The 55,305-nt window shown below is 50.3% G+C and overlaps 2 protein-coding genes and 1 long non-coding RNA gene across 4 annotated transcripts in view; 1 reads left to right on the top strand and 2 right to left on the bottom strand.

The window, feature by feature from the left end:
* The first annotated feature begins 4,016 nt into the window (after positions 1 to 4,016).
* ZCCHC14 (zinc finger CCHC-type containing 14) lies at positions 4,017 to 33,009 on the top strand. 2 transcript variants are annotated; one of them, XM_040409618.1, is made up of 14 exons: positions 4,017 to 4,347; positions 16,136 to 16,833; positions 18,933 to 19,056; positions 23,237 to 23,310; positions 23,915 to 23,986; positions 24,219 to 24,325; positions 24,403 to 24,497; positions 24,577 to 24,631; positions 24,716 to 24,977; positions 26,136 to 26,227; positions 27,685 to 27,809; positions 28,255 to 28,398; positions 28,950 to 30,323; positions 31,455 to 33,009. In XM_040409618.1, the coding sequence occupies exons 2-14, from the start codon at positions 16,309 to 16,311 to the stop codon at positions 31,508 to 31,510; spliced, it is 3,105 nt and encodes a 1,034-aa protein (XP_040265552.1). In that variant the 5' UTR covers positions 4,017 to 4,347; positions 16,136 to 16,308; the 3' UTR covers positions 31,511 to 33,009. The 2 variants fall into 2 exon arrangements, with proteins under 2 accessions (XP_040265552.1, XP_040265553.1); XM_040409619.1 differs by lacking the exon at positions 23,915 to 23,986.
* An 8,546-nt stretch (positions 33,010 to 41,555) lies between these two features.
* Positions 41,556 to 55,305, bottom strand: part of MAP1LC3B (microtubule associated protein 1 light chain 3 beta) — a 15,535-nt gene continuing 1,785 nt past the window's right edge. The window contains exons 2-4 of the mRNA XM_040409624.1: positions 52,562 to 52,617; positions 50,791 to 50,897; positions 41,556 to 41,878 (exon numbers count right to left, since the gene is read on the bottom strand). Coding sequence (XP_040265558.1) covers positions 41,707 to 41,878; positions 50,791 to 50,897; positions 52,562 to 52,617 — 335 coding nt within the window. The 3' untranslated portion in view covers positions 41,556 to 41,706. The remainder of the gene's footprint in view (positions 41,879 to 50,790; positions 50,898 to 52,561; positions 52,618 to 55,305) is intronic.
* Positions 53,279 to 55,207, bottom strand: LOC120980489. Its single transcript, XR_005774533.1, has 3 exons — positions 54,750 to 55,207; positions 54,117 to 54,594; positions 53,279 to 53,599 (listed from the first exon to the last, which is right to left on the bottom strand). It is a non-coding gene; the product is annotated as an uncharacterized LOC120980489 (long non-coding RNA).

The following is a 55,305-nucleotide window of genomic DNA, read 5'->3' as shown; positions in this document are numbered from 1 at the left end:
GGAGGAGAGGGGCCAGTGTTGGTCTGGTCGTGCTGACAGGCTGCATCGCTAGGAGGAGAGGGGCCAGTGTTGGTAGTGCTGACAGGCTGCAGGGGTAGGAGGAGAGTGGCCAGTGGGGGACTTGCTTACATGCTGCAGGGAGAGGAGGAAAGGGGCCAGTGGAGGTCGTGCTGACAGGCTGCAGGGAGAAGAGGAAAGGGCCAGTGGAGGTCGTGCTGACAGGCTGCAGGGAGAGGAGGAAAGGGGCCAGTGGAGGTCGTGCTGACAAGCTGCAGGGAGAGGAAGAGAGGGGTTAGTGGGGGGTCATGCTGACAGGCTGCAGGGAGAGGAGAAGATGGGTCAGCGGGGGTCATGCTGACAGGCTGCAGCGGTAGGAGGAGAGGGGGCATTGTTGGTTGTGCTGACAGGCTGCAGCGGTAGGAGGGGAGTGTCCAGTGGAGGTCGTGCTGACAGGCTGCAGGGAGAAGAGGAAAGGGCCAGTGGAGGTCGTGCTGACATGCTGCAGCGCTAGGAGGAGAGGGGCCAGTGTTGGTCTGGTCGTGCTGACAGGCTGCAGCGCTAGGAGGAGAGGGGCCAGTGTTGGTCTGGTTGTGCTGACAGGCTGCAGGGGTAGGAGGAGAGTGGCCAGTGGGGGACTTGCTTACATGCTGCAGGGAGAGGAGGAAAGGGGCCAGTGGAAGTCATGCTGACAGGCTGCAGGGAGAAGAGGAAAGGGCCAGTGGAGGTCGTGCTGACAGGCTGCAGAGAGAAGAGGAGAGGGGCCATTGGAAGTCATGCTGACAGGCTGCAAAGAGAAGAGGAGAGGGGCCAGTGGAGGTTGTGCTGACAGGCTGCAGGGAGAGGAGAAGATTGGTTAGCGGGGGTCATGCCGACAGGCTGCAGCAGTAGGAAGAGAGGGGGCAGTGTTGGTTGTGCTGACAGGCTGCAGGGGTAGGAGGAGAGTGACCAGTGGAGGTCGTGCTGACAGGCTGCAGGGAGAAGAGGAAAGGTCCAGTGGAGGTCGTGCTGACAGGCTGCAGGGAGAAAAGGGGCCAGTGGAGGTCGTGCTGACATGCTGCAGGGAGAGGGGTCATGCTGACAGGCTGCAGGGAGAGGAGGAGAGGGGCCAGTGGGGGTCATGCTGACAGGCTGCAGGGAGAAGAGGAAAGGGCCAGTGGAGGTCGGGCTGACATGCTGCAGGGAGAGGGGCCAGTGGGGGTCGAGCTGACATGCTGCAGGGAGAGGGGCCAGTGGGGGTCGTGCTGACATGCTGCAGGGAGAGGGGGAGAGGGGCCAGTGGGGGTCATGCTGACAGGCTGCAGGGAGAAGAGGAAAGGGCCAGTGGAGGTCGGGCTGACATGCTGCAGGGAGAGGGGCCAGTGGAGGTCGGGCTGACATGCTGCAGGAAGAAGAGGAGGTACGTGATCCGGGGGTGGGGGTCATTCACATCTGCTTTGGCGCTTCTAAAACAAATTCGGTTCTGTTACTACAAAGAACAGAAAGATGGAAACCCCCCCCCCCCCCCCCCTTACTATGATTGACATCAGGGGTGTAATGTCAGCACCAGGTCCGCGCAGTTTGACCCCAGGCCGCCATGCTTCTGTTATTTTTTACAGGAGAAAAAGACCTAAAGGAGACATGGCAGAAGGGGCTTAACCCTTCAAGACAATGACAGAGTTGGTTGATTAATGGCACCAGACACGGGGGCAGTCTCCGGGTCACACGGGGGCAGTCTCCGGGTCACACGGGCGCAGTCTCCGGGTCACACGGGGGCAGTCTCCGGGTCACACGGGGGCAGTCTCCGGGTCACACGGGGGCAGTCTCCGGGTCACACGGGGGCAGTCTCCGGGTCACACGGGGGCAGTCTCCGGGTCACACGGGGGCAGTCTCCGGGTCACACGGGGGCAGTCTCCGGGTCACACGGGGGCAGTCTCCGGGTCACACGGGCGCAGTCTCCGGGTCACACGGGGGCAGTCTCCGGGTCACACGGGGGCAGTCTCCCGGTCACACGGGGGCAGTCTCCCGGTCACACGGGGGCAGTCTCCCGGTCACACGGGGGCAGTCTCCGGGTCATAGGGGGCAGTCTCCGGGTCATAGGGGGCAGTCTCCGGGTCACACGGGCGCAGTCTCCGGGTCACACGGGCGCAGTCTCCCGGTCACACGGGGGCAGTCTCCCGGTCACACGGGCGCAGTCTCCGGGTCATAGGGGGCAGTCTCCCGGTCACACGGGGGCAGTCTCCCGGTCACACGGGGGCAGTCTCCCGGTCACACGGGGGCAGTCTCCGGGTCACACGGGGGCAGTCTCCGGGTCATAGGGGGCAGTCTCCGGGTCATAGGGGGCAGTCTCCGGGTCACACGGGCGCAGTCTCCGGGTCACACGGGCGCAGTCTCCCGGTCACACGGGGGCAGTCTCCCGGTCACACGGGCGCAGTCTCCGGGTCATAGGGGGCAGTCTCCCGGTCACACGGGGGCAGTCTCCGGGTCATAGGGGGCAGTCTCCGGGTCACACGGGCGCAGTCTCCGGGTCACACGGGCGCAGTCTCCGGGTCACACGGGCGCAGTCTCCGGGTCACACGGGCGCAGTCTCCGGGTCACACGGGCGCAGTCTCCGGGTCACACGGGCGCAGTCTCCGGGTCACACGGGCGCAGTCTCCGGGTCACACGGGGGCAGTCTCCGGGTCACACGGGCGCAGTCTCCGGGTCACACGGGCGCAGTCTCCGGGTCACACGGGGGCAGTCTCCGGGTCACACGGGCGCAGTCTCCGGGTCACACGGGCGCAGTCTCCGGGTCACACGGGCGCAGTCTCCGGGTCACACGGGGGCAGTCTCCGGGTCACACGGGGGCAGTCTCCCGGTCACACGGGGGCAGTCTCCCGGTCACACGGGGGCAGTCTCCCGGTCACACGGGGGCAGTCTCCCGGTCACACGGGGGCAGTCTCCGGGTCATAGGGGGCAGTCTCCGGGTCATAGGGGGCAGTCTCCGGGTCACACGGGCGCAGTCTCCGGGTCACACGGGCGCAGTCTCCCGGTCACACGGGGGCAGTCTCCCGGTCACACGGGCGCAGTCTCCGGGTCATAGGGGGCAGTCTCCCGGTCACACGGGGGCAGTCTCCGGGTCATAGGGGGCAGTCTCCGGGTCACACGGGCGCAGTCTCCGGGTCACACGGGCGCAGTCTCCGGGTCACACGGGCGCAGTCTCCGGGTCACACGGGCGCAGTCTCCGGGTCACACGGGCGCAGTCTCCGGGTCACACGGGCGCAGTCTCCGGGTCACACGGGCGCAGTCTCCGGGTCACACGGGGGCAGTCTCCGGGTCACACGGGCGCAGTCTCCGGGTCACACGGGCGCAGTCTCCGGGTCACACGGGGGCAGTCTCCGGGTCACACGGGCGCAGTCTCCGGGTCACACGGGCGCAGTCTCCGGGTCACACGGGCGCAGTCTCCGGGTCACACGGGCGCAGTGACAGCAAGCAGAGATTTTGAAACTGAACTGACAGCACATTGGCCAATGATTTCTCTTCATAGTAGGACTACAAGGTGACGCATGCCTGGTGAGGACCCTCTGCGCCGCGGTGCATGCTGGGAGAGCCACCAGTAGAGCCTCAGCTCCTTATAGAAAGGCGATGTAGAAGAGTCCATGTCACATGAAGGGGGGGAGCACAGAATGTCAATACTAAGGGATTCTCAGACCCGCACCCGATATTATCACATTTAACGCTTGACTTCTCAGGTCATACCAAATCCAGAGACACAGGCATAACTAAAACACCTCAGCTCACCCGCACAAGCAATGGTTTGATCCTTGCTTGGCTTGTATTTGATAAGCAGACTAGACGACCATTAGAACGCAACTATAGGGGCGGGGGGACGGTAGAGCCCTCCCCTTCAGATTGACAGGCCACCTCAACCATCCACGACGGCGCTTTTTTCTCTCTCTCTCCTTCTAGTCCTAGGTGAAAAGATTGACAGGGTTATTAACCAATCAGGTCTCTCACATTTATTAAATAGGCGGTTTTACCTCAGGGACTAACCAATGGCGTGGAGTGGCATTACGGGCCGCGGGCGGGTCATCGTGTCAGCGCTGGGGCGCTAGTCGTTCACTTAGCGGTTTGGGGGCGAAGGCAAAATAACGGCGAGTAACGGAAACCCCGAGGACGCCGGCTCCCGGTCAGGACGGACTGCGGGCCGCGCCTTGTTTTCCTGGGGAGTGGTCACGTCAGCCGGGGTCGGTGGTTCTGGTGTTCGTGTCGCCTCCTGAGGCGGTCACCCAGACACCCGCAGCGGGGAGGAGCGTCAGAGGACGGGACTATCGGGACAGCTCCTGACCTATTAAACAGTTGTCACGATAAGCCCCGCCCCAGAGGCCACTGGTGAGTAATGGTGACTGGTATAATATACAGTGATCTATAACGGACAGGAGACGACGTAACCGCGATCTATAACGGACAGGAGACGACGTAACCGCGATCTATAACGGACAGGAGACGACGTAACCGCGATCTATAACGGACAGGAGACGACGTAACCGCGATCTATAACGGACAGGAGACGACGTAACCGCGATCTATAACGGACAGGAGACGACGTAACCGCGATCTATAACGGACAGGAGACGACGTAACCGCGATCTATAACGGACAGGAGACGACGTAACCGCGATCTATAACGGACAGGAGACGACGTAACCGCGATCTATAACGGACAGGAGACGGCGTAACCGTGATCTATAACGGACAGGAGACGACGTAACCGCGATCTATAACGGACAGGAGACGGCGTAACCGCGATCTATAACGGACAGGAGACGACGTAACCGCGATCTATAACGGACAGGAGACGACGTAACCGCGATCTATAACGGACAGGAGACGACGTAACCGCGATCTGTGACGGACAGGAGACGACGTAACCGCGATCTGTGACGGACAGGAGACGACGTAACCGCGATCTGTGACGGACAGGAGACGACGTAACCGCGATCTATAACGGACAGGAGACGACGTAACTGTAGTGTAATATGTAATATACAGTAGGATATATAGCGGTCAGATAATATACAGATGTAGAAAACATTAACCTGACTTCATTTATTCAGTACAGACTAAACGTTTGGTTTATATTTACTGTATCTGTATAATGTATGGTTTATATATATATACAGTGGATTCCCATTATCCTGACCTCTTCCTACTGTTAACGTCGGCCTCGTGTAGCTCATGAAGGAAGTCACATGTGCAGAGTGGGCTAAGTGGGTATAAGGGGTGTGATAGGCTGTCTGCACACATAACCCTTGGTGGGTATATAAAGTGTGATAGGCTGTCTGCACACATATCCCTCGGTGGGTATATAAGGTGTGATAGACTGTCTGTACACATATCCCTCGGTGGGTATATAAGGGGTGATAGGCTGTCTGCACACATATCCCTCGGTGGGTATATAAGGTGTGATAGACTGTCTGCACACATATCCCTCGGTGGTATATAAGGTGTGATAGGCTGTCTGTACACATATCCCTCGGTGGGTATATAAGGTGTGATAGGCTGTCTGCACACATATCCTCGGTGGGTATATAAGGTGTGATAGGCTGTCTGCGCACATATCCCTCGGTGGGTATATAAGGTGTGATAGGCTGTCTGCACACATAACCCTTGGTGGGTATATAAAGTGTGATAGGCTGTCTGCACACATATCCCTCGGTGGGTATATAAGGTGTGATAGACTGTCTGTACACATATCCCTCGGTGGGTATATAAGGGGTGATAGGCTGTCTGCACACATATCCCTCGGTGGGTATATAAGGTGTGATAGACTGTCTGCACACATATCCCTCGGTGGTATATAAGGTGTGATAGGCTGTCTGTACACATATCCCTCGGTGGGTATATAAGGTGTGATAGGCTGTCTGCACACATATCCTCGGGGGGTATATAAGGTGTGATAGGCTGTCTGCGCACATATCCCTCGGTGGGTATATAAGGTGTGATAGGCTGTCTGCACACATATCCCTCGGTGGGTATATAAGGTGTGTGATAGGCTGTCTGCACACATATCCCTCGGTGGGTATATAAGGTGTGTGATAGGCTGTCTGCACACATATCCCTCGGTGGGTATATAAGGTGTGTAATAGGCTGTCTGCACACACATCCCTCGGTGGTATATAAGGTGTGATAGGCTGTCTGCACACATATCCCTCGGTGGGTATATAAGGTGTGATAGGCTGTCTGCACACATATCCTCGGTGGGTATATAAGGTGTGATAGGCTGTCTGCGCACATATCCCTCGGTGGGTATATAAGGTGTGATAGGCTGTCTGCACACATATCCCTCGGTGGGTATATAAGGTGTGTGATAGGCTGTCTGCACACATATCCCTCGGTGGGTATATAAGGTGTGTGATAGGCTGTCTGCACACATATCCCTCGGTGGGTATATAAGGTGTGTAATAGGCTGTCTGCACACACATCCCTCGGTGGTATATAAGGTGTGATAGGCTGTCTGCACACATATCCCTCGGTGGGTATATAAGGTGTGTGATAGGCTGTCTGTACACATATCCCTCGGTGGGTATATAAGGTTTGATAGGCTGTCTGCACACATATCCCTCAGTGGGTATATAAGGTGTGATAGGCTGTCTGCACACATATCCCTCAGTGGGTATATAAGGTGTGATAGGCTGTTGGCACACATATCCCTCAGTGGGTATATAAGGTGTGTGATAAGCTGTCTGTACACATATCTCTCGGTGGGTATATAAGGTGTGATAGGCTATCTGTACACATATCCCTCGGTGGGTATATAAGGTGTGATAGGCTGTCTGCACACATATCCCTCGGTGGGTATATAAGGTGTGATAGGCTGTCTGCACACATATCCCTCGGTGGGTATATAAGGTGTGTGATAGGCTGTCTGTACACATATCCCTCGGTGGGTATATAAGGTGTGATAGGCTGTCTGCACACATATCCCTCGGTGGGTATATAAGGTGTGATAGGCTGTCTGCACACATATCCCTCGGTGGGTATATAAGGGGTGATAGGCTGTCTGCACACATATCCCTCAGTGGGTATATAAGGTGTGATAGGCTGTCTGTACACATATCCCTCGGTGGGTATATAAGGTGTGATAGGCTATCTGTACACATATCCCTCGGTGGGTATATAAGGTGTGATAGGCTGTCTGCACACATATCCCTCAGTGGGTATATAAGGTGTGATAGGCTGTTGGCACACATATCCCTCAGTGGGTATATAAGGTGTGTGATAAGCTGTCTGCACACATATCCCACGTCATGGGTAAAATAATTGATTTATCCAAGTTGCAGGAGGGATGATTATTGGCTTTCGGGCCCCGGTTGGCAGTATTTCTGACACTGCGCAGTGTGAATTGTTCTTTGCTGCTGTGGACATTGTGATTAACCCCTTCAGGACCCTGCCATTTTTCACCTTATGGACAGGCCATTTTTTGCAAATCTGACATGTATCACTTTATGTGGTGATAACTTTAAAAGGCTTTTACTTATCCCGGCCATTCTGAGATTGTTTTCTCGTCACATATTGTACTTCATGACATTGGTAAAATTGAGTCAAATTTTTTTTTATTTTTTTTAATGCTAAATTGACCAAAAATTTGGAAAAATTAGCAAATTTCAATTTCTCTACTTTTATAATAAATAGTAATAACTCCAAAAATAGTTATTAATTTACATTCCCCATATGTCTACTTCATGTTTGGATCATTTTGTGAATTAGGGGTGGGCGATATATGCAATATAAATTTGTGCCACGATATGGATTTTGTGCATATCGCCTATATGACGCTCTTGGCGCGCACCATGTTCTCCTGAGCCAGCACAGTGGAGAAGGACAGGAGTCCCTCCCTCCCCACTGTGAGCGGCTGCCGCTGACCACCAATGAGAACAGAGGAGGAGGGGAGGGACTGTGGCCACTGCGCCACCAATGAATGTGCCGGTCATATAACCGATCGGGACTCCGATTGGAACTGCCCACTGCCACCAATGATGGGGGGGGGGGGAGGGGGACCCTGTGGCCACTGCCACAAATGATTAATACTGGGGAGGAAGGGTGGGTTTGAGTTACCAGAGGGGGCTGATAAGAGGGAGAGGCTGGGGGGCACATGAGAGGCTGGCTGCCATGGTCCGCTCCCTGCTGTTGTGTGCACAAAGCACAGGGCAGCAGGGAGAGTGTAAAGTCCTATTCACCCCAATAGAGCTCTAGGTGTGTGAATGTGACAAGGGTTCTAGCCCTTAAGGAGGCTAATAGTTATATAGTTATTAAATAAAAAGTAAAAAAAAAAAAAAGTTTAACCCCCCCCACCCCCCAAATATAGAAAACAATATATTGCGATATATATCACATATCGCACATGCTTAAAATTATATCGCAATATAGATTTTAGGCCATATCGCCCACCCCTATTGTGAATAACATTTTATTTTTCGGGGACGTTACAAGGCTTAGAAGTTTAGAAGCAAATCTTGAAATTTTTCAGAAAATTTCCAAAACCCACTTTTTAAGGACCAGTTCAGGTCTGAAGTCACTTTGTGAGGCTTACATAATAGAAACCACCCAAAATGACCCCATTTTAGAAACTACACCCCTCAAGGTATTAAAAACTGATTTTACAAACTTTGTTAACTTTCTAGGTGTTCCACAAGAATTAATGGAAAATGGAGATGAAATTTCTGAATTTCACTTTTTTTGGCAGATTTTCTATTTTAATAAAAAAAAATTCTGCTAACAAAACAAGGGTTAACAGCCAAACTAAACTCAATATTTATGGCCCCGATTCTGTAGTTTACAGAAACACCCCATATGTGGTCGTAAACTGCTGTACGGGCACACGGCAGGGCGCAGAAGGAAAGGAACTCCACATGGTTTTTGGGAGGCAGATTTTGCTGGACTGGCTTTTTGACACCAGGTCCCATTTGAAGACCCCCTGATGCACCCCTAGAGTAGAAACTCCAAAAAAGTGACCCATTTTGGAAACTACGGGATAGGGTGGCAGTTTTGTTGGTACTATTTTAAGGTACATATGATTTTTGGTTGCTCTACATTACACTTTTTGTGAGGCAATGTAACAAGAAATAGCTGTTTTGGCACCGTTTTTATTTTTTGTTATTTACAACGTTCATCTGACAGGTAAGATTATGTGGTATTTTCATAGAGCAGGTGGTTACGGACGCGACAATACCAAATATGACTGTTTTACATAATAAAGCATTTAAAAAAATATATCTTTTTTAGTGTATCCACATTCTGAAAGCCGTAGTTTTTTTGTTTTTGGGCGACTGTCTTGTGTAGGGGCTCATTTTTTTCAGGGATGAGATGACTGTTTGGTACTATTTTAGGGTGTATATGACTTTTTGTGATGTAAGGTGACAAAAAAATTGCTTTTTTGACACAGTTTTTATATTTATTTTTTTCCGGTGTTCATCTGAGGGGTTAGGTCATGTGATATTTTTATAGAGCTGGTTGTTACGGATGCGGCGATACCTAATATGTATACTTTTTATATATATATATATATATATATATATATATATATATATATATATATATATATACTTAAGTTTTACACAATAACAGCATTTTTTAAACCCCAAAAAATCATATTTTAGCGTCATCATAGTCTGAGAGCCATATTTTTTTTTATTTTATTTTTTTGGCGATTGTCTTAGTTTAGGATATGATTTTTTTGCGGGATGAGGTGACTGTTAGATTGGTACTATTTTGGGGGGCATATGCCTTTTTGATCGCTTGGTGTTGCACTTTTAGTGATGTAAGGTGACAGTTTTTTTTAATTTATTTTTTATGTTCATTTGAGGGGTTAGGTCATGTGATATTTTTATAGAGCTGGTTGATACGGACGTGTAATAGCAAGCGATCAAAAAGTCACACGCACCCCAAAATAGTACCAATCAAACCGTCATTTCATCCCGCAAAAATCCTACCCTACCCAAAATCATACCCTACCCAAGGTAATCGCCCAAAAATGAAAAAATTATGGCTCTCAGACTATGGAAACACTAAAACATGATTTTTGTTTAAATGAAATCATTGTGTAAATACATAAATAAATTAAAAAAGTATACATATTAGGTATCGCCGCATCCGTGACAACCTGCTCTATAGAAATACCACAGGATCTAACCTGTCAGATGAATGTTGTAAATAACACAAAATAAAAACTGTACCAAAACAGCTATTTCTTGTTATCTTGCCTCACAAAAAGTGTAATATAGAGCAACCAAAAATCATATGTACCCTAAACTAGTACCAACAATACTGCCACCCTATCCCGTAGTTTCTAAAATGGGGCCACTTTTTTGGAGTTTCTACTCTAGGGGTGCATCAGGGGGGCTTCAAATGGGACCTGGTGTAAAAAAAAAAACAGTCCAGCAAAACCTGCCTTCCAAAACCCGTATGGCATTCCTTTCCTTCTGCGCCCTGCCGTGTGCCCGTACAGCTGTTCACGACCACATATGGGGTGTTTCTGTAAACTACAGAATCAGGGCCATAAAGATTGAGTTTGGTTTGGCTGTTAACCCTTGCTTTGTAACTGGAAAAAAATTATAAAAATGGAAAATCTGCCAAAAAAGTGAAATTTTGAAATTGTATCTCTATTTTCCATTAATTCTTGTGGAACAACTAAAGGGTTAACAAAGTTTGTAAAATCAGTTTTGAATACCTTGAGGGGTGTAGTTTTATAGAATGGGGTCATTCTTGGGTGGTTTCTATTATGTAAGCCTCGCAAAGTGACTTTTGGGTTTTTGAAAATTTCTGAAAAATTTCAAGATTTGCTTCTAAACTTCTAAGCTTTGTAACATCCCCAAAAAATAAAATGTAATTCCCAAAATGATCCAAACATGAAGTAGACATATGGGGAATGTAAAGTAATAACTATTTTTGGAGGTATTACCATGTATTATAGAAGTAGAGAAATTGAAACTTGGAAACTTGCAATTTTTTACAAATTTTTGGTAAATTTGTTTTTTTCATCACATATTGTACTTCCTGACACTGCTAAAATGAAGTCAAAAAAATAATTTTTATTTATAAAAAAATACCAATCTCAGAACGGCCTGGATAAGTCAAAGCGTTTTAAAGTTATCAGCACTTAAAGTGACACTGGTCAGATTTGCAAAAGTCTTTAAGGTGAAATAGGGCTGAGTCCTTAAGGGGTTAATTTTTTTGTAAAACTTTATTTTTTTTAAACTTTTTTTTTACACTTTATTTTTTGTCCCACTCTGGGACTTAAACTTTTGGGGGTCTGATCCCCTTTACAATACTTCTGTATTGTGATGCATTGGCTGTAAGTGTAATACAGGGGGCTGGATCTCACAGGCATCGGGTCCCCGTCACAGCAGCACGGGGACCCGATGGAAGCTCCGATACCCGCAAGGACATTGCAGGTGCCGCGGTCAGCGCTGACCGCTGCACATCAAGGGTTAATGCGCCCGGCATCAGTGATTTCCCCAATGCCGGCGCATGCAGCAGGGGTCTGGCTATCAGTGACTGCCGGACCCCTGCCGCAGATCAGGCGGGCGCATCTCCTGCATCCGCCCAATCACAGTGCCGTACATGTACGCCGCTGGTCCTTAAATCACAAACATCTGCGCCGTACATGTACGGCGTGGGTCCTCTACGGGTCAAGAGATGTGGAAACTGCAGAGCACCACCTGCCATTGATGAGAGGTAAATGTTGGCTACGAAGGTGCGCGAGGGCCGACTGATGTGCTATAGAGGAGTATCTCACTGCCAAAATGAACTAGGGGGCACCAGAGAACCCACTGCGTATGGGGCTCTGGAGCAGACGGACGGTCACTGCTCCTCTGATAACGAAGCTTCATCGGCAGAGGTCTTCAGTTTTGGCGGCGGTATCAGAGTTGGACCTCCACTGGTAAAGGGTCGTCTTCTCCGGTGAGGCCCGTTTTCTACTTCATGGAACAGATGGACGTTGGTGGGTCAGGCGGGAAACATCAGAGGGAACACTGCTGGAAGAAGACGGTGGGGGCTGCGTTATGGTCGGGGGAAGGAGCCACTCATCCACGTGGAAGGCGCTCTCCACCCATTTTGGTATGAATCCATCCTTGAAGATCACCTACACCCATACATGCTGATTGTCTCCCTTGGGGCGGATGGGATCTTCAAGCAAGACAATGCGATGTGTGACATGGCTAGAAATGTCCGACATTGGTTGGAAGAGCATGAGCAAGACTTCCAGGGACTCCCCGGCCCCTAATTCCCCAGACCTGAACCCAATTGAGCATCTGTATGACCATCTTGGTGAATCTCTCTATGGATCCCCCCACTCCCCCGTCCAGCAGCTGTGGGACCACCTCGATGGTCGTGTTCACTCTATGGATCCCCCCCCACTCCCCCGTCCAGCAGCTGTGGGACCACCTCGATGGTCGTGTTCACTCTATGGATCCCCCCCACTCCCCGTCCAGCAGCTGTGGGACCACGTCGATGGTCGTGTTCGCTCTGTGGATCCCCCCACGCCCCGTCCAGCAGCTGTGGGACCACCTCGATGGTCGTGTTCACTCTATGGATCCCCCCCCACTCCCCCGTCCAGCAGCTGTGGGACCACCTCGATGGTCGTGTTCACTCTATGGATCCCCCCCACTCCCCGTCCAGCAGCTGTGGGACCACGTCGATGGTCGTGTTCGCTCTGTGGATCCCCCCACGCCCCCTCCAGCAGCTGTGGGATGCTCTGCAGTCAGTATGGCTCCAGATACCTGTGACAACCTCCCAGGACCTTATGGAGTCATTCCGGGCCCGTCTAGCTGCTGTCTGTGGTGCACAGTGGTCACTTTGGTCAGAATAATGGGACTCAACTGGTTATAAAGCCATATAATGCACAGTATGTTATATAATGCCTGTTACATAAGTCGGCTCCTTACATTCGCCGTTACATTATCCCCTCCGTGTATCCCCCCCATTATCCCCTCCACCTCCTTCCGTGTATCCCCCCCCATTATCCCATCCTCCTCTGTGTATTCCCCCCATTATCCCCTCCTCTGTGTATCCCCCCCATTATCCCCTCCTCCTCTGTGAATCCCCCCCATTATCCCCTCCTCCTCTGTGTATCCCCCCCCCATTATCCCCTCCTCCTCCTCTGTGTATCCCCCCCATTATCCCCTCCTCCTCTGTGTATCCCCCCCATTATCCCCTCCTCCTCTGTGTATCCCCCCATTATCCCCTCCTCCTCCTCTGTGTATCCCCCCCATTATCCCCTCCTCTGTGTATCCCCCCCATTATCCCCTCCTCCTCTGTGTATCCCCCTCCTCCTCCGTGTATCCCCCCATTATCCCCTCCTCCTCCTCTGTGTATCCCCCCATTATCCCCTCCTCCTCCGTGTATCCCCATTATCCCCCCTCCGCATCCCCCCCATTATCTCCTCCTTTGTGTAACCCCCCCATTATCCCCTCCTCCTCCCGTGTATCCCCCCATTATCTCCTCCTCCCGTGTCTCCCCCCCATTATCCCCTCCTCCCGTGTATCCCCCCATTATCCCCTCCTCTTGTGTATCCCCCCATTATCCCCTCCTCTGTGTATCCCCCCCATTATCCCCTCCTCTGTGTATCCCCCCCATTATCCCCTCCTCTGTGTATCCCCCCCATTATTCCCTCCTCTGTGTATCCCCCCCATTATTCCCTCCTCTGTGTATCCCCCCCATTATTCCCTCCTCTGTGTATCCCCCCATTATCCCCTCCTCTGTGTATCCCCCCCATTATCCCCTCCTCCTCCTCTGTGTATCCCCCTATTATCCCCTCCTCCTCCTCTGTGTATCCCCCCCATTATCCCCTCCTCCTCCGTGTATCCCCCCCCCATTATCCCCTCCTCCTCCTCCTCTGTGTATCCCCCCCCATAATCCCCTCCTCCTCTGTGTATCCCCCCCCACCATTATCCCCTCCTCCTCTGTGTATCCCCCCATTATCCACTCCTCCTCTGTGTATCCCCCCATTATCCACTCCTCCTCTGTGTATCCCCCCATGATCCACTTCTCCTCTGTGTATCCCCCCATGATCCACTCCTCCTCTGTGTATCCCCCCATTATCCACTCCTCCTCTGTGTATCCCCCATTATCCCTTCCTCCTCTGTTAACCCCCCCCCCCCCCATTATCCCCTCCTCCTCTGTGTATCCCCCATTATCCCCTCCTCCTCTGTGTATCCCCCATTATCCCCCCTCCTCTGTGTATCCCCCCCTTATCCCCTCCTCCTCCTCTGTGTATCCCCCCCTTATCCCCTCCCCCTCCTCTGTGTATCCCCCCCTTATCCCCTCCTCCTCCTCTGTGTATCCCCCCCTTATCCCCTCCTCCTCCTCTGTGTATCCCCCATTATCCCCTCCTCTGTGTATCCCCCATTATCCCCTCCTCCTCCTCTGTGTATCCCCCATTATCCCCTCCTCCTCCGTGTATCCCCCCGTTATCCCCTCCTCCGTGTATCCCCCCATTATCCCCTCCTCCTCTGTGTATCCCCCATTATCCCCTCCTCCTCTGTGTATCCCCCCATTATCCCCTCCTCCTCCTCTGTGTATCCCCCCATTATCCCCTCCTCCTCTGTGTATCCCCCCATTATCCCCTCCTCCTCCTCTGTGTATCCCCCATTATCCCCTCCTCCTCCGTGTATCCCCCCGTTATCCCCTCCTCCTCTGTGTATCCCCCCCATTATCCCCTCCTCCTCCCCCCCTGTGTATCCCCCCATTATCCCCTCCTCCTCCTCTGTGTATCCCCCCATTATCCCCTCCTCCTCCCCTGTGTATCCCCCCATTATCCCCTCCTCCTCCTCTGTGTATCCCCCCATTATCCCCTCCTCCTCCTCTGTGTATCCCCCCATTATCCCCTCCTCCTCCTCTGTGTATCCCCCCCATTATCCCCTCCTCCTCCTCTGTGTATCCCCCCATTATCCCCTCCTCCTCCTCTGTGTATCCCCCCATTATCCCCTCCTCCTCCTCTGTGTATCCCCCCATATCCCCTCCTCCTCCTCTGTGTATCCCCCATTATCCCCTCCTCCTCCTCTGTGTATCCCCCCATTATCCCCTCCTCCTCTGTGTATCCCCCCCATTATCCCCTCCTCCTCCCCCCCTGTGTATCCCCCCATTATCCCCTCCTCCTCTGTGTATCCCCCCATTATCCCCTCCTCCTCTGTGTATCCCCCCATTATCCCCTCCTCCTCCCCTGTGTATCCCCATTATCCCCTCCTCCTCCTCTGTGTACCCCCCCCCATTATCCCCTCCTCCTCCTCTGTGTACCCCCCCCATTATCCCCTCCTCCTATGTGTATCCCCCCCATTATCCCCTCCACCTCCCCCCCTGTGTATCCCCCCATTATCCCCTCCTCCTCCTCTGTGTATCCCCCCATTATCCCCTCCTCCTCTGTGTATCCCCCATTATCCCCTCCTCCTCTGTGTATACCCCCATTATCCCCTCCTCCTCCTCTGTGTATCCCCCCATTATCCCCTCCTCCTCCTCTGTGTATCCCCCCATTATCCCCTCCTCCTCCTCTGTGTATCCCCCCCATTATCCCCTCCTCCTCCCCCCCTGTGTATCCCCCCATTATCCCCTCCTCCTCCTCTGTGTATCCCCCCATTATCCCCTCCTCCTCCCCCCCCTGTGTATCCCCCATTATCCCCTCCCCCCCCTGTGTATCCCCCCATTATCCCCTCCTCCTCCCCCCCCTGTGTATCCCCCCATTATCCCCTCCTCCTCCTCTGTGTACCCCCCCATTATCCCCTCCCCCCCCCCCTGTGTATCCCCCCATTATCCCCTCCTCCTCCCCCCCCTGTGTATCCCCCATTATCCCCTCCTCCTCCCCCCCCTGTGTATCCCCCCATTATCCCCTCCTCCCCCCCCCCTGTGTATCCCCCCATTATCCCCTCCTCCCCCCCCCCTGTGTATCCCCCCATTATCCCCTCCACCTCCCCCCCTGTGTATCCCCCCATTATCCCCTCCTCCCCCCCCCCCCCCTGTGTATCCCCCCATTATCCCCTCCACCTCCCCCCCTGTGTATCCCCCCATTATCCCCTCCTCCTCCTCTGTGTATCCCCCCATTATCCCCTCCTCCTCCCCCCCCTGTGTATCCCCCCATTATCCCCCCACCAGCCGTGGCCCCGGCTCACACGTGTCTTTGCCCCCGCAGGTGCCATGCCCGCGGCTCGGTGAGAGGAGGATGCGGCAGACGTGAGAGCTCCCCCGGCAGCAGCGCGCGGCCCCGGAGCGGAGGAGGAGGAGGCGGGCACAGCCGGAGCGGGAGGCGGCGTCTCGGCGGATCGCAGGGAGCGGGGGCTCGGCCGCCGGGTGTGTCCGGGCACCATGGTGGAGAAGCAGCGCTGCCCCCTGCAGAGGGACGGCGTGTACCGCTGGTTCTCCGAGCTCTCCTCCTCCCAGCGCGTCGAGTTCCTGTGCGGCCTGCTGGACCTCTGCCTCCCGCTGGAGCTGCGCTTCCTGGGCTCCTGCCTGGAGGACCTGGCCCGCAAGGACTACCACTGGCTGCGGGACTCCGAGATCAAGGCCAACAACCCGGCCGACCTGGGCAGCCTGACCAACCTGGCGGACGAGGTGGTGCGCAGCAAGCTGCTGGTGTCGCTGGCGCTGCTGGCCTCCGACCAGCGGGAGGCGGCGGGCGTGCTGTGCCGGACCCTCACCCACCTGGACTGCATCATCAACAACCTGGGCCTGCGGCTGAACGAGGGCCGCGCCGGGGACGAGTTCCTGCTGCTCTTCACCATGGCCACCAACCACCCGGCCTTCAGCTTCCACCAGAAGCAGCTGCTGCGCAAGGAGCTGGCCCACATCCAGGGGAGGCACGGTGCCAGCGCCGGAGCCCCCAGCAGCAAGGTAACGGGTGCCCGCTCTGTCCAAAGCCCCTGTTCCCTCACCCGGGTGCCCACTCTGTCCCCATCTCTTCCTAAACCCCCTCACCCAGGTGCCCGCCCTGCCCTCCTCACCCGAGTGCCCGCTCTGTCCCCATCTCTTCCCAAACCCCCTGCCCCCCTCACCCGGGTGCCCGCTCTGTCCCCATCTCTTCCTAAACCACCTCACCCGGGTGCCCGCTCTGTCCCCATCTCTTCCTAAACCACCTCACCCGGGTGCCCGCTCTGTCCCCATCTCTTCCTAAACCACCTCACCCGGGTTTCCGCTCTGTCCCCATCTCTTTCCAAACCCCCTCACCCGGGTGCCCACTCTGTCCCCATCTCTTCCCAAACCCCCTGCCCCCTCACCTGGGTGCCCGCGCTGTCCCCATTAACAAACCCTCTGCCCCCTCACCTGGGTGCCCACTCTGTCCCAATCTCTTCCCAAACCCCCTCACCAGGGTGCCCGCTCTGTCTCCTTCTATTACCAGCCCCCGGTTGCCCGCTCAGCCAGTAAGATAAGCATCATCTCGCTGGCACTGATTGAAGGTTGGGGCGCTGTGGGGGTTGGTATATGACATGCTGCCCAGTGTCTGACAGTAGATGGAGGGCACTTATCGTTCTGTTGGTCAGGACCCCGTGGTGACATCACACGCAGTGGGCACGGGGGGCGTTATGTGGCTTAGTGCTGTCCATCATTGGGCTTATTGAAGCCAGATGTCAGGTGAGGGCGCAGCGTGGCCTGTGCTCCCTCGTGTGCCACCTGCTGACCTTGGTGACTGAGGAGGCCACAATCCGTGTGCCCTGCTGGAGGCTGATCAGTGAAATGTCACTCCCTTGGCAGTCAGGCCAGCCGTCTATACATAGCATGGGGGAGTGTGCCCGCAGGTATGAAGGAGCAGCGTCCCCCGCCTCCATTCTCAGTATAGCAGAGCCGGCTGCAATGAGAGGGAGTTCCCCTTTAAATGGTTTTCTCAGTCCGAATGTGAGTGGAAAGCCTGAGAATACCCGGCGGCCGGCTCTTCTCCTGCGCTGCGCCCATCTCCGGACCAAGCGACTTCCACATTGTCAGACCAAGTAGATCATACGAGTGCCGCCCGCTGATGGGTGTAGGGTGGTCGGGTCCTACAGCTTGGTGTGAATGGCTTATCCATTGTGCAATGAAGTTCTTCAGCTTTCTAATAGTTTGTCTCATCATCTTTCTTCAATGTCTCTGCTTGCTTTCAGTGAATAGAAGTGTCCAGTCTAAACAATCCTTTATAAATCAAACAGACTGTTACATTGTAGCAAACTAGAGGTTCTGCTGATGTCTAACTGGCAGGGAAGGTGCCCACACCTGGTGCGGCTGTGAGGTTCACATGGGGATCACTGTGTCGCGCCCCGATGACCCCCCGCTCTACCGCCACCCTAATACACCCATATCTGTGCACACAGGCTGGTACTGAAAGGTGGCAGGACCATTGTAGTGAACCCTCAGCTGTGAGAAGAATAAGGTCTCAACAGGTTTTTAGCACTCCGGCTGTAAACGAGAATGATTCAATACACTGACAGCAAGCAAAGATTTTGAAAATGAAATGCAAATGTGGCGATCTAGGAAGGCTGGCGTTTCCTGTGCCAGTCTTTGTCACATCTTTTGCTTGTCTGTGTGCCAGAATCTGAAAAATACACGGCTATGACCAGCCGCAGACTTGCGCTATAATTTGCGCCAGTTTCTACGATATAGTAAATCTGTCGGGCGGCGGAAGATCACGCCCACTGCTTGAAAAATTGGCAAGAGCGGCGGAAAGTGGCCAAAATTTGCACTTGTTTACATTTTTTATTTATTTATGTTTTGCAAGTTAGGCTTACATCACTATTTGCAACTTCTGTACGTGCCCTCTCGTAACTGCAGGCATTCACATAGTAGTAATATTCTGGCCCGAGTGTTCTTATGACTCTGTGGTGCCAGTCCTCTATTATTCCTACTAGACGTTTTAGGAATGGTCCATCCTTGTTCCCAGTAGACGTTCTAGACTGATCAGGGGCTGCCTGATAACGGCGCCTGTGGCCGGTCCTGATTGACGTTGTGTCTGCTCTGACCCACAGGTGACTCCAAGAACAGAGACCCCGACCAGCAGCGTGGGCGACAGCTTAGCAAATGCACTACACACATCAGCACATTCCATAGAAGATCCGACACCCAAGAGGCCTTCCGGAAAGCACTCCAAAGGTAAGAGCCGGCGTCCTGTGTGCAGAAAGCTTTATAGTGTCCGACAGTAGCAGACATTGCACCTCGGGGACGTGGTCGCAGCAGAGAGGAGCAGCTTTCACTATGGAGAATTCGGGGGGGTCCAGGGTGGCGTCCCTGCGGGGGAGATGCAGCTTCTCCGTTAGGCCCATGTGGAAAACATGGCACTGGTGGGTGACCCGATGGCAGCGGCTCGGCGCATCGCCGCCGTCATGGATCCCACAATATAGCCATGTGTCAGGACTTGCTGTTGTAGTCCGCCTCGGGCGCTCGGCAGTTATCTTCTTTGTACTTAGAGGTTGTGAGCGTCTTTATGGCAAGTTTACCTTGGATGAAGCCACCCGCAGAACAGACATTTCTGGGCTCTGTGGGACCTGGCACATCCTTCCCCAGGTCTAGGTTATAAGATAAGCGGCGCCAGCACATCATTCATAGAGAGCAGACCTCAGAGGGGATCTCCATAGGTTGCAGTCCTAGAATTGGACAGGGAGACCTGTTGCCAGCTTTGCACCCTTAGGACGTATTTACACGCCACTCATCCAGTTCCGTGGGTCCAGGAGAACCGCACACGGGACATTCGTGTTCTGTCTGTTTTTCACTCATCCATTGTTTTTTGTGGGGATCAACCACGATAAGTGAATGTTGAGACCTTCGCTGATAAAACACGGACCCCCATAGACTTCTGTGCGGCACCGGCCTGTGTATGAACAGGTAGTGGCCCCTGAGGCCTCGCCGATCCCTAGGCTGGAGCAAGATCACAGAGAAGCCACATTTTGAGGATTATTCTTTGCCTGTGGCCAGCTTGTAATGGGGGAGGGGATTTGCTATAGTGACACCCCCATATCTCCCCCCGAGCGTGTAGGTTTCCATGTTCTCATTTCTCGCCCTGTTATCTGATCTCCGCTGTGTCGTGTGTTATCGTAGATTGCACGTTCAAGCCAAGGCATGCCGCCCCGACAGCTGCTGCGTATACCCTTAATCTGCTATGTGGCCGCGTTAACTCTCTCACTGCTGGACTGTGAGGGTCATCCCTTCTGTGGGAGTGCGCCATAACTGGACGGTCAGACATTGCAGGGGGTTTCAGATCGGTGGGTCTGTATTAAAGCGGGTTTCTGCTTTAGACGGCCCCTTTGCTTTCAGCTCTGGTGGGAGAAGCAGCCGTCCGCTCCTCGCTGGATCGGTGGGCTTTGTAAGTAATGTGGGGGAGCACCAGGTCCTGCAACCCAGCAGCTGCTCAGGGGGTGTCGTGAACGTTCCCCATCGCCCACTTTGAGTGTGCCCTTTCTAAAGCACAAAGCTGATTTTTCTTTTTCCCATGGACCCCCCTCCCCTCCCCCATGAGCACCATGAAGCCGAGAGCCAACGCGTCCAATTGAACAAATGTGTTCCCTTCCAATTTCTGCTGGAAGTGCTTATTTTTCTACGTTCCTGCGGCTTCCTCTCGCCACGTCTTGGTTATTTGTCCAGCATTAAGCTGAATGTGCAGTTGTAGAAATTGCAGCTGTGTTCGGGGGGATTCCTTCCCGGCTGCAGAAGGCGCAGGAGCCAGATGTAACGCGCGGACTCGGTGCTGTGCTCGGCATACAGCTCGTTTCAGGACCAGAAGTCTGTTATCATTTACTCTCCACGTACCACAGCACTCCTGTGTCTGCAGGAGCCTAGAGCTCTGCTCATCCAGTGCAGCCTGGTTCATGAGTCAGAACTACAGGAAGCAGGTTAGACTCCCCATTCTATACATTAGGGCATATGGATGTCAGAGGAGGGGGTCCCCCACGTGTGACCCTGCTTTATGAGCCGCCCTGGAATTATTTGGGGATCCATCTACATGGCCGCCATATAAATCTCCCTGCTGTTTGGTGACATGAGCAGGACAACGGCCACAATTTGAAAGGCGCTGTCTGTGACAAAACATCTCTTTTACCAACCGATTTATGTGCCGTATCGGGTCTGTGGAAAGCGGAGCTACTGCCCCGTGGTTGTCACCCTGCACCCGCCTCTGTAGGGCTGAAGAGTAAAAGTAAAAGGTAGGGTTTGTGGCTGCGATGCCAGGCTCCAGCGGTGGCAGGGGCACTCTTTCTGCTGTTCCCTTTAGCATCCGGGTTCCAGACAATGCAGGAGAGGGGGTTTCTGTGAATAATAACATCTGGCGGCGCGGCCTCCGTCCCGTGGATGAATCACTGCTGGCGCTGCTGCAGATGGAAGCGCTTTGCTCCCTGTGTACTGTACGGAAACCATGTGCAGCCACAAAGCGGCTCCTCTTTCATCAGCATGTGCTGACGTAGATGGATTTCTGCCAGTTTATTGGGTGGGGGTCACGTTAATGCCCTTCTGGTCACCCCCCGCCGGAGCTTCCACTATCATTGTGTTGTCTGGATCGCTGCTTCTTCCCGTCCAGAATTAAAGTAAATGGAAAAATGCATAAAATCGAAGGAGAATCCTGCAGACAGGGAGAAATGCCAACGCAGCCAATGCCTGGTGAGTCTACGCCAGAAAGCTGGGCGCCGTGAGAGCGCCCACAGGGACGTCACCCAGCTTTCCCACACCCCTGAATGTCCAATGACAACAATGTCTGATAACCGGGAACATGACAGGAGAGTAACGGACCACATACCCCGTTGTGTCCTGGGGACTGTGCAGCAGCTGAACAGAGAACACCAGCAATTGTTTTCAGGCTTTCCCATTGCTAAGGGTCCAACCCTAAGTCCCATTGGGCTGCGCCCCACTGATCTAGCATTTATCACCCGGTTTATACTGCCTCTGGCTGGGGTGCCCCTTTACACTGTGGTGTATTATAGTAGCAAATGCTGTGGAAAGAAGTCACCTGCAGCATATATTTCTCTTGGAGATTCCACAGCAATGGTGGATTAAAGGAATCCTGTTGCGTTTCTGGCTGGTTGTTGGGATTAGATCAGGACAGTGATGCTCAACCTGCGGCCCTCCAGCTGTTGTAAAACTACAACTCCCAGCATGCCCGGAGAGACTACAGCAGGGCATGATGGGAGGTGTAGTTTTGCAACAGCTGGAGGGCCGCAGGTTGAGCATCCCTGCTGTAGGCTGTCCTGGCATGATGGGAGTTGTAGTTTTACAACAGCTGGAGGGCCGCAGGTTGGGCATCCCTGCTGTAAGCTGTCCTGGCATGATGGGAGTTGTAGTTTTACAACAGCTGGAGGGCCGCAGGTTGGGCATCCCTGCTGTAAGCTGTCCTGGCATGATGGGAGTTGTAGTTTTACAACAGCTGGAGGGCCGCAGGTTGGGCATCCCTGCTGTAGGCTGTCCTGGCATGATGGGAGTTGTAGTTTTACAACAGCTGGAGGGCCGCAGGTTGGGAATCCCTGCTGTAGGCTGTCCTGGCATGATGGGAGTTGTAGTTTTACAACAGCTGGAGGGCCGCAGGTTGGGCATCCCTGGATTAGGACCTGAGTGCTGTAGACCTGCTTATAACTCCATCCAGAATTCATCTCAATATAATTACAACTTCTGCAGCTTCCTAATTGATTTTGTGTGTCTTCCATCACCTGCTTGCTGTGCGTGACTGGAAACATCCTCGTTTACACCCAGGGATTGAAAAACCCATCCTGGTCTAATACTGAGAGGGTTTTGTTACAATGTATCAGTCTAGACAATGCTCTGTAAGCTGAACACATCCGCAGCCCAAGCCTCTCTCCTGTCCTGATATTTTGTTACAGTGTGTCAGAGCAGGTGAGAGGTTTTTGGGGCAGTGACTGCCATGGCCTCCATCAGTCCCGACTCTTTTCGGGAGAATTCAGACGACCGTAGTGCTTTGCGGATCCGTAAAACACGGATGCCAGCCCATGTGCGCTCTGCAATTTGCGGACCGCACGTGGCCGGCACGATCATAGAAAATGCCTATTGCGGACAAGAATAGGACATGCTCTATCTTTTTTTTTGCGGAGGAACGGAACTACGGATGCTGACAGCACACGGTGTGTTGTCCGCGTCTTTTGCAGCCACATTGAAATGAATGGGTCTGCACCCGTTCCGCAAAATTAAGGAACGGGTGCGGACCCATTCATACGGTCGTGTGAATAGGCCCTTAGAGTTATGGCTTCATGCGTTCTTTCATGTGATAGATCCACTCTGAATGTTTAAGATTTCTCCTTCCTCTGAGTAATTTGTATTTTTTTTCTTTTCTCTTTTTTAGTGAATGTTGAGAAAATTGAACTTAAGGTTTTTCCGCACAAGAAAAAGGAGAAGAATGCAGACTGCTGTTTTGAGGTAACTAGTGCAGGCTCAGTCAGAAGGGTTAAAGGGGTAACTTCAGGTTATCCCCTATATACTGGATAGAGGAACTATCTGATCGGGGGTTCAACCACTGGACGGGATTGTCGGGTTGAGCCGAGCACAGCGCTTTATCCCCAAGGGTCCTATAGAAAATGGAGAGGCAGTGCACATGGGGTACCTTAACCATTTGTAGAAGGTCCACATACAACTCTGCAGAGCCTGTGGCTGTCGGTGGCAGAGACGGTTTATTGCAACCCTGCCTTCCTGATCGCCAGATACTGAATGCAGGGTAATTGTAGGAGCCGCTGGGACCCAGATCAGCTCTGCAGTGCATGTCCCCTGTAACTGGGGCTAAGAGGCTAGTCCCCGGTTCAGCAGAAATAAAGGTGAACCTCATCAGTACTAGCCCAGACCGCCCCTGGTGAGCCGAAAAGGGGCCACAGCTTAAAAAAAAAATAATTTTGTTACATTTTTGCTTTGAAAATAAGAGTAGAAAAATGGTGAAATAATTATTGCTTTTCCGCTTCATTCCTTAACACTGGTCTGCTGCATTAATCCTGTACGTTTGGGTAGTTCCATAAATTCTCTCTTATTTCAGGTATTTTGGTCTGATTCCTCTGTTTCGTTGGTTACCAAATCCTCAGCTGAAGTTACAGAATTTATTTCTAAGGTAATGAAAGGTGACGCCAGGGTATGTAGACAGCATGTGGTGACGGTGTGTATAGCTAATATGTTCACCACGTATCATAGACCACAACAGATTCTACATTATGTTCTCAGATTTCACCTCTGAAGCCTGCAGAATAGTGAGTGCAGCTCTGGAGTGTCCATACACACTGTAGGTGTAGGATGTTATCTCTTCCTTGGATCCCTGTGATGAGCCTTCTCTTTGTGTCTTGCAGCTCTCTCACGTGTTCTCTGAAGATTTGGAGAAATGCATTCCTTACCGTGGGGCTGTGGACACTTATTCCGTGGACAGGAACCATGTGGACTTTGATTTCGATCACCGGTACGATCGTTCTCTATTTTTATTACTCTTCTCATTCACGGTGACAGCCTCATTGACATTTCTGCATTGTGCTCCAGGTGTTTTGCGTCTCTGCCCCCCCAGGTATTAAAGAGTGACCTTCTTAAAAAATTCTTCAGCACTTCAGCAAACCACCAACAGCATCAGAACTTAAGTGAGTGTCAGCGGCCATTTTCCTGTTACTTACTTACTGTTTGTACAAATCCTGATTATTGGGGTTCCATCTCCCATAGGTCCCAGCACCCCATCCCATGTGAAAATGAGCACATCTATGGGTCCCCCTATACGGTAGGTAGGCTCCAGCAGCTGGGTGCTCCTCATCCTGTTTCTCCATCATCCGCTTGGTGTAACTGGATGTTGCTTGTATTGCAGACCCATATGTGGCGTGGCCAGCATCCAGTCTTCCCACAGCAGCCTTGCCTTGCACCACAGCGGAGCCACAATGAGCATGTCCCCGTGTTCAAGCTCGACCTCTCTAACATATCGGCCTTCAGCGGAGACCACGTCCTCTACTGGAATACCTTCCAGTGTGCCGAGCCCGCAGACTCAAGAACAGCAGGAAATATTGGAGTGGCTCAGGAAGTTACGCCTGCACAAATACTACACAGTATTCAGCCAGCTGTCAATGAAAAAGGTAATGAGTCCTCCGAGCAGGGTCACCTCTGGTGTCCGCATGTTGCTTCTTGCCTGGTGAAATGGCGGTCATTCAGAAGCACCGCCTGCAGGCCGACGTTATGTCCCCCGTACTGCTGTACAGTTGGGTAGGTTTCACATACAGTTGTTTTTCCCAGTATGATTTTTATTTTATTTTTACAGCCAGATATTTAGGGTCCATTCACACGTCCGCAATATCAGGAACGGGTGCGGACCCATTCATTCTCAATGGGGCAGGAATGGATGCGGAGAGAACACTATGTGCTCTCCGCATCCGCATTTCCGTAGCGCGACCCCGAACTTCTGGGTTTTCCTCTGCAAAAAAATAGAACATGTCCTATTCTTGTCCACAGTTGCGGACAAGAATAGGCAGTTCTATGGGAGGTGCCGCCCGGGTGTATTGCGGATCCGCAGTGCACCACAGACGTGTGAATGTGACTTATTACCAGAAATAGTGTCCTGTTTTATGGATTCTACTGGGGACCAGTGCCTGTTCAGAGTGTTCCAGCTCCTATCTCCCATCTTCACTACATGAAGCACAGGAACGGCACGTGAGGCCGCAGTGATGTGTGGAACTGGTGGTGATGGGAGCGAAGCACTGGGCCAGGAATTGAACTACACGGCCCCCTTACCATTAGTTTCCAATCTTGTTAAAGCCCTGTTTGCAACGTATATAGTTATGGGTAATATTAAAGGTGTATTCCCAACTCTACATTTATAGTATGTCACAAATGTAAGATGGGTGCTGGGACCCACTCCTATCTCCAGAACAAGGCCTTTGAAGTGAAGGAGAGCTTTGACCATTCATTAAAGGTTTTTTTTCCTGGACTTAGATATTGATGCCCACCTCCCAGATTATCAGCATCAGGGCGTTGGGAGTTTGACACGCGACACCCGCTTTGATCAGGTGTTTCGGACAGCCGCCATCACCGGCATAGTGCTGCCCAGCTCGAGGATGGAACCTGTGCCCCCCGCTTCCATCCCCTGTTGAGGACCGGTGATTGGAGGGGATGCCGAGTGTCGGACCCCTACTGTTCTGACACTGAGAGGCCATCCGTGTCTAGACGCCTTTAGGGTTGGTGCAGTTGGGATGTAGAAAGCTCTGCTCTTCTTACATGACTCTGTTTTCTCTTCTCAGTTCTTGAGTCTCACCGAGGAAGATTTAAATAAGTTTGAATCCCTAACGATGGGAGCGAAGAAGAAGCTGAAGACTCAGCTGGAGCTTGAGAAGTGAGTGCCGTCCCCGTGTCCTCGCCAGGGCCACGGTGTTAGGTCCTGGATCCTGGCTGTGATGATTGGGTTACAGGCCGTGAGGCGCAGATCGTTGGGTCATTGTTCCTCTCGTCTATTTCTGGAAGTAAATTAGCAACAATATGAGGGGGAGGAACGAGCGAGCCGTCTCTGGCAGCAGCCGGGCTAGGAGGGTTTTCCTTCTGCAAGTTGCAGAAGATTAGAAACAATGAAATGTAGAAGAAAACGAGCGAGCCGCCATGTTCCCTGATAAGGTTGGGACTTCTTTGAAATATCAGTCACAAATGCAATTCACTGACATCAAGAAAATAATTACAAAGGAGTGGATTTATAAAAAATTGGCGTAGAACCTTAAAGGGCGTATTCCAGCGTTTTATTATTGACGGCCTATCTTCAAGGTAGGCCATCGGTATCAGATCAGGGGGTCTGACACCCCGCACCCCCACCAGTCCACTGTCTGCCCATCATGTAGAGGACAGATCTGGTTACTGCAGTGAATGCCCCTACTGCAGAACAGCTGATCGGTGTGGGTGCGAATTGTTGGACCCCCACCTTTCAGATGGTGATCAAGAGTAGAAGCCTGGAATAGCCCTTGGTTGTCATGTGGAGGAATGATGGGGGTGACAGAGGAAGCCCCCTCCTTCTGTCTAACCACTTAGTTGTCGCGGTCAGAATGGACAGCGGCATGTAAGTGATTAAACGACTGAGACTGGCGTTCTTTCTGATCCTGGCGGGATGCTAGCCACATACTGCAGCTGGCACCAGCACATTATGACGTAAGTGCGGCTCCTAAGCCTACGCCCTCACTGCGCTGTAATAGTGCGGCAGATCTCGGGAACCTCCTTCCCACTGCGCAGGGCTGTGAAGGGTTAACAACACAAAGCTCCATATAATTGCAGTAGCTGCTACTTAAAGGGGTTATCCCATCTTTTGATGTCTGCCTCATTGTGTAGTTTTTGACACAAGTATCAACTTACCCAATATAAGTGATTACCGATTGTTTACAGCCGTTTGTTATTGGTTACGGCCACCCCAGCGACATCGGAGCATTGGCCGCGCTTGCGCGTTATCCTCTTCTGTTTTTTTCTACGCAGCCCGACCTGACTCTCGGGCTCGTGCATTTTCGTGCATGCGCGTCGGATTCCTGTTGTTCGTCCTTTTTTTTTTTTAATAGAACTCTCTGCGCGCTTGTTGGTTCTCCTGCGCAAATGATTTCCTGCTCACACGGGAGCGCGCACGCCAGGCAAGTAGGCGGAGTCTGTAGATCAGCAGACCGCTGAACCTGCTGTCAGTCATAAGAGATCTAAACGCCCCCTGACTGAGCAGTTTAGCGAACATGAGAGCAGCCACGGCCTGGAAAAGAGAAGGTGGGATAACCCCTTTAAGCCGATACGTTTTGGGAGAATGAGTTTTGACTTCCATGTTCCCTTTATCAGAGAGAAGTCTGAAAAAAGGTGTCTGAACTCCGCATCGTGTACTTTCACCAGCAGCGGAGTCGCCCGGGTTCCTCCAACCAGTCACGTTGGACCAGTTCAAAATGTCCACTGCAGCCACGCTACAGGTAAGGCCGCTTCGTCCCTGGTGTCTGGGTGGTCATTGCCTCCATGTTGTTCTGAGCAGGAAGGATTCAATTCCTGGCAACGGCATAGATAGTGTCTGGGTACAGACTGGACTGGGTCTGGATCAGGCGAGGTTCACACCAGTGCATTCTGCAGCCATATTTCAGATGTGCGACACGACTCGACCATGGTTTTGCTGACACAAGCGATGAGACTGAGTTGTCAGTTACATTCGCGGTCTGGCCAGGTCTTGCATGCAGAATACTGATGAAAATGCGTCCATATTACACTGGTGTGAACCCGAGAATTCGGAGACTTCTGATTGTTCCTCCCTGTGAAGGAGTCCTCATATGATTGTCTGATATCTCATATCTGCCAGTAATCCATGAGTGCTGACATTCGGTCCCCACCGCCCTTCTCTTAGGGATTGTCTTTTCTTTGTTGCAGAGTTGTCTGTAGACGTGGAGCCCGCAGCCTCTCAGGTGCCTCAAGAAGGCAGCTCGTCCTCGGAGTATTCCAGCTCCCCATCAAGCCCAATGGGGCTGCAGACGCGAGAAGAGAGCTCCGACAGCGCAGAGGAAATGGACAGACGTAAGGAATAACCTCCAGAGACATTACATCATATGTGACCGATATCAGCCGCTCCTCTTATAACGCTCCAGCACTGATATAACCTCTAGAGACATTACATCATATGTGACTGATATCAGCCGCTCCTCTTATAACGCTCCAGCACTGATATAACCTCCAGAGATATTACATCATATGTGACTGATATCAGCCGCTCCTCTTATAACGCTCCAGCGCTGATATAACCTCCAGACATTACATCATGTGTGACTGATATCAGCCGCTCCTCTTATAACGCTCCAGCACTGATATAACCTCCAGAGATATTACATCATATGTGACTGATATCAGCCGCTCCTCTTATAACGCTGCAGTACTGATATAACCTCCAGAGACATTACATCACATGTGACTGATATCAGCCGCTCCTCTTATAACGCTCCAGCGCTGATGTGACTGATATCAGCCGCTCCTCTTCTACTGGGGCTGACGTTTTATAGTACAGTTATATATGATTGTGTGCACTCTAATTTAACCATTTATATGCCAGCTCACCATTATTTGTTTGGTAGGTCTTGGGAGGCACTTGGATTGCATTGAGAAGGACAAGTCCGTCTTGCTGGTGAATCACTTCACATCCAGTTCAGTTCGCCCAACAGCTCAGGTTTTACCAGTGCAGAATGACAGTGGCTGCAGCCCTTCGAGCCATCATCCAGGGCCACTTCAGCTGCTGGCTGGGCCCCCCCCTCACATCGCTCCACTGCACCTCATGAACACTTTGCACAAATCAGACCGGGGCAGTGCAGAGATTAAGATCCTCCAGTCATCTCCTCACTCCATCTTGTCTGCAGAAGACAGGAGTAAAGCTTCACCCGGATCCAGAAGCGGCTTGAAAATAGAGAAGAGCTTTGGAAACCTGCTCCTGGACATCAAAGCTTCAGCCGGCCCATTGCAGCCTGGTCAGGTGCTTTCCATCATCCCTGACGGCTTTGGTGTCCGGGCCAAAGTGGGAAACCCTTTATCTGGGGAGAGGTTGATGAAGCCAGCGCAGCAGCCCGCCCTGATGGTGGAGGGCAGCGCCCCTGCCACCATACCATCCGCTCCAGTCTTCCACGTCACCCGCACTCCCGTAAAGCTTCTCGTATCATCGTCGGATTCTTCTGTGGTTGGACAGATGACCAGTGTCTCTCCGGCAATAATAAACCCTAGAAGCGTTCTGTATACAGCCAACACCAAAGTTGCCTTTTCTGCTAGGAGTGGCATGCCTGTTGCCCAAATGGCTGGCAACTTCTGTGCAAACAGCATTGCCACTTCCAGCAACCACCCCTCAACGTCCTATAGTAATGTGCCGAACCTGCCCAGCTGCCCTGTCCCCAGCTCAAGCCCTACAATTTCCTCCACGTCTGACAACAGCTATTGCAGTGGCAATGCCCCCGCCATGAACATTCAGACTCCCAGCCACCACCACGTGCACCATCAGCAGCCGCCGGCGGCACAGACTGGGTGCACGGTCTGTAGCTCGTGTGGCTGCAGTGGCAGTTGTGGGTCAGGCAGTGTCGCGGTCAATTATGGAAACTATTTCCAGCATCAGTTCTCTACCCCCTCCATGTTCCCCTTCTCTCTCATGCCCTTCGGCCCAGTGTGCAATAACGGGTACATTAACACCCAGCAATACAACAGCAGCAGCTCGTTTCCAGTGGTGCACGCCCCGTACAGTAACAGCTTGAACCCGGACTCTATGCTGACAGGGCAGCCCGGCTTTTCCTTGCCTCCCATGCAGAACTTTATAACTGGCACAGCGGGGGTGTACCAGCCTCAGGGCATGATGGGCACCATTAACGGCACAACTCACAAAAAGAGTGGGAACATTTCATGCTATAACTGTGGGGTCAGCGGCCACCGCGCTCAGGACTGTAAGCAGCCATCAATGGATTTTAATCAGCAAGGTAACATCTTCTCATCTACAGCTTCATCTTCAGGGCATTTAAAGGCTTTCTCTGGGATTGTCATATCTGTCACCAGGTGTATGCTGCGAAGAGCACGAGCTAGTGCCTACACTGGATCCTAGTCGTTTTCTTAAAGGGGTTGTCCATCCCTTTCATGTTCATGGTCTATCCTCAACCAATATCTTATTGGCACAGGTACAACACCCCGCACTTGTGCCGATCTGCAGTTTCAGGAGCTCCACGGCTCCATTTTGTTGTGGACGGAGCTTGGTTACGGCAGAGTGGGCTGCAAAGTCCATCCACTACACCAGGCATGCTCAACCTGCGGCCCTCCAGCGGTTGCAAAACTGCAACTCCCCTCATTCCCGGACAGCCTACAGAAGGACATGGTGGGAGTTGTAGTCTTACAACAGCTGGATGGCCTCAGGTTGAGCATCCCTGCATTACACCATGGGCAGAGCTGTGTCGTTCTGGCGCCAACTTTAGGCACAGAAACGACTCTGCAAGACCTGATCGGCAGGTAGGTTGTTAGACCCACGCCAACCATATACTGATGGCCTATTCTGAGGATAGACCATCAACATTAAAGGGGTGGAGAAACCCTTTAAGGCTGTTTTTGTGTGGTCTAGAAGATACGATCTGTGTGACTGCTTCATTTGGCCGCTGCTTATCGTAGCCGGTCTCGCTGCATCATAGTGACGTATAATGCTGTGAACCGTGGTCACTCGGACAAGCCGGTCCGGGAAATGCCGCTGTCATACGGACTTATGTTCTGGACAAGCCACACACCAGGTGTTCTCCGTACTGTAGCAGCAAGGTCTCGATATGCACGCAGACCCCAGCGTACGGCACGGATGCCCTCGGATGGAGCAGCGTTCACCTGGTGGTATATTCTCTAGGGGTTGTGCAATGTCAGGACACTGATGACCTCTCCTCAGGATCAGCTGGTTGAAGAGGCTGCAGCGCTTGCGCGAGTTCTGTGTCCTCTTCATATTTTGCCTCCCTTGTGTAATTGCACCTTCCCCTCCCATTCCTCGCGGTCTAGTATACAGCCCCGCTTGTAGCCCCAGCACTAGCTCCCGTCCTCCCACAGCTGCCACTTAGTGTTTTTATGTCTTTTGTTTTATCCAGGAACTTTCCGTCTTAAGTTCGCTCCACCGTCAGACGGCCTGGACTCTGCCGATTGACCTTCCGGACCTCGGTCTCCTCAACCCACATCTCTCATCTAAAGGTGCTTTAGTTTTAACCAGGCTGAAGTGAAATACCTTCGGAGCCGACGTTCCTGTATTGCCAAATTCTGCTTCAAGATTTTCATTGCTCTTAATGGCGACGCGATGACCTCGGCCTGTGCGAGCCTCACCTTTTATAGGAGCGAGTTCACGGTGAAGGACTTGTTTTTTTACAGATAACTTTCTCTCTCTTTCAAGCGCTATCTAAAACTTTTAGGGCAGCTACAATAAACACCAAGGTAAATTGTGTGAGGTAAGGTTCCCTCGTGTCGCTCCTCGCCAGGAAGTAATCACTGGGATTCTTGTAGATTGCACTAGGGGAGGACTGTTCAGTGTTTTATGTTCTGGAGCATTTCTGGGAACTGTCGATTAATCCCCCAGCAATGAGCCCGATTATACTTCATCTATGAGGAATTTTGCACTTTAATTTTTTATGTATCTTTATATTTCATTGGATTGCTGTTACATGAGGGGGGAGGGGTGTCCCGTCCCCCGCATGGACGTGAAACACATGAGGGACAACCTGGAAGGAGGCACCAGGACCCCGGACCTGACAGTATTATCTGTGCGGAGGACTTGTATCCAAGGGCTGTATACACTACGTCTCCAGAAGCTGAGGCCGCTGCCTGTACATTTTATTTAATTTTTTATTTTAATTCCAGACATTTCTGTTGCAATAACCGTAAAGTATTGAGGAAGCTGCCGCCGATGGAGGTGAAACCTCACTTAGCACTAAATCCGTGATTGCTGCAGCGACCCTGGGAATGATGGCTCCTGCTAAACCAAAGATGTAAAGCGCTGTGCGGCAGAGACCCCCACGTCGTTTACTTGGCTCTGAGGGTCTGTCTGCATGGTCACAAGCCTCTGTTCCCCTGTGGGTTTAAGCAGTGAAAACACTACAGAATTGCCAGAATAACCCCCGCTCTATCCCCAACGCGTGCAGCGACGATCACATTGTATTTTCTCTGTTTATTGCCCTGTATCAGCAAACTACAGCTCTCTAGCTGTTGCAGAACTACAACTCCCAGCATGCAAAGACTGCCTACAGCAGGGCATGGTGGGAGTTGTAGTTTTGCAACAGCTGGAGGGCCGCAGTTTGTCTATAACTGATCTGTGTTGTGTGGCTCCATACTACAGCGGCCGTAGTAATCTATGGGCTTGTACGGTGGAACTATGACTCCCAGCGTGCACACTTGCTCACCTGTACTCCTATGGAATTGAATGGTGCATGCTGGAATTCTTAGTTTCCCAGCAGCTGGAGTTCGCTGAGCCCTTCCGTATGGCTTTGTGTGGTCTGGTGACGATATCGCGCCCATATGGCAGCACACGGAGTACTGTGGGGCTGGCTGCGCTCTGTGTAACATTATTTCACAATCTACATATAATGTAACTCTCCGGTCACATCCAAAGCTGCATTCAGCCATATAGTGTTACATGACCTCGCTTTGTGCAGGGATGTCTATACAGAGCCTGCTGAATGGCGGGGATTTTTAATTTTTTTTATTCTGTGGCTCCCGCAATGCACCACAGCCAGGAATTATTGACCGATTCAACAGTATATGTAGATTATGAGCGTAAAGGGTTAAATCATGTTTGGGAGTGGGGCTGCACTGTAAAGCAGGACCTAGACTATCCTCTGTTCACGCCGGGCGCGATGGAAACCTGTTGGTATTACAGAGCAATGCATTATGGGGTATAACATATAATGTCCAGGCCCTCGGTGTAGATCAATATAGAACTGTGACAGGACGAGAAGATGAAGGGGGCGACTTCTGAAGAGACACTAAGCCTTAATATACTACGGCGGGCGGAGTGTTTAACGGTTTACCCCTCTTTTTTATGTATAGGATCCGCCGTGGCCTTTTTCACGCGGCTTCCTCGTGTGCTGAAAGCCAAACTTTTTGCTTTCTTAAGAAAAGGAAAAAAACAAAAAAACATAATTTTGTCTAAACTTGAATTGTATTTAAGGACATAGGAGAAAAGACGTCTATTTTTAAGAAGAAAACGTTTGATGCCTTCTTTTCTTATAAACGGCCAGTGCACAAAGACTTCCTGTTCACGCTGTGTATTTCGTGCTGCCTCTGGGGAGAGCGCGCGGCGTCCGCTGCCGGACATTACTGCTCCACCCGCTGCGGATCAGGAGGACATTGCTGGGACGTGGATAGCGAGCGCCTCTGTTACGTTATAAGGCGGTTTGTTGTTCCTTGGTCATATTTGCACCTTAATATTTGATGTCTTTGAGATACTTTGATGTGATTATCGCGGTCAGTCAGACGCCGCTTCTGCTAGCGACATTCATGGCAAGAGTCGGAATTCGGCAAATCTTATGCTTTGTTGGCTTTAGCACTTTTTCTTTTTCTTTACCCTGATCATGAAACCAGCGCTCCGGCTGTACAGTATATACACTGCTCAAAAACATAAAGGGAACACCTAAACACCACAATGTAACTCCAAGTCAATCACACTTCTGTGACATCAAACTGTCCACTGAGGAACCAACACTGAGTGACAATCAATTTCACATGCTGTTGTGCAAATGGGATAGACAACAGGTGGAAATTATAGGCAATTAGCAAGACACCCCCAATAAAGGAGTGGTTCTGCAGGTGGTGAACACAGACCACTTCTCAGTTCCTATGCTTCCTGGCTGATGTTTTGGTCACTTTTGAATGCTGGCGGTGCTTTCACTCTAGTGGTAGCATGAGACTGAGTCTACAACCCACACAAGTGGCTCAGGTAGTGCAGCTTATCCAGGATGGCACATCAATGCGAGCTGTGGCAAGAAGGTTTGCTGTGTCTGTCAGCGTAGTGTCCAGAGCATGGAGGCGCTACCAGGAGACAGGCCAGTACATCAGGAGACGTGGAGGAGGCCGTAGGAGGGCAGCAACCCAGCAGCAGGACCGCTACCTCCGCCTTTGTGCAAGGAGGAAGAGGAGGAGCACTGCCAGAGCCCTGCAAAATGACCTCCAGCAGGCCACAAATGTGCATGTGTCTGCTCAAACGGTCAGAAACAGACTCCATGAGGGTGATATGAGGGCCCGACGTCCACAGGTGGGGGTTGTGCTTACAGCCCAACACTGTGCAGGACGTTTGGCATTTGCCAGAAAACACCAAGATTGGCAAATTCGCCACTGGCGCCCTGTGCTCTTCACAGATGAAAGCAGGTTCACACTGAGCACATGTGACAGACGTGACAGAGTCTGGAGACGCCGTGGAGAACGTTCTGCTGCCTGCAACATCCTCCAGCATGACCGGTTTGGCATTGGGTCAGTAATGGTGTGGGGTGGCATTTCTTTGGAGGGCCGCACAGCCCTCCATGTGCTCGCCAGAGGTAGCCTGACTGCCATTAGGTACCGAGATGAGATCCTCAGACCCCTTGTGAGACCATATGCTGGTGCGGTTGGCCCTGGGTTCCTCCTAATGCAAGTTAATGCTAGACCTCATGTGGCTGGAGTGTGTCAGCAGTTCCTGCAAGACGAAGGCATTGATGCTATGGACTGGCCCGCCCGTTCCCCAGACCTGAATCCAATTGTGCACATCTGGGACATCACGTCTCGCTCTATCCACCAACGTCACGTTGCACCACAGACTGTCCAGGAGTTGGCAGATGCTTTAGTCCAGGTCTGGGAGGAGATCCCTCAGGAGACTGTCCGCCACCTCATCAGGAGCATGCACAGGCGTTGTAGGGAGGTCATACAGGCACGTGGAGGCCACACACACTACTGAGCCTCATTTTGACTTGTTTTAAGGACATTACATCAAAGTTGGATCAGCCTGTAGTGTGTTTTTCCACTTTCATTTTGAGGGTGACTCCAAATCCAGACCTCCATTGGTTAAAAAATTTGATTTCAATTTTTTATTTTTGTGTGATTTTGTTGCCAGCACATTCAACTATGTAAAGAACAAAGTATTTCAGAAGAATATTTAATTAACTCAGATCTAGGATGTGTTATTTTTGTGTTCCCTTTATGTTTTTGAGCAGTGTATCAATGAGGGCTCATGTTAAAGGGGTTGCCTCACTACAGACATCCCCTTTAATAGCCGTTCACCTGATTGTTGCAGGTCCCACCCCTGACAGCCGTGGCCAAATGCTGGTTTCCCTGTGGAAGCCATGAATTCAGGAGCGACCCCACCCCCATGACATTGTAGGGGTTGTCCTCTTATACTGATCCATAGTACGGTGGAATGCTGTGGGCCCATACCGCACCTCTGGATGTCAATGTGGTGGTAGCCTACAATGGCACGACAGTGTGAACTCCTGGGTGCTGTGAGTGCACCCGTGAGACCACCAGCAGAGTAGGACCGCGCTTCTCCTCCACAACTGACGGCATTGTCGCCCCCACAGATGCCACAACGGCATCTAAGTGGGCTGATGGGTTCCTTTGGCATCCAGGGACCTATCAATGGCCCCCAGGTCCGCCATCTTAGTACCTCTACTAGGCTGTGCTGGAGGCGTAATACACAGCGCTGCACAAGTATCGCAGTTCCTGCTCTAAGACGGACTAAAATAAAAGTTTTAAAAAAAGTTTTTAAAGAAATAAAAAATAATCTTTTCCCAATGCTTTATTTGAAAAAAGAAAAAAAGGAATTTAAAAAGTGCACATAATCGGCATCGCCCCCTCCATAATGACATGAGCGGTAAATTGATGGCGTTATTTCGCCTGCACGGTGAACACCATGCCTGGAGTGCGGTTTTCCGCCCACCTCCAATCAAAACATCATACGAGCCCCTGAACGGTACCACTGACCACATCAACTCACTCCGCAAAAATAAGGGTATTTCACACTAGCGTTAGAAGAATCCGGCAGGCTGCCTGCCGGATCCGGAAATCCGTATGCAAACGGAGATCATTTGTTTCCGGATCCGTCAGACAAATGCATTGAAATACAATAGGTGTCATCCGGAAAAATGGATCTGGTATGTATTTATTTTTTACATTTTTAAAGGTCTGCGCATGCACAGACTGGAAAAACGGATGCGGCAATTTCCTGAACACTTGGTACCGGATCCGGCATTAATACATTTCAATGGATCCGGCATTCTGGCAAGTGTTCCGGAATTTTGGCAAATACAGTAAAAGGGACGGAACGGAAGACGTCCTGATGCGTCCTGAACGGATTGCTTTCCATTCAGAATGCATTAGGACAAAACTGATGCGTTTGTTTACGGTATTGAGCCCCATAGGACGGAACTCAATACCGGAAAACTTTAATGTTAGTGTGAAAGTCGCCTAAACGCGCCGGAGAGGGAAACATTACAGTGAGAACAAATGATGTTTTTTTTAACAAAAAACGTAAATCAGTGTAAGCAGAATTAACATGGTGTACCCCGTAACCGCACTGACCCGCAATATGAAATTAACGTAGTCTGTGCCGCAGGTAAACGCCAACAAGCCAGATTCGCCCTCCTTCAATAATTGCAGAATTGCTTTTTTTTTTTTTTTTTAAGAATCTTTTTAACCATTTCTCTCTTATTTTTAATTTCTTTTCTTATAAAACTCCCCACACAGTGTAGTCATAACCCCTCCCCTTTGAGTGATGTCATGGTAACCCCTCCCCTTTGAGTGATGTCATGGTAACCCCTCCCCTTGCAGTCATGTCATGGTAACCCCTCCCCTTGCAGTCATGTCATGCCATTTAGCTCCTCCCCATGCAGTGATGTCATGTTATTCATAAGCACGGGCGTCCAGAAATTATCAAAGTAATAATATATATCCAGTCGCTTTCCTGAACACGACTTTCAGCCAGTGGAGGTGAGTCTGTGCCTCTCCTGCAGTATTACGAGGCGCGCACCTCCCCCCGTACAGACCGCGTGCGCTCCATTGGATGGTTGTGTATTTGGTTCTTGGACTTTTTTTTATGTTTATTACACTTTATGAATTATAAGTGAACATTTTTAGAATGACGTTTTTATCTAAGTCGTGAAGATAAAATATGGTTTATACAGAAATGCACAAAAAAGGCAAATAAAAAAAACGGTTTCCTTTTTTTTCAGGATGTTTTTGTTTAGTTTTTCTCTTTGCGTTCGTCCGCGCGTCCATCAGCCTGAGAACACGAAGGAGGTAACGGATTCACACGGGGACACGACGCAGCTCGCTATTTGTGGTGGGGCCTGGGAGGCACAGTGGTTACCGAAATCCAGACGACCCCTGAGAACTGCAGTGAATGGTGGTCTTCCTAGATATGCGGGTGGTCTTCTGGAGAGGTCTCACTGTACATGCTGTTATACAATGCAGTCTTAAAGGGGTTGTCTGGGCTACAGATACTGATGAATGTGGGGGTCCGACACCTGGCATGCCCACCTGTCAGCCGTGGCACTGGGGATTGTACAGTGTGTGAAGCCTTCTGCATCCGATGCCGTGGGGGTCCGACACCTGGCATGCCCACCTGTCAGCCGTGGCACTGGGGATTGTACAGTGTGTGAAGCCTTCTGGCATGCCCACCTGTAAGCCGTGGCACTGGGGATTGTACAGTGTATGAAGCCTTCTGCATCCGATGCCGTGGGGGTCCGACACCTGGCATGCCCACCTGTCAGCCGTGGCACTGGGGATTGTACAGTGTATGAAGCTTTCTGTATCCAATGCCGTGGCTGCCCCGATCAGTGGGGGTCCGACACCTGGCATGCCCACCTGTCAGCCGTGGCACTGGGGATTGTACAGTGTATGAAGCCTTCTGTATCCAATGCCGTGGCTGCCCCGATCAGTGGGGGTCCGACACCTGGCATGCCCACCTGTCAGCCGTGGCACTGGGGATTGTACAGTGTATGAAGCCTTCTGCATCCGATGCCGTGGGGTTCCGACACCTGGCATGCCCACCTGTCAGCCGTGGCACTGGGGATTGTACAGTGTATGAAGCCTTCTGCATCCGATGCCGTGGGGTTCCGACACCTGGCATGCCCACCTGTCAGCCGTGGCACTGGGGATTGTACAGTGTATGAAGCCTTCTGCATCCGATGCCGTGGCTGCCCCGATCAGTGGGGGTGTCAGACTCCCACCAATATATTGATGTCCTAAAGATAGATCAACAATATCCGCAGCCCAGAACAACCCCTTAAACCTAAATCCTAACATACATGAAGTTTCACATCTCTTTAAGGCCGAATGCACATGGCCGTGTTCCGCAGTCGAGAGCGGTCCGGGATTCCTGATGACAGCAGGAGCGCACGGCGTCATACCACGGACCGCTCTCGGCCGCGTGCATTCGGCCTAATAGTTTTGGATTTCTCGCCATTTTCAAGATGTTCGTTTGCTGTCAGCAAATTAAAGAGGAATTACACTTTTTTCAATTTTTGATATGTCACAGGGACAAATAGGAAGTGTTGATGGGCGGGGGTCACAGCTCCGAGACCCCCACCGATCGCAGCTTCTCAGACTGTAGACGAGCTCATAGACTTTCTATTGAAACAGTCTACAGACTCGCTCTCGGCAGTGAGGAGAAGCTGCACTCGGCTGAGCGCTTCCGATCCCTCATTCTAGCGATCGGTGGGGGTCTCGGAGCTGTGACCCCCGCCCATCAACACAGGGACATATAAAAAAAAAAACGTGTAGTTACTCTTTAAATCACTTGTTTCTAGTCAGATGCTGCAAACCATGTACAGATCTAGTCCTGCTCTCATCTGAGGATTTGTTACAATTGTATCCAGTTTACACAATGCTGTGAGCTAAACTGCCTGGACTGATACATTGTAACAAACCCTCAGTTCTAAGCAGGACTAGCTATGTACTAGGTTTGCAGCCTCTTAAAGGGGTTGTCCCATGAAGACAATTTATCGGCTGGGGGCCCTGCCAAGCAGAAGAAGGTCCCCAGTTGGAGTGGCGGTCACGCGTGCATGCTGGCTCTCCACTCATCCGTATGGGACTGCCGGAGGCGGCGCAGTACAAGCGCTTCACTTGCCTACTTCCAGCAGTCCCATGCACACTTCCCTTCAGAGATAGCTTAATGGGACAACCCCTTTACTGTAAACAATAGTGTTTGCATTCACTGACTGCAAGCTGATATCTTGGAAATAATTAAAGCTAAAACACAAAGGAGCAGATTTACCAATATGAGCCATATGCCTCTCCATAACTGCGGGTGGAAAAACACGGATACTGGCCATATGTGGTCCGCATTTTGCAGATTTGAACATCCTTCCCTATGATAGAAATGCCTATTCTTGTCCGCAAAAACGGACAAGAATAGGACATATTATTTTTTTTTTGCGGCTTCATTGAAATGAAAGGTTTCACGTCCGATCCGCAAAATTGTGTAACTGATCGGGACAGAAAAATACAGTCTTGTGAATGAGCCCTAATACTGATGTCTGCAACGCCTTTCTTATCTGCCCCGAAGTCCGTGAGAAAGTTGTGGAACTTTTTATGAAACTGCAGAATCAGTTATTATCTTTCATAAAACTAGAAAACCCTGGTTACGGGGAAGTTCACGCCACGGAATTGGAAGGGGATTATTTTGTGCTGTAATCTGCGCCCGCTGGCCTGTGAGCGGAGTTTCTACAACCTTGTTCACACGCATAGGAAAATTCAAGGTTTGACCCCAATGACTGACTATTCTGGAAATCCTCGGATTGCGGCTCCGGGGGCGCGTCGTCATCTGACCAAACAGAGTTAGGGGTGTCTGCTCCCGATCTGCAGGGCATTTCATCTCCAATATCATGCGCATGCACAGTAAATCTGGAGCCCTTCTGTCAGATGAGTCCTGCTTCACTGTGCATGCGTCAATCAGAAGATGGTGGCACGTGTGCGACATACAAACCAGACTGGGCACGGACCTTCCTGACTACAGTGCTCGTCTTGGAAATCGTGAAGGAAGTACGGAAAGAGTGATGATGATGATGGTTCAGGTGCGGATGAATGTGGAAATAATTGACGCTTCTGTGTTCTTGGATATAAAGCATAGAACTGGCAAGAAATAGGAACCTGGGATCATAAAAGACCTCGAGAAGAATAAGGATTGTACTTGCTGTGGACTCCAAAGCAGGACAAGCCCTCGGGTAGTGAAGAAACCGCAGAACCTCAAACGAATCTGCCCGATGAGTGCGCTGGAAGCGCAGCCTGTGGGGAAAGGCGGTGACCGGGGAGACAAATAGAGTATTCTGGAGCCATAGTCTTGTGTGTGCCTCTATATGGTGCCTCCTTGGAGCCCAGTATTGCAGGAATTCTGGAATCAGCCCTCGCAGATGTAGAATGTGGCCCCTGGTTGGGCTCCCAGCACATGGTAAGCGTACGACAAAGAAAACAGGAGGATCCAAGAAATGCACCGGGCGCCAAAAATATATATAAAAAGCTTTATTTATACAAGAACAGAAAGCAAAACTAAAAAAATTATATGTGAAATAAAGGGTCGTTACTGAAGACAAAATCAGCAAATCTACGGCGAAAATAAAGTGAAAACCGTGCATAAGGTTATTATGTGTGAATCACACGTCCCTCTGCACTGCGCAGAAGCCGAGATATTGCTCAGTTAGTGGGGCGGCAGCGACACATCTCCGCCATACTGGTCACCCCCCGATACCAAGGCTCCACTACAGGGGCCCCCGGTCACGGTCGTACTCGGCGCCAGTCACATTGAGGTTTGCCTTGCATGGGGTGAGAAATGGCGTTGCATACTGAAGCATTAAGGAAACATTCGTCTACATGTATTGACGATGCACATAGGAACACGTGACCGCAGCCCCGCGTCATTTCCCATCCCGATATGGAGCAGTTACATAGACAATTAGGACTGTGGATAAAGGACATCACAAAGTGGAGCAGCGCAGTCCGCCCCAACAACGGTTTTACTGTAAGACGCTGGACAGTGTACGTACGGATGATGACCCCCAGGATAGAATACAGCATAAAAACATGAGATTACAGCTCAATGAAAAACTAAAACGTTCCCCCTTTACAGAGACAGCCTGACTCTGAGACGCAGCTCTATTACACACAGTACAACCTGGGCCTTCTCTGGCTTTGAAGGATATATTTAATTCTATGCAATTCTCCAGAGGCAGACCAGAGCGGAACAGGAGTTACGGGTAGCGTGAATACATGCGGATCCGTTCCGAGAAGACCGGCCGTCTGCTAAAGTTTTCCCATAGGACTCAAAGGGAAAAAACAAATCACTTTAAATAAAACCAAAAATAAAAACAATGCTGTGGCAATGGCGCGGTGTTCTTATGCGTTTTCCATCCCGAAAGTCTCCTGTGATGCATAGACCATGTAGAGAAATCCGTCCTCGTCCTTTTCCCGTTCGTAAACCTCAGAAATCGGAGTGGATACGCTCACCATACTGTGGCCGTTCACTAGCAGGAAGAAGGCTTGGTTGGCGTTCAGCTGCAGACGTCGCCTGCAAAAGCGAGAAAAGGAGCAAAGTCACATCCTGCAGAGGGTCGCATTATCGTGCTGCACATTGTATGGGGACCTCAAAGGGGTTGGAGACACAATGCAGGTCTATGGGCACAGCAGGAGGCGGTCCGCCCCGGAACGGCCGCTGCTTGAGGGGCTCCGAGATCCGACTCGTGGCACGCAAATAGGTGTATGTACAGGTAAAGTGTATACACGTGTGTGTGCAATGTGCATATATGCCCTTAAAGGGGTTGTCGATCATGCACATTGGCGTCATATTGCTCGGATATCTCTAGAACTGGGACCCAAAGCAAAGGCCGCCGCAGGGCGCTTTCCATTCACTTCTATGGGAGCCCCAAACACAACTGACAAGTGCGCTCGGCCATTTCTGGAACGCCCATTAATGGGTTTTCTGGGGTCTCCTATATTGAGGACCTCCTCAGGATAGGTCATCAATATGAGATTGGCGGGGGTCCGACACCCAACACCCCCTCCAATCAGCTGTATGAGGAGACGGCGCACACGTCTCTCTTCCTGTTTTGCCACAGACATAGCAGCAGCGAGCACACAGCGCGCCGTCTTCTGCCGGGTGTCGGACCCCCACCGATCTGATATCGATGACCTATCCTGAGGAAATGACATGGGCCATTCCGTTTACAGTGTATATACACGTGGGTCTGCTTCTCATGTGCAGATATATCCTTCAAAGGGTTTTCATCACTTGTGACCTGTCCTCTGGATAGGTCATTAGTAGCTGATCGGTGGGGGTCTGACAAAGCAGCGGCACTCCAGTGAACGCCATGGCCTCCTCCGTGCTCACAAACACAGCGCCGCACATTGTATAGTGGCCATGCTTGGTATCGCGCTCATCCCCGTTCACTTCTATGCGGTGAGCTGCCCCTAGGCCATGTGACTGACCCAGGAAAAGCAAAGAGAAGGCCGCGGCGCTACTGGCAGTGCTGATCGGCAGGGACCCCGGGTGTCGGACCCCCACCCATCAGACACTGATGACCTATAGCGAGGGTAGGTCATCGGTATAAAAATCTCAGAAAAGCCCTTTAAGGTGTAGATACTGAATGCATGTGTGTGCAATACGTATTGTGTACAGCCCCGGATACACGCCCTGCATCTATATACAGAGGAGGCGACGCAGTGTCCAGATACTGAACCAGCAGGGAGGCATGCTACCCGAGAGGAGAATGCATTGTACCATGCTATATGTAGGTAAAAGGAAAATCACCTCCCCGTGGAGCGCGGATGATCAGACCTGGGCTAAGTCTGGAGCAAAATATGGAAAAGACAAGGATTCCAGCTCTTCACAGTAAAAAAAAAAAAAGGGGGCTTTATTCGACTTCCATAAAATCCGACATCAAAAGTGAGACCTATTGCTGTGACGCGTTTCGGGCTGTTACATCCGAGCCCTTCATCAAGACAAACAAACTAAAAACCTCCATCTTATACACAGGCAGGAACCTGCCCACTTGATTGAATGATTTCCATCACCTGGTGGCCATAGAATACTGGACATGGGGAAGATAATCCCAATCTAGTGGGACGGAGCCCTAAATAGAAGGAAAACTAATAATTTATATTGTAGGGTTAAATCCTGTTTAACCCTTTAGGTATACATGTTCCAAGGTTGAACATCCAGTTTGTCTCTCTACTAAAAAGTTTTTGTCGGCGATCTCCCCCTCTAACCGGAGCAGTGACTCTTTCGATACCTTGCACAATCAAAACGTGGATTGGCCAGGGGCTGTTTAAATAGTTATCCCCACAGTGATGGCGTTACCCCCTGACGAAGGTACGCCGAAACGTGTGTCGGGGTAACGCCATACCAGGCATTCAGGTCGCGGTTATCTCTCGGTGAGTCCATGTCACTTCCATCCATACTCATGGCCTTCGATATATAGTCAGGACATCGCTCCGGGGGGTTCATGCAGCCGCTCTTTGTTGCGGTTCTTTGTGTGAATACCTCTTGGGGACTCACTTCTATTAATTTTCGCGCATATCATTGTTGATGTTACATATGTTGACGCTGTAATGCTGGATGGGGCTTGTGCTCCCTATCCCCCTCGTTTTATGGTATTTATTATCTATTTGATAAGCTTATCACTGAAAAATGTTTACGCAAAATTTTGCAGACAAGGGGATACTCGGCACTATGACGAAAGTTACAGGTTCGCTCGAATCCTGAGTGCGGGTTCAAACATTTTTACTTCTCTTCGTTTTTTTCTTATGAACCTGCTTCGCACTCTTGATTCGAGCGAATATAAGTGAATCTCTATCCACAGATATTGCATGTTCCTTCGCCTTACGAATATTCTCCATCGAATATCCCCTGATCCGCAACCTTGCAGAGATATCAGAGGCCTCCTTTACAAATAGATTCAAAGAAGAGCAATTGCGCCGCGCCCTCAACATCTCCCCTTTGGGAATGTTCTTGGCTACATGACCTATTGTGGCAGAAATCGGATCATATTCGGAATGGGTCGATTCCTTGCTGCAACCCCTTGTACCTCATATACCGCGCCATCTCAAGGACACATGTAGCGGTCTCCAAAATTTCCATCAATTTGTATGGTGAGAAGAGTTCGTATGGGTTACTGCTGATATTAATTCACTGTACACTAACATCCCCCACCATTTGGCGATTGTAGCTTTGAAATGGTTTTTGGATATGTTTAGCAATTACACCTTGGAACTCCGAGATTATATTTGTACCGATTTTTTTGCTTAAACATAATTTTCTTATGTTTAATGGTTCATATTATTTAAATATCCGGAGCTTTAATGGGTGCAAAATTTTCGCCTTCGGTGGCAAACGTGTTCATGGCATGGTGGGAGAACAGTTTTTTATTTTCGGACAGTAACCCATATTTGATGTCCATGAAATGGTATGGTCGCTTCATTGACGACATGTTATGGGTGTGGCGGGTGATGTGAAAGAGTTGATGTCATTTGTGGAGTATTCGGACAGCTGTGTTCCCTCGATCAAGCTCACTATGGTCAGCGTTTTTTTTCTCGATTGTTTTTCTGGACCTTTTATTGTGGGGTGATCGAGAGAACCAGAAGGTTTTCACCTGCACACATCGTAAAACCACTGCGGGTAACGCTTTGCTCCATGCATCATCCTGCCACCCCCCTCATGTAGCCAAGAACATTCCCAAAGGGGAGATGTTGAGGGCGCGGCGCAATTGCTCTTCTTTGAATCTATTTGTAAAGGAGGCCTCTGATATCTCTGCAAGGTTGCGGATCAGGGGATATTCGATGGAGAATATTCGTAAGGCGAAGGAACATGCAATATCTGTGGATAGAGATTCACTTATATTCGCTCGAATCAAGAGTGCGAAGCAGGTTCATAAGAAAAAAACTAAGAAGTAAAAATGTTCGAACCCGCACTCAGGATTCGAGCGAACCTGTAACTTTTGTCACAAATTATAGGGCCGAGTATCCCCTTGTCTGCAATATTTTGCGTAAACATGTTTCAGTGATAGGTTTTGATGAAGGTTGGGGGGACATTGCAGAGGCAGGTATTAGGTGCATTGCGAAGAAAGCACCAACCATCGGACAAAAAGTCAGCCCGAGCCTGTTTGTGGAAAACGCAGTGTGTGACCCCGTGTGACCGACACCGAGGGAAATTCCAAATGTGGAAGCAAGAAATGTATTTGTTACCTGCACATGTCAGTCAGTAAAGATATTGTATCCACATCGAATGGCAGGACACACAAATTGCAACAATATATTAATTGCAACACGGAATATGTTTTATATGTCATCACTTGTCGGACTTGCGCGTTGCAATATGTTGGATGCACCATTAATCAGCTCAAAGTGAGAATTCGAAAACATCCCACATGTTCCAACGCGCAATGTCTCAGCAGCCACATCACACTCTGCGATAGAGCACAAGGGCGATACCTCTGCGCTTTATGTGCAAGGTGTCGGAAGAGTCACTGCTCCGGTTAGAGGGGGAGATCGCTGACAAAGACTTTTTAGTACAGACACATACTGGATGTTCAACCTCGGAACATGTATACCTAAAGGGCTGAACAGGAAACAGGATTTAACCCTACAATATAAAGGATTTGTTTTCCTTCTATTTCGGGATTGTCTTCCCCATGTCCAGTATTCTATGGCCACCAGGTGATGGAAATCATTTAATCAAGTGGGCAGGTTCCTGCCTGTGTATAAGATGGAGGTTTTTAGTTTGTTTGTCTTTGTCTTTGTCTTAAAAATATCAAAATAGACAAATCGCCAGGACCGGATGGCATACACCCCCGTATCCTAAGGGAATTAAGTAATGTCATAGCCAGACCCTTATTTCTGATATTTGCGGACTCTGTACTGACAGGAAATGTCCCACAGGATTGGCGCATGGCAAATGTGGTGCCAATATTCAAAAAGGGTCCAAAAACAGAGCCTGGAAACTATAGGCCGGTAAGTTTAACATCTGTTGTGGGTAAACTGTTTGAAGGTTTTCTGAGAGATGCTATGTTAGAGCATCTTATGGGAAATAAGCAAATAACGCCATATCAGCATGGCTTCGTGAGGGATCGGTCATGTCAAACTAATTTAATCAGTTTCTATGAGGAGGTAAGTTCTAGACTTGACAGCGGCGAATCAATGGATGTCGTATATCTGGACTTCTCCAAAGCATTTGACACTGTACCTCATAAAAGGTTAGTATATAAAATGAGAATGCTCGGACTGGGAGAAAACGTCTGTATGTGGGTAAGTAACTGGCTGAGTGATAGAAAACAGAGGGTGGTTATTAACGGTACATACTCAGATTGGGTCACTGTCACTAGTGGGGTACCTCAGGGGTCAGTATTGGGCCCTATTCTCTTCAATATATTTATTAATGATCTTGTAGAAGGCTTGCATAGTAAAATATCAATTTTCGCAGATGACACTAAACTGTGTAAAGTAATTAACACTGAAGAGGACAGTATACTGTATATATATACTACAGAGGACAGTATACTGTATATATATACTACAGAGGACAGTATACTGTATATATACTACAGAGGACAGTATACTGTATATATACTACAGAGGACAGTATACTGTATATATACTACAGAGGACAGTATACTGTATATACACTACAGAGGACAGTATACTGTATATACACTACAGAGGACAGTATACTGTATATATACTACAGAGGACAGTATACTGTATATATACACTACAGAGGACAGTATACTGTATATATACTACAGAGGACAATATACTGTATATACACTACAGAGGACAGTATACTGTATATATACTACAGAGGACAGTATACTGTATATATACTACAGAGGACAGTATACTGTATATATACTACAGAGGACAGTATACTGTATATACACTACAGAGGACAGTATACTGTATATACACTACAGAGGACAGTATACTGTATATATACTACAGAGGACAGTATACTGTATATACACTACAGAGGACAGTATACTGTATATATACTACAGAGGACAGTATACTGTATATATACTACAGAGGACAGTATACTACTACAGAGGGATCTGGATAGATTGGAGGCTTGGGCAGATAAGTGGCAGATGAGGTTTAACACTGAGAAATGTAAAGTTATGCACATGGGAAGGAATAATGCAAGTCACCCGTACATACTAAATGGTAAAACACTGAGTAACACTGACATGGAAAAGGACCTAGGAATTTTAATAAACAGCAAACTAAGCTGCAAAAACCAGTGTCAGGCAGCGGCTGCCAAGGCCAATAAGATAATGGGTTGCATCAAAAGGGGCATAGATTCCCGTGATAGGAACATAGTCCTACTACTTTACAAATCACTGGTCAGACCACACATGGAGGACTGTGTACAGTTCTGGGCTCCTGTAAACAAGGCAGACATAGCAGAGCTGGAGAGGGTCCAGAGGAGGGCAACTGAAGTAATAACTGGAATGGGGCAACTACAGTACCCTGAAAGATTATCAAAATTAGGGTTATTCACGTTAGAAAAAAGACGACTGAGGGGAGATCTAATTACTATGTATAAATATATCAGGGGTCAGTACAGAGATCACTCCCATCATCTATTTATCCCCAGGACTGTGACTGTGACGAGGGGACATCCTCTGCGTTTGGAGGAAAGAAGGTTTGTACACAAACATAGAAAAGGGTTCTTTACGGTAAGAGCAGTGAGACTATGGACTCTTTACTGTAAGAGCAGTGAGACTATGGACTCTTTACTGTAAGAGCAGTGAGACTATGGACTCTTTACTGTAAGAGCAGTGAGACTATGGACTCTTTACTGTAAGAGCAGTGAGACTATGGACTCTTTACTGTAAGAGCAGTGAGACTATGGACTCTATACTGTAAGAGCAGTGAGACTATGGACTCTTTACTGTAAGAGCAGTGAGACTATGGACTTTACTGTAAGAGCAGTGAGACTATGGACTCTATACTGTAAGAGCAGTGAGACTATGGACTCTTTACTGTAAGAGCAGTGAGACTATGGACTCTTTACTGTAAGAGCGGTGAGACTATGGACTCTTTACTGTAAGAGCAGTGAGACTATGGACTCTATACTGTAAGAGCAGTGAGACTATGGACTCTTTACTGTAAGAGCAGTGAGACTATGGACTCTTTACTGTAAGAGCAGTGAGACTATGGACTCTTTACTGTAAGAGCAGTGAGACTATGGACTCTTTACTGTAAGAGCAGTGAGACTATGGACTCTTTACTGTAAGAGCAGTGAGACTATGGACTCTTTACTGTAAGAGCAGTGAGACTATGGACTCTTTACTATAAGAGCAGTGAGACTATGGGCTCTTTACTGTAAGAGCAGTGAGACTATGGACTCTTTACTGTAAGAGCAGTGAGACTATGGACTCTTTACTGTAAGAGCAGTGAGACTATGGACTCTTTACTGTAAGAGCAGTGAGACTATGGACTCTTTACTGTAAGAGCAGTGAGACTATGGACTCTTTACTGTAAGAGCAGTGAGACTATGGACTCTTTACTGTAAGAGCAGTGAGACTATGGACTCTACTGTAAGAGCAGTGAGACTATGGACTCTATACTGTAAGAGCAGTGAGACTATGGACTCTTTACTGTAAGAGCAGTGAGACTATGGACTCTTTACTGTAAGAGCAGTGAGACTATGGACTCTTTACTGTAAGAGCAGTGAGACTATGGACTCTATACTGTAAGAGCAGTGAGACTATGGACTCTTTACTGTAAGAGCAGTGAGACTATAGACTCTATACTGTAAGAGCAGTGAGACTATGGACTCTTTACTGTAAGAGCAGTGAGACTATGGACTCTTTACTGTAAGAGCAGTGAGACTATGGACTCTTTACTGTAAGAGCAGTGAGACTATGGACTCTTTACTGTAAGAGCAGTGAGACTATGGACTCTTTACTGTAAGAGCAGTGAGACTATGGACTCTTTACTGTAAGAGCAGTGAGACTATGGACTCTTTACTGTAAGAGCAGTGAGACTATGGACTCTTTACTGTAAGAGCAGTGAGACTATGGACTCTTTACTGTAAGAGCAGTGAGACTATGGACTCTTTACTGTAAGAGCAGTGAGACTATGGACTCTATACTGTAAGAGCAGTGAGACTATGGACTCTTTACTGTAAGAGCAGTGAGACTATGGACTCTTTACTGTAAGAGCAGTGAGACTATGGACTCTTTACTGTAAGAGCAGTGAGACTATGGACTCTTTACTGTAAGAGCAGTGAGACTATGGACTCTTTACTGTAAGAGCAGTGAGACTATGGACTCTTTACTGTAAGAGCAGTGAGACTATGGACTCTATACTGTAAGAGCAGTGAGACTATGGACTCTATACTGTAAGAGCAGTGAGACTATGGACTCTTTACAGTAAGAGCAGTGAGACTATGGACTCTATACTGTAAGAGCAGTGAGACTATGGACTCTTTACAGTAAGAGCAGTGAGACTATGGACTCTTTACTGTAAGAGCAGTGAGACTATGGACTCTTTACTGTAAGAGCAGTGAGACTATGGACTCTTTACAGTAAGAGCAGTGAGACTATGGACTCTATACTGTAAGAGCAGTGAGACTGTGGACTCTTTACGGTAAGAGCAGTGAGACTATGGACTCTTTACTGTAAGAGCAGTGAGACTATGGACTCTTTACTGTAAGAGCAGTGAGACTATGGACTCTTTACTGTAAGAGCAGTGAGACTATGGACTCTTTACTGTAAGAGCAGTGAGACTATGGACTCTTTACTGTAAGAGCAGTGAGACTATGGACTCTTTACTGTAAGAGCAGTGAGACTATGGACTCTTTACTGTAAGAGCAGTGAGACTATGGACTCTTTACTGTAAGAGCAGTGAGACTATGGACTCTTTACAGTAAGAGCAGTGAGACTATGGAACTCTCTGCCTGAGGAGGTGGTGATGGTGAGTACAATAAAGGAATTCAGGAGGGGCCTGGATGTATTTCTGGAGCGTAATAATATTACAGGCTATAGTTACTAGAGAGGGGTCGTTGATCCAGGGAGTTATTCTGATGCCTGATTGGAGTCGGGAAGGAATTTTTTATTCCCCTAAAGTGAGGAAAATTGGCTTCTACCTCACAGGTTTTTTTTTTGCCTTCCTCTGGATCAACTTGCAGGATAACAGGCCGAACTGGATGGACAAATGTCTTTTTTCGGCCTTATGTACTATGTTACTATGTTTGTCTTGATGAAGGGCTCGGATGTAACAGCCCGAAACGCGTCATAGCAATATGTCTCACTTTTGATGTCGGATTTTATGGAAGTCGAATAAAGCCCCTTTTTTTACTGTTAAGAGCTGGAATCCTTGTCTTTTCCATACAATGCTATATGCATATGACAAAATACATTAACTCTGGAAATAACCTAGATTAGCAGGACTGTGGTCCATGGGGGGGGGGTCATATCTTACCGGATGATTTTGATGAGCTCGCTCATATTGACGTGATCCGGGACGAGGAATTTGGTTTTGTCCAGCACTGGGAGCTGCTTCTCCCCCTTGTACCTCTCGATAATCACCTGTAGGAGAGCAGAAGAGAGCGTCAGCATGTCCGCACATGGAGCACCCGCCTGCCCGCGGGAGCCCGTGGGGAAGCATCTGTGGCTTCTTCCACGGCTGACAAAGGGGAAAACTCCCATCCAGCGACCATAGGAGTCACTGATCCCTCCCATTCAGCGCCATGACTGTGATTCTGTGATGATGACTGAGTCTGAAAATCCTCACTGTCTGCAACCAGGACGATGGCGGCACTGAGGACCGCAGGAGAAGCGGCATGTGACCGAGCGAGGGGCTGCTGCACAGCCCGAGATGTGATCTCACTTCCTGTGCCCCCTCCTAATCTGCCGCGGCTGGAGCGTTATAAGAGGAGCGGCTGATATCAGTCACATATGATGTAAAGTCTGGAGGTTATATCAGTGCTGGAGCGTTATAAGAGGAGCGACTGATATCAGTCACATATGATGTAAAGTCTGGAGGTTATATCAGTGCTGGAGCGTTATAAGAGGAGCGACTGATATCAGTCACATATGATGTAAAGTCTGGAGGTTATATCAGTGCTGGAGCGTTATAAGAGGAGCGACTGATATCAGTCACATATGATGTAATGTCTGGAGGTTATATCAGTGCTGGAGCGTTATAAGAGGAGCGGCTGATATCAGTCACAGATGATGTAATGTCTCTGGAGGTTATATCAGGGCTGGAGCGTTATAAGAGGAGCGGCTGATATCAGTCACATATGATGTAATGTCTCTGGAGGTTATATCAGTGCTGGAGCGTTATAAGAGGAGCGGCTGATATCAGTCACATATGATGTAATGTCTCTGGAGGTTGTATCAGTGCTGGAGCGTTATAAGAGGAGCGGCTGATATCAGTCACATATGAAGTAATGTCTCTGGAGGTTATATCAGTGCTGGAGCGTTATAAGAGGAGCGACTGATATCAGTCACATATGATGTAAAGTCTGGAGGTTATATCAGTGCTGGAGCGTTATAAGAGGAGCGACTGATATCAGTCACATATGATGTAATGTCTGGAGGTTATATCAGTGCTGGAGCGTTATAAGAGGAGCGGCTGATATCAGTCACATATGATGTAATGTCTCTGGAGGTTATATCAGTGCTGGAGCGTTATAAGAGGAGCGGCTGATATCAGTCACATATGATGTAATGTCTCTGGAGGTTATATCAGTGCTGGAGCGTTATAAGAGGAGCGGCTGATATCAGTCACATATGATGTAATGTCTGGAGGTTATATCAGTGCTGGAGCGTTATAAGCGGAGCGGCTGATATCAGTCACATATGATGTAATGTCTCTGGAGGTTATATCAGTGCTGGAGCGTTATAAGAGGAGTGGCTGATATCAGTCACATATGATGTAATGTCTCTAGAGGTTATATCAGTGCTGGAGCGTTATAAGAGGAGCGGCTGATATCAGTCATATGTGATGTAATATCTCTGGAGGTGATATCAGTGCTGGAGCGTTATAAGAGGAGCAGCTGATATCAGTTTTGTGTTAACTCTTTACCCTCACATTTCATGGATTTTCCCAGCTGTACTTTTCACACATGTTGCAATCACAGTTGTCATTATGCAAAACTAAAACCCGTCAGATTTCGCAATCGTCTCCTTGGGCTGCAGCTTACTGGCATTGAGCAGGAGCAGTGGGGTTTGAGGGGGACACTCACCGGGATCTTGTTGGGGTGCTGCTCTCTGATCAGCCTCACATCTTCCACTCTCTGTTCTGGAACAAAAATAAAGAGAAATATCAGACGAGGCGTCTAAGAGCGAAACGACCCAGAGAGAGGAGGATCACGGGACGTGGCCTGTACTCTGCACCGCGCCCCCAGAGATAAGATGGCTCCAGGGCGGAGGTCAGTCATAAATGCAAATTCCCTGGAATATGAACACGCTTCCCCGTGGCAGGTGCATGCTGGGAAATACTTGACAAATCTGATTATTTTTCAACGTCACCGTTATCATTAGTGACTGTAACATTGCTGAAGGATGTTTCCATTCACTCACAAGAGGCAGAGGCCTTGAAACGGACGAGTAATGTAGACAGCAATATTTGTCTGTAATACCATCTCTGACCCACAGGGGGTACATGGAGTCAGCATGGCGGTCACAGGCCGGAGCGCTTCTGCAGGCAGCCATGCAGTTTTTTTTCCTGTTTCTTGTAGTTTTGCTTTTTTAAAAGATGTTTAACCGCTTCCTGCCCAGCCTGTTTTAGCTGTTAACATGGTGATATTTTTTTCACTGCACCTTATAAAAGTTTTTTTTTTGTTTTTGTTCCTGGCATTATTTTGGTCGTACATGTAACACAGTTACTATTATTAATACACTGGGATCCTTTTTGTATTACTTGTGACTCTGATCACTTTTTATGTTTCTGGATTCTGGGCGGAGTGCTGCGCCCGCTTTCACTTTCTATATGACGGCTCCGCGTACTGCACCAGTTAGGGTAGTCCTTTAAAGGGATCCTTTCCCAGTTGTAACTCGAGTGAGTATTGTAGTTTTCACAAGGGTTATGACAATGACATGGCGCTGTATATCCGTAGGCTGCGTGACCGCGGTGCCTGGAGCGGAATAACAATGATGGCGTCTGACCTTAGGAGCCTTTTAAATATCGCAGCCGCCATAGAATTAGATGATGTCACTGAGGCAGAAATGAAGCTCCCAGCCGCACCGCCCTGACCGTCATTACCCCGATCTCACCCTGTGACCTACTCCTGGCCATGCCACCCAATCATTACCCCGATCTCAGCCTGTGACCTGCTCCTGGCTGTGCCACCCCATCATTACCCCAATCTCACCCTGTGACCCGCTCCTGGCTGTGCCACCCCATCATTACCCCAATCTCAGCCTGTGACCCGCTCCTGGCTGTGCCACCCCATCATTACCCCGATCTCAGCCTGTGACCCACTCCTGGCTGTGCCACCCCATCATTACCCCAATCTCACCCTGTGACCCGCTCCTGGCTGCCCCACCCCGATCTCACCCTGTGACCTGCTCCTGGCTGTGCCACCCTATCATTACCCCAATGTCACCCTGTGACCTGCTCCTGGCTGCGCCACCCCATCATTACCCCGATCTCAGCCTGTTACCCACTCCTGGCTGCGCCACCCCATCATTACCCCAATCTCACCCTGTGACCCGCTCCTGGCTGCACCACCCCGATCTCACCCTGTGAACTGCTCCTGGCTGTGCCACCCCATCATTACCCCAATCTCACTCTGTGACCCGCTCCTGGCCGTGCCACCCCATCATTACCCCAATCTCACCCTGTGGCCCGCTCCTGGCTGCGCCACCCCATCATTACCCAAATCTCACCCTGTGACCTGCTCCTGGCTGCACCACCCCGATCTCACCCTGTGACCTGCTCCTGGCTGTGCCACCCCATCATTACCCAAATCTCAACCTGTGACCCGCTCCTGGCTGCGCCACCCTATCATTACCCCAATCTCACCCTGTGACCCGCTCCTGGCTGCGCCACCCCATCATTACCCCAATCTCACCCTGTGACCCGCTCCTGGCTGCGCCACCCCATCATTACCCTGATCTCAGCCTGTGACCTGCTCCTGGCTGCCCCACCCCGATCTCACCCTGTGACCTACTCCTGGCCATGCCACCCCATCATTACCCAAATCTCAACCTGTGACCAGCTCCTGGCTGCGCCACCCTATCATTACCCCAATCTCACCCTGTGACCCGCTCCTGGCTGCGCCACCCCATCATTACCCTGATCTCAGCCTGTGACCTGCTCCTGGCCGTGCCACCCCGATCTCAGCCTGTGACCTGCACCACCCTGTCATTACCCCGATCTCAGCCTGTGACCCGATCCGCCCCGTCATTACCCCGATCTCAGCCTGTGACCCGATCCGCCCCGTCATTACCCCGATCTCAGCCTGTGACCCGCTCCTGGCCGCTTAGCCCCGTCATTACCCCGATCTCAGCCTGTGACCTGCTCCTGGCTGCCCTGTCATTACCCCGATCTCAGCCTGTGACCCGCTCCGCCCCATCATTACCCAGATCTCACCCTGTGACCCGCTCCGCCCCGTCATTACCCCGATCTCAGCCTGTGACCTGCTCCGCCCCATCATTACCCAGATCTCACCCTGTGACCTGCTCTGCCCTGTCATTACCCCGATCTCAGCCTGTGACCCGCTCCTGGCCGCTTCGCCCCATCATTACCCCGATCTCAGCCTGTGACCTGCTCCTGGCTGCCCTGTCATTACCCCGATCTCAGCCTGTGACCCGCTCCGCCCCATCATTACCCAGATCTCACCCTGTGACCCGCTCCGCTCCATCATTACCCAGATCTCACCCTGTGACCCGCTCCTGGCTGCCCTGTCATTACCCCGATCTCAGCCTGTGACCCGCTCCGCCCCATCATTACCCAGATCTCACCCTGTGACCCGCTCTGCCCCAT

Source organism: Bufo bufo, chromosome 10, assembly GCF_905171765.1.
Source record: "Bufo bufo chromosome 10, aBufBuf1.1, whole genome shotgun sequence".
Taxonomy (NCBI): domain Eukaryota; kingdom Metazoa; phylum Chordata; class Amphibia; order Anura; family Bufonidae; genus Bufo; species Bufo bufo.
Note: the sequence above shows the minus strand (reverse complement) of the source record. Positions and strands in the feature narration are given on the sequence as shown.

What these genes read in the sequence shown, in the direction of transcription:
- ZCCHC14 (XM_040409618.1), top strand. Translation starts at nt 16,309, where the DNA reads ATGGTGGAGAAGCAGCGCTGCCCCCTGCAGAGGGACGGCGTGTACCGC. An exon ending in CCGGAGCCCCCAGCAGCAAG is followed by an intron (nt 16,834 to 18,932) that starts GTAACGGGTGCC and finishes TCTGACCCACAG; the next exon opens with GTGACTCCAAGAACAGAGAC. An exon ending in TTCCGGAAAGCACTCCAAAG is followed by an intron (nt 19,057 to 23,236) that starts GTAAGAGCCGGC and finishes TCTCTTTTTTAG; the next exon opens with TGAATGTTGAGAAAATTGAA.